The sequence below is a fragment of the Primulina tabacum genome, chromosome 15 (assembly GCF_025594145.1).
Source record: "Primulina tabacum isolate GXHZ01 chromosome 15, ASM2559414v2, whole genome shotgun sequence".
Taxonomy (NCBI): Eukaryota; Viridiplantae; Streptophyta; class Magnoliopsida; order Lamiales; family Gesneriaceae; genus Primulina; species Primulina tabacum.
Window position 1 is genome coordinate 17,430,208 of NC_134564.1, and position 72,089 is coordinate 17,502,296.

The following is a 72,089-nucleotide window of genomic DNA, read 5'->3' on the forward strand; positions in this document are numbered from 1 at the left end:
CAATGAAGCAAGTAGATGCATTTAAACATTCATCATTTCATTCTACTCTATAGGTATTTTGACTTCGATAACCAGTCAGCACAATGGTGCCTGCATTAGTTTTAACCATGCATTTGTCTTTATGAAATTCAACCGTATACCCATTGTCACACAGTTGACTTATACTGATCAGGTTATAACATAAATTTTCTACCAAGAGAACATCTTTAATGATGATTTTGCCATGAATAATCTTACCCTTACCCATGGCTTTACCTTTAGCGTTGTCACCGAAAGTTATTGTTGGCCCCTTGAAATTCACAACTTCTGACAAGAGATTTTTGTTTCCTGTCATATTTCTTGAACATCCGCTGTCTAAAAACCATGTTGATTTTTCCAAGTTTTTCTTCTTTAGTTCCTGAAATTTTGAGATAAGAAATTGGTACCCTTTTTATTTGGGTCCTGAATTAATTAGACCCTTAGGAATCCACACTTGAATTATCCTTGCGGATTTTTTGTGATGTATTCCAGGGTAACCATGATTGGATAAATAATCTGGTGGTGAATGCAATATATGTTGTTCGGTCCTTTGGTTACTGTCATTCAATCTATACATCTTTTGAACTGGTCGGCAATTGTAGTAATTGTTAGGTCTGGTTCTTGAGTGATATCCAGTTGAGCCATCGTAACCGGTTGAGTTTGGCCTGGGTTTGCGCCAATATTGTTTGGATTTATCACTCTGAACATAACCCAAACCATGTCGCCTCCCATTATTCTTCAGATTCATATTTTGAATGCCTTAGTCTTCAGGCTTACCATGTTCATTTACCGAGCTAGATCTGACAAATTTAATTGATCTTAAACTGTCTTTCTCTAGTAACGGTTGAGTTGAAGCTTCTGAGGTGCTGCAATCATTGATGTTGTAACCCAGCCCAGTTCTGTCTCCGGCTGGTTTCTGCATCTCATGCATCCTATTAAGAGAAGCAGAGGACTTGTTCCAAATATTGATGGTATTCATTAACCTTTTGTTTTCGTTTAGTGTAGCATGGAACAATCTTCGTAAATCATCATTCTCAGCCGCTAGCAGACTTAACTTAACTTTCAAACTTTCAACCTCTTTGTGCTGCGAACAGTTAGAGAGAGTTGACTTGTTTTTTAAGTCTAGTTTTTCTGCTACAGCTTCATTGAATTTCATAGATAGTCCTTTGAACTCATTTATCATGTCGTGTAGTGCTGTAACAAGATCTTCTCGTGTAAATTCTTCAGAGTTAAAGTCAAATACCATTTCATCTATGGATTCTTGATCTTCCTTGGCCATGAGACACTCGACTGTCTGTCTTCGCTTTCACTTGAAGATGCCTCAGAAGAGGATTTTTCTGACTCGGTTTCAGCCCATTTGCCTTTGTCTTCTTCTGCAATCAGAACTCGCTGATTCTTTTTCTTGACGAATTTCTTGTTGTCTTTGAACCGTCTTCTATTCTCCTGTTTCTTTTCATCCTTCTTTGGCCTGTTACATTCTGCAATAAAGTGTCCCTTCTTTCCACAGTTAAAACAACCTTGACCATCCTCAGTATGGTCCTTTTTAAAGTGAGGTTTATTCATTTGAGATTGATTTTTGCGCATGAATTTGCAGAATTTCTTAACAAAAAGAGACATGGCTTCATTGCTTAGTTGCTCAGCCGATTTCTTACTTGTGGACTCTTCGACCGGAAGAGTCACTGTAGCAGCTGCCAAAGCCTTTGTTTGTTGAGTTGCGGATGGCTCTTGTTCAGTTTGTATTCCAAGCTCAAATTCATATGCTTTAAGATCAGCAAATAGATCATGGAGTTCCAGTTTGTTCAGATCTTTGGATTCGCGCATTGCTATGGTCTTCACATCCCATTCTCTGGGAAGAGCTCGCATGACCTTCAAAGCGATTTCTCTGTTGGAGTACTCTTTTCCAAGTGAGATGAGCTCGATGATAATGCTGCTAAACCGCTCATCAAATTCTGCAAGAGTTTCTCCTGGCTTCATCTTTGCATTATCAAATTTTTGGATAGCCACGGTCAGTTTGTTTTCTTTGGTCTGATCATTGCCTTCGCACAGTTGAGTAAGTTTTTCCCATATCTCCTTTGCAGTGGTACATGTCTTGATTTTGGCGAACATGTTCTTATCCAGAGTCTTATAGAGAATATATTTTGCAACGTTGTCCAGGTTTGCTTTCTTTTTATCCTCCGCTGTCCATTCAGATCTATGTTTCTCTATCATTTGAGGAGCACCTTCGGTTGTACCAACAGCTGTGTTTACTTTCATGATCTTCATTGGTCCATCGGTAATTACAAACCACATATCGTCATCATGTGCTGCTAGATGTGCCTGCATGCGAATTTTCCAATCATCATAGTCTTCCTTTGAGAACATAGGAATTTTGTTGAAAGATGCCATGATTATTTGAATGATGTCAATGTTTAGAGAAAACCCTGCTCTGATACCACTTGTTAGGATCGGGAAAGAGTTTAGAAGGGGGGGGAGGGTGAATGAACTCTTTCAAATTTTATTGTTTTTGACTTTTTGCTATCAACCGTTTTTAGGCGGTCGAAAAATATTTTCTCAAACGGTTGAAAACTTGAACTACTGGTTGTGCGAAAAACAGTTCAGAGTTTTCAATGACCAATAAAATTAGTGACACCCTCAACAACAATAAGTGACTGAGAAATATTTAAGCATGCAAGAAATAGATGACACCGGATTTTATGGATGTTCGGAGTTTGAATACTCCTACGTCACCCCTTCTTCCTTTGTTAGGAAGGATTCCACTAAAAGACTTTGACTTTACAAAATATTTGTAACAGCCCGATCCAACCAGGACTTATCACACTGCCTGTATTGGAACTCTTAGTGATCACTTTACACTTCTGGATATTAAGAACCCTTAGTTCTCCAGACACCACAAATTTTAATCAAATAACCACCAGGTTACTGATATGAAACAGTAGTTTGTTTGAGTAGCACGAAAAGATCCTTGGATGATCAAGTATGTTTCTGTTGAACTGCGTGCAGAGAGAGTGAAGATGAATATTGACTGTGATTGCGCTCTCAGATTTCTTTTGAAGGCAAGCTCAATAATCTTTTTATCGCTTCCCACGTTTACCTTGCATCCCTCTCTGTTGATATAGCCGAATGACTTAACGGTCGGAAAGGACAGCTAACGTAAACCTGAGCTTCTGAATCAGATGAGTCGCTTTCATCTTTTTGAGCAATAAATGTTCGCATTTAATCTTCCTTTTGCTCATCATAAATCTGAAGCTCTTTCCTTGAGGATTTCCTCTTAAGGCAACTGTTCTTTTAGAATCAGAATGCGAAGTCTATCTCTGAGCTTTCTTTCTGGGATAGAGAGTTAAATGCATATCATTCTTGGAATTGATGTGTAACCGTTGACTTCAAGAAGTTTGAATGCATTCAACCGGTCAGAGAATGTCCTTTAGCAATAAGTGATTCTCTTAAATGAATCGGTTCACTTTTGCCGTAATCTGAAGAATCAGCGGTTGAAAATCAACGGTTGGGAAACCTGTAGGTTTTTGCCGGTTGAGCTTATTAGGATTCCAACCGCAGTTGATTTTGATTTGTCATACACCAAAATTCTTGAAATGCTAGTTTCATTTCTTAACACATGGACTTTTATTTAAATGTCTCAAACAAATTTTAGACCAATTAAACCTTACTTGAATTTACTCAAGTCCACTAGTTGAATAATTATTTTTAATTGGGCTCTACAAGGCTCAATGTTATTTAATTAATTCAACACTTGAATTAATTTAATTTAGTCCATAATAATGTTTATGAAAATCACAATTTTCAAATACATTATTTATTTGGCCAAATTTTAATTTAGGAACTCTTCCATAAATTAAAAGTTACATTCCCCATAACTTTCTTATAGAAGTTATGCTTCTATTTTTCTTTGCGCTTATAAAATTCTTTATAAGCCGTTCAACACATTGAACTAATTTTCTTCTCAACGGGATCTACAAAGTTAGCACTTGTGTGACCCTCAATGGCTCATTGATACAACTAGTAGTGGGTTCACATCTCTATGTGATTCGGGACTAAACATATCCTTATATGAGCATACCCCAATTGCTCCATTCTTACTTATCAACTCCTTGATAATAAGAACGTCAGAACTCAAGTATGATAGTACCCAACCAATCACGTTAAACGTCTAGCAGCATCTCTTACATGATTCTCTAGGTATCAAATGATAGTGCCTGCAAGAACCATTCTATTATAGTTATCGTACAGTACGGTCCCTTCATCTCATATATCCCGACCGATTCGACAACTATTGGTATATCAAGAGCTGTCAAAGAATCGATACTATGTGTCATGTCGTATTTGCATCGATGGTGTACTCTAAGAAACCCCTTTCTTAATTACCACCATACTCTGATCAGAGATTTTATACTACAGACACATAGGATATCCATACCCGAAAATAAACTGTGAATACCCGACTATATTGCATTGATTCCTATATTTTTCGACAAAAACACCCAACATTGCCACCTGATGACCCCATATGAGTCGGTAAACAAGTCAAAGTGCAATGCTAGCATATAGAGTCTCAATCTTGTCCCGAGCCATAAGGACTAATGGTGTACAACCATAAACTAGGACGTTTCCACTCGATAAGTGAGAACCACTTGGAAAGTCCTTTATGGAGGGTTGTTCAGTGCACTCTACAAGGAGAACCTATCTGCATGCTCTGAAACCTCTGCCTATTCGTTTTCTTAAAAAGTACTAGAATTTTTTTTTTTTTTTAAACCTCACATAGCATTCGGCCGAACCATAAAATTTCATAAAATATTTTTGACATCATTTTAAAATAAACAACCAACTAACATTTTCTAAATCTAAAAATAACATTTGAAAAATATAGCCCATACTATAACCTCTCAAAAACCACTCATACTCATGATAAAAGTCATAGAATCTTTTAACATAAATCATAACATATATGCGGAAACTAGCGTCGGTCCTCGGGTCATGTGCACCTTCAGTCCAGTCGGATCAACCATCAAGACCTCCCTTAGCATTATCATGATAACCTGCATCCATCACACCTAATGAGTCTAAAGACTCAACACACCATAATCTTTATAACTAGTACTACGTAATACAGCTAACATATAACAGTGAAAAATACTTGTACTTAAAATATCGTTTTCATGAAGATGCATAAACATTTTCGTAAACATTTTCATGATGCATAAAACTTTAAACATAAACAATTTCGTAAAATACTTTTTCATGACATGCAATCATAAACCTTAACATTTTCCTTTTTCCTCAACATGACATGACATAAAACATTTTAACTTGATCATAATCATTTTCCTTTTCCTTTTCCTTTTCCTTTTCCTTTGTTGAATTCAGATCGTTAATTGTGACTTTCCTGATCATGCTCATGAGGGTCGATGGATCCATCTACATAAAACCACAGTACTGGGCGGCGGGGGACACCAGCAACACTCTCACCGGTCAACTGGGCCCTGGCCTATCATGATTCGAATAGAAATACGATCGTCGGGGCTCCCTCTGGGGCCTTTTTCCATAAATGGGCTCCCTCTGGGGCCTTTTCCCCTCACGATATTCCCATTCTTCCGTTACCACAAAACCGTTACCACATATTCGCAATGATGGAAACACGATCGTCGGGCTCCCACTGGGACCATAACCCTCACGACGTCGCCAACATTAACGAATTAGTCACAATCATTTCACATCCTTCAACATTTTCATTCACATCACTTTAGAAAAATCATGAATATCATTACGTTTTTCATTTTTGAAACCAAGCATGCAACATGTATTTTAAATGTCTTCTTAAATCATAAAAATCCCTTAGACATTTAAAAATCATCATTTAATCATGAACAATTCATAAATATTTAAAAATAATCATAATTCCATAAAAATAGCATTTAGGGCACTGCCATGACGTTTACTAATTTTTAGGTGTAAAAAGACCGTTTTACCCCTAGACGTAAAATTCCTCAAATTTGACTTTTTCTTAATTTCATTGACTCTAACATGTCCCAAATAATTATTTAAGCTTACATGAATTTTCTCATATGTTTATTTAGCTTAATTCGATGACTTTTAAATTAATCTTTAAATGTGACGTATTAATGCGTTTTAATCACGAATTAAACCAAACCTTAATATAAAATTCCCAAATTAAAAACTTAGACTTATAATAATTATTTAAGGTTAAACCTAATTTTTCATAATTTTATTAAGCTCAAAACTAGGCGTTTCAATTAACCCGTTAATTAGCGTTTCGTGCGGCGATTAAATTCCGAATAAATCCAAAACTCAATATTTTGATCCCAAATTTTAAACATAACCTTTTTATGATTTATTCTACCCTTCCAAGTCATGAGCCACCACCGTGGACCCTTGGATTCATTTTTAGTTCTTTAATTTCGAAATATGACACCTAAGTGAACCCACCGAGCCATCTCCCGATTTACTCGAGCCACGTTCGAGCCACCTTGAACCAAAACCTAGCCAACTCACCTAGGGACCCTACTGACCAAGCCCAGCCCAAAGAACAAGCCCCGGCCCGCTCGAAAACCCACTGAACTTTGCCCCCAAAACCTGCGCACAAGCTGTTGTTTCTCTCGAGACTCCCAGCTAGCCTGGGCTTTTCCATCCGAGCCATCACGAGCCCAGCACACCCTAACCATCCCTGGACCACGTCTAGACCCTACCCAGACCATCCCATGTCCTGGAACCCGCGCATGAAGCAATTGAAACAGAAGACAGCATGCGCGATCACCCCTCCCCCTGCGTTCCCACGTTTTGCTCGGCCCTTGCTGGACCAAGCCACTCCCTTGAACCTAGCCCTTCCTAACTCTCCCTGGACCATCTTAAGCCATCATCCAGACGCCCTAGCCCAGCCCTCTCTCGAGCCACCCTCATAAATCTCTCGGCCACACTCAAGCATGCGTGAGAAGTGCCCTTTCTCGTGAGGACTCTCCCCAGCCCCCTTAGCGCGAGACCTGGCCCTTCTAGGACCCTTCCTAGGACCTAGCCACGTCCCAACCGAACCCTCCTCAAGACCTGGTCGAGCCCCTAAGTCCCATGCAACACAAACAACCCATGAACCTTGAACAAGCCAACCAAAACTCACGGTTTCCAGATTGGTTTTCTTTATTATTCTTACAGCGTGTGTGGTGTATTTATAGGGCCTTATCAGTTGTGTAAAATCATCCTTTATCAATTGCTAATCATGGCAGCCCCTTAACAACCCAATATACATGTTTTTGAATAAAAAATCATGCTTCAAAAATCACATACACTTGAAAAACGAAAATCTAACAAGGTGTTCCTTGTTTTTCATGTAAAATAATTTTAAATAATTACTATGGTGTGAAAGATGAGAAAAGAAAGAAGTATGGCGTGCCTTTGCGTTAAATACGCTCGAATATCCGTTGACGACGAAGAACGGATCGAAACCAAGGCTTGAATCTCCCTTGCCCCTTCTAATTTTCATTCAAAAAGCTGTGCTGTGTGTGCCGCGAGCTGCTGGGAGGGTTTGGGGAGAGTTCTGAATTTTTAAAATTGTGAGGCGTGAAGTTGTGATGCAAAGAAAAGGGTTTTTAGCATTTTAAATCTATACATATTATAAAAGTGTGAATCAAGGTCAAAGTTTTTCTATTGTGTAATGTCAACTTTGTCCTTAGTTTGTACATACAGGAAAAATTTAGTGAGAATATTTTTGTCAAATCAGTTATTATGATAAGGACAAAATTGTCAAACTACATTAATGTTAGATAATGATCAAATCTATACAATTATTATTATTTTATTAATTATAAAAGTGTGAATCAAGGTCAAAGTTTTTCTATTGTGTAATGTCAACTTTGTCCTTAGTTTGTACATACAGGAAAAATTTAGTGAGGAATTGAGGATGTTTTTGTCAAATCAGTTATTATGATAGGAACAAAATTGTCAAACTACATTTATGTTAGATAATAATCAAATTGCCAAAAAAGCTAAAACTTTAAAATTCTTTGATTTTTATTTTCTTGTAGATGAATTGAACAAACTTTTTTCACAAAAAATATTAATTTGAAAAGATTGAAATACCAAAATATATTGGTTTTATTTTCTTATAGATGAAGTGAAAAAGAATTTTTTCACAAAAAACTTAATTTGTAGATTTTTTCACAAAAAAGCTAATTTGTAGAAGATTAAAATAACAAAATTCGATTGTTTTATTTTCTTGTAAATAAAGTGAAAATATTTTTTCCACAAAAACTTAATTTGTATAACGATATAATGTTAAATATCTTTTATTTTACGTTCATTAAGATTAATTATTTCAAAATGACGAATTAAACTATTGAAGCCAAATAATTAAACTAATTTTGTTTTTGTTTTAACAAGGTTGGTGTCATGAAGAAGGTTCGATATTTAATTACATTTACAAAATGATACAAGAATTATCAGATATAAATATAGATAATCCTAATAAATATTTCATTGATATTTATTTTATCTATATTTCTTTATCAAAAAGAAAGTCAACTAATTTTGTTCAAAGCATTGGTTCATTATGAAAATTTAACGATATAAGATTGAATAATATATTTGTATTAATTTTAACTATATTTTCCTCTTTTTAAAGGCTATAAACTATAACAATTATTTTATGAGAGATTCTTGCAATTAACGAATGATTATTTTTATAAGACATATATATTGACAAATCAGTTATAGTTTTTGTAACATTAAAATATATATCTTTGAATGTAAATTTTTAAAATTATGATAAATAAATTTTTATAAAATTTATTCATTAGCAATACACACTACTTCTCCATAGACAAAGTCAAAGTTATTTGGTTTTTATTTACTTGTAGATGAAGTGAACAAATGTTTTTTACAAAAATATTTGTTTGAATGTGATTTATTTTATTTTGTAGATTTATATTCTTTTGAATGATTTTATATATGCAAGAAATTTATCTTTAATTTGGTGAGGAAGTTTTTGTAAAATCATTTATTATGATGATGTCAAGATTATCAATCTACGTAGGCTAAGCAAGGATCAAGTTGCAAAGAAGATTGAAACTCCAAAATTCTTTGGTTTATATTTTGTTGTAGATGAATTGAACATATTTTTTTCCGCAAAATATTAATTTGAGAATATTGAAATACAAAAATTCGTTTGTTTATTTTCTTGTAAATAAAGTGCAAATATTTTTTCCACAAAAACTTAATTTGTATAACGATATGATGTTAAATATCTTTTATTTTACGTTCATTAAGATTAATTATTTTAAAATGAAGAATTAAACTATTGAAGCCAAATAGTTAAACTAATTTTGTTTTTGTTTTAACAAGGTTGGTGTCATGAAGAAGGTTCGATATTTAATTACATTTACAAAATGATACAAGAATTATCAGATATAAATATAGATAATCCTAATAAATATTTCATTGATATTTATTTTATCTATATTTCTTTATCAAAAAGAAAGTCAACTAGTTTTGTTCAAAGCATTGGTTCATTATGAAAATTTAACGATATAAGATTGAATAATATATTTGTATTAATTTTAACTATATTTTCCTCTTTTTAAAGGCTATAAACTATAACAATTATTTTATGAGAGATTCTTGCAATTAACGAATGATTATTTTTATAAGACATATATATTGACAAATCAGTTATAGTTTTTGTAACATTAAAATATATATCTTTGAATGTAAATTTTTAAAATTATGATAAATAAATTTTTATAAAATTTATTCATTAGCAATACACACTACTTCTCCATAGACAAAGTCAAAGTTATTTGGTTTTTATTTACTTGTAGATGAAGTGAACAAATGTTTTTTACAAAAATATTTGTTTGAATGTGATTTATTTTATTTTGTAGATTTATATTCTTTTGAATGATTTTATATATGCAAGAAATTTATCTTTAATTTGGTGAGGAAGTTTTTGTAAAATCAATTATTATGATGATGTCAAGATTATCAATCTACGTAGGCTAAGCAAGGATCAAGTTGCAAAGAAGATTGAAACTCCAAAATTCTTTGGTTTATATTTTCTTGTAGATGAGTTGAACATATTTTTTTCCGCAAAATATTAATATGAGAATATTGAAATACAAAAATTCGTTTGTTTATTTTCTTGTAAATAATGTGCAAATATTTTTTCCACAAAAACTTAATTTGTATAACGATATGATGTTAAATATCTTTTATTTTACGTTCATTAAGATTAATTATTTTAAAATGAAGAATTAAACTATTGAAGCCAAATAGTTAAACTAATTTTGTTTTTGTTTTAACAAGGTTGGTGTCATGAAGAAGGTTCGATATTTAATAACATTTACAAAATGATACAAGAATTATCAGATATAAATATAGATAATCCTAATAAATATTTCATTGATATTTATTTTATCTATATTTCTTTATCAAAAAGAAAGTCAACTAATATTGTTCAAAGCATTGGTTCATTAAGAAAATTTAACGATATAAGATTGAATAATATATTTGTATTAATTTTAACTATATTTTCCTCTTTTTAAAGGCTATAAACTATAACAATTATTTTATGAGAGATTCTTGCAATTAACGAATGATTATTTTTATAAGACATATATATTGACAAATCAGTTATAGTTTTTGTAACATTCAAATATATATCTTTGAATGTAAATTTTTAAAATTATGATAAATAAATTTTTATAAAATTTATTCATTAGCAATACACACTACTTCTCCATAGACAAAGTCAAAGTTATTTGGTTTTTATTTACTTGTAGATGAAGTGAACAAATGTTTTTTACAAAAATATTTGTTTGAATGTGATTTATTTTATTTTGTAGATTTATATTCTTTTGAATGATTTTATATATGCAAGAAATTTATCTTTAATTTGGTGAGGAAGTTTTTGTAAAATCAATTATTATGATGATGTCAAGATTATCAATCTACGTAGGCTAAGCAAGGATCAAGTTGCAAAGAAGATTGAAACTCCAAAATTCTTTGGTTTATATTTTCTTGTAGATGAATTGAACATATTTTTTTCCGCAAAATATTAATTTGAGAATATTGAAATACAAAAATTCGTTTGTTTATTTTCTTGTAAATAAAGTGCAAATATTTTTTTCCAAAAAAACTTAATTTGTATAACGATATGATGTTAAATATCTTTTATTTTACGTTCATTAAGATTAATTATTTTAAAATGAAGAATTAAACTATTGAAGCCAAATAGTTAAACTAATTTTGTTTTTGTTTTAACAAGGTTGGTGTCATGAAGAAGGTTCGATATTTAATTACATTTACAAAATGATACAAGAATTATCAGATATAAATATAGATAATCCTAATAAATATTTCATTGATATTTATTTTATCTATATTTCTTTATCAAAAAGAAAGTCAACTAATTTTGTTCAAAGCATTGGTTCATTATGAAAATTTAACGATATAAGATTGAATAATATATTTGTATTAATTTTAACTATATTTTCCTCTTTTTAAAGGCTATAAACTATAACAATTATTTTATGAGAGATTCTTGCAATTAACGAATGATTATTTTTATAAGACATATATATTGACAAATCAGTTATAGTTTTTGTAACATTAAAATATATATCTTTGAATGTAAATTTTTAAAATTATGATAAATAAATTTTTATAAAATTTATTCATTAGCAATACACACTACTTCTCCATAGACAAAGTCAAAGTTATTTGGTTTTTATTTACTTGTAGATGAAGTGAACAAATGTTTTTTACAAAAATATTTGTTTGAATGTGATTTATTTTATTTTGTAGATTTATATTCTTTTGAATGATTTTATATATGCAAGAAATTTATCTTTAATTTGGTGAGAAAGTTTTTGTAAAATCAATTATTATGATGATGTCAAGATTATCAATCTACGTAGGCTAAGCAAGGATCAAGTTGCAAAGAAGATTGAAACTCCAAAATTCTTTGGTTTATATTTTCTTGTAGATGAGTTGAACATATTTTTTTCCGCAAAATATTAATTTGAGAATATTGAAATACAAAAATTCGTTTGTTTATTTTCTTGTAAATAAAGTGCAAATATTTTTTCCACAAAAACTTAATTTGTATAACGATATGATGTTAAATATCTTTTATTTTACGTTCATTAAGATTAATTATTTTAAAATGAAGAATTAAACTATTGAAGCCAAATAGTTAAACTAATTTTGTTTTTGTTTTAACAAGGTTGGTGTCATGAAGAAGGTTCGATATTTAATTACATTTACAAAATGATACAAGAATTATCAGATATAAATATAGATAATCCTAATAAATATTTCATTGATATTTATTTTATCTATATTTCTTTATCAAAAAGAAAGTCAACTAATTTTGTTCAAAGCATTGGTTCATTATGAAAATTTAACGATATAAGATTGAATAATATATTTGTATTAATTTTAACTATATTTTCCTCTTTTTAAAGGCTATAAACTATAACAATTATTTTATGAGAGATTCTTGCAATTAACGAATGATTATTTTTATAAGACATATATTGACAAATCAGTTATAGTTTTTGTAACATTAAAATATATATCTTTGAATGTAAATTTTTAAAATTATGATAAATAAATTTTTATAAAATTTATTCATTAGCAATACACACTACTTCTCCATAGACAAAGTCAAAGTTATTTGGTTTTTATTTACTTGTAGATGAAGTGAACAAATGTTTTTTACAAAAATATTTGTTTGAATGTGATTTATTTTATTTTGTAGATTTATATTCTTTTGAATGATTTTATATATGCAAGAAATTTATCTTTAATTTGGTGAGGAAGTTTTTGTAAAATCAATTATTATGATGATGTCAAGATTATCAATCTACGTAGGCTAAGCAAGGATCAAGTTGCAAAGAAGATTGAAACTCCAAAATTCTTTGGTTTATATTTTCTTGTAGATGAATTGAACATATTTTTTTCCGCAAAATATTAATTTGAGAATATTGAAATACAAAAATTCGTTTGTTTATTTTCTTGTAAATAAAGTGCAAATATTTTTTCCACAAAAACTTAATTTGTATAACGATATGATGTTAAATATCTTTTATTTTATGTTCATTAAGATTAATTATTTTAAAATGAAGAATTAAACTATTGAAGCCAAATAGTTAAACTAATTTTGTTTTTGTTTTAATAAGGTTGGTGTCATGAAGAAGGTTCGATATTTAATTACATTTACAAAATGATACAAGAATTATCAGATATAAATATAGATAATCCTAATAAATATTTCATTGATATTTATTTTATCTATATTTCTTTATCAAAAAGAAAGTCAACTAATATTGTTCAAAGCATTGGTTCATTATGAAAATTTAACGATATAAGATTGAATAATATATTTGTATTAATTTTAACTATATTTTCCTCTTTTTAAAGGCTATAAACTATAACAATTATTTTATGAGAGATTCTTGCAATTAACGAATGATTATTTTTATAAGACATATATATTGACAAATCAGTTATAGTTTTTGTAACATTAAAATATATATCTTTGAATGTAAATTTTTAAAATTATGATAAATAAATTTTTATAAAATTTATTCATTAGCAATACACACTACTTCTCCATAGACAAAGTCAAAGTTATTTGGTTTTTATTTACTTGTAGATGAAGTGAACAAATGTTTTTTACAAAAATATTTGTTTGAATGTGATTTATTTTATTTTGTAGATTTATATTCTTTTGAATGATTTTATATATGCAAGAAATTTATCTTTAATTTGGTGAGGAAGTTTTTGTAAAATCAATTATTATGATAATGTCAAGATTATCAATCTACGTATGCTAAGCAAGGATCAAGTTGCAAAAAAGATTGAAACTCCAAAATTCTTTGGTTTATATTTTCTTGTAGATGAATTGAACATATTTTTTTCCGCAAAATATTAAATTGAGAATATTGAAATACAAAAAATCATGGGTTTTATTTGTTTATAGATGAAGCGAAAATAATTTTTTCCCAATAAAATTAGTTTGTACAATATTGAAATACCAAAATTCTTTTGTTTTATTTGGTTGTAAATATTGCGAATTTTTTCCACAAAAACCATAATTTGTGTAAAGACATGATATTAAATATCCTCTATTTTGCATTAATTGAGAATAATTAATTTAAAACAACGAATTAAAATAATGAAGCCAAATAATTAAATCATGTGGGTTGGTGTTTTGAAGAAGGTTCCACGGTTAATTACATTTTACAAAAATGATACAAAGCATTATTGGATATAGAATAAAGATGACCTTATAAATATTTCGTGAGTATTTATTCTATCTATTTTTTTTTATAAAAAAATCCAACTAATATTTTTCAAAGCCTTAGTTTATTATTAAAATTTAACAATATATGACTGAATACATAAGATTTTACTAATTTTAACTATTTTCCGTCTTTGTAAAGATCAGAAACTATAACAATTACTTATTTGATGATCTTGCAATTGACGAAGATGTGTTTTATAAAGGATGGATATAAGTAAATCAATTATAGATTTATGTAATCTGAAATGACATATCTTTGAAGGTAATTTTTTAAAATTATTATGAATAAATCTTTATAAAAATTATTCATTATTGCTCAATATTTCTCTGTTATGATTGATAATCAGAAAGGTCAAACTTAATTGTTTTTATTTGCTTGTAGATGAAGTGAACATATATTTTTCACAAAATATTAAATTCAATATGATTTGTTTTATTTTGTAAATCTATAATCTTTTGAATGAGTTATATATGCAAGAAGTTTCTCAGAAAAAAAATTAATATATACAAATTTAATACTTCCAATAATATAGTATGAAATATAAAAAAAATGTTATCGTAATTTTGAATTTTTGTATTTAAATAACATATTGCATAAATATGTTGTATCATTAAGAGTTGAACACTTTTTGATAAATATAATAAACTATTAATTAAATCATATTTTTTCAGTTGTCTAGAAGATAGAATAACCAAAATTCATTGATTTTATTTGCTTGTATATTAAGTTAAAATATTTACAAAAAATAAATATAATTTGTAGAATACTAAAATAACAAAATTCTTTGGTTTTATTTGCTTGATGAAACAAACTTTTTTTTTCCTACAAAACACTTAATTTGTGTGGAGATTTGTAGAGGCATCAAATAGAGAAGAATATACATTTCTTCTCATAAGATTTGCTAATGAAGATGGCGAGAATATTATTTTTTCACAGAGTAGAAAAACTGATGACAAAAAAAAAAAATCATAAAAGCAATATAAATTGAAAATATAAAAGAAGAAAACATTTGACGCAATAATTAATTTAAGGTTTAGAATATATTATCTATATTATATTTTTATTTTTCATAAATCAATAATACGTGGTAAAATAAGTGGGCAACGTTATGTATTATACTTTTTTCTTCTCTCAAATTTAATTTTAATAACTATTGTGATATCAATTTTATATTATATTTTCTCCAATGTCTAATTTATACAAAATTATAATATTTATTACTACTATGTTTTTCAACAATTATTAATTTATTTAGATTGCGCTTGGATAAATTGATTTCAAATTTATGGATTATAATTATAATTTTATTGTTAACAATAAAACAATATATCAAATCTTGAATCCACACATTACTTATTTACATAATATTATTTATATAAAGTAAAATAAATTTCAAATAACATTATTATTGGGTGAACTTGAAAAATATCATAATTAACATGAAATACTACTATATAAACATGAAATGAGTGGATTTGAAGTTTATGATGTTACTTCTCTAAAATAACAAAAATACATTTGAATGTATTGAAATCCATGGATTTGAAATCCTTCCATTCAAGAATAACCTTAGATTTATAACACATAAAATTTTTAAACAAATATCTTTTGCACTCATTTTATAATACATGTAGTACAAATTATATTACATTGAATTTCCTACGGATAATGCTAAAGGTACAACCAATATATCGTACTGCGATATTTATAAAAATTATATCGTGAGATTTTGTTATTATCTAATGAGATTTTATATTTAATTTATAATGAGATTTTAATAAATGAAATTTCTGTATTGATTTTTTTGAATTGTAAGAATTATTGTACAAATTTGGTTGCACATGTAGCATTACTCATTTTCTATCGACTGATTAGCATGAAATCATTAATATATAATTTTTTGTAAATTAATCTCTGCTGATCTCATTTTTTTAACAACAATTATTGATAATAGAAATATATTTTCACGTGCGTCGCACGTGTCTTTAACTAGTACCAATAAAAGCACTAACTAGGCTTAGGCCTATTAAGCCAATAAATTGAACCCATTGGTCTTAATTAAAATTTAATAAAATATTAACAAAGTTTTTGTTTAAATAAATTTGTGAATTTATTAGCCGGGTTGTCAAAAAGCTCGTATTTTTGTTGAAAAGCCAATACCGATAAAAATTTTACGTCCCGGCGTATAAAATCACCTAAAAACCTCATATTTTCAAAAATAAGAAAAGGCATCACCCATAATTTAAATAATTAAAAATAATTATTTAATAAAAACATTTTCTATTTTTCAGCCCTCGGTCTCCGTTCCTCGATCGCAACTTGAATATTATTTTAAAAATACATTTTAATGCAATCATGTAGAGGAATATATTTTAAATATGCAAATATGCACAACATAATTAATTAATGCAATTAAAACAATTATTTAAAATGCAAGAGAATTTAATAATTGCATGCACGTGGTTTGCGTGGACCTTAAAATTTTCGGGGCGTTACATGCTCGGACATAACAATGTCCCATACCAATGAAACATGGTAATCAGCCAATTATAATTTCTAAAAGGTAGAATCCAGTTGCATCCCTATGCAACCTCTACATGTTTCGCCTCACGTTTAATAAGGACCCAATAATATAACGGCGTTTATTTTCACGTGTCAAACCGACCCATCAATATTGAATTGTAGTGGACGGTCGCCATGAGTTTCCCCAATAATATGAGCCGAAGTCATGGGAGTTCCACTCAATTTGCATCATATGTCCAGTGAAAATCAAAGATTTCCGGCGTCCAGGCCTCCCTAATAATATGAGCCAGAGATTGTCTGCGGGTAGCGATCAACATGCAACCACAGTTGATGGAAGGCAAGAATAAATTAAACTCTTTTAATTTTTACTTTTGCGGTTTGATATAAGTTTTGAATTTTATTCAAAATGAGATATTTTAATTTTAAAATTGTCTCATCATTTTAATTTAAAATCGCGTGCCATGTTTGTATGTTTGTCGGATTCATTCAACTATATTATCTAATAATATACATACATGCATACTACTATATATCACATATATTTCATAATTTGACATTCAACAATAAATAAGCATGATCGATCACCAACACTATTAGATCCATTTGAGCCAGACATGGATCCAGGCTCAAACCTAGGTGAATGCAGAGATGCAAATGCAACTATTACAAGTGCTTCCAATATTTTACATGTCTTCATCTTGTGCATCGGGTCCACCATCTTCCAGTCTTGATCTCTCACTATTTATAATAATTACATTTAAATAGCCATAACACATAAGAGATACATCTCATAGAGTGGGAACGAGCCATAAACCAGGCCCACTTTAATAATATCAAATATTAACAAAATGAATAAAACAGTAAAATATCCTAACATACACCTAACACATTGGTCAAGGCTCTCCATCATCCTTCATGCATTTAATATCAAATATTAACATCAATTTAATTAAACAAATTTAATTAATTGATAAATCATGTATCTAATAACTTTATTACTAACCACCATAATTATTAAAGAATTTAATAAATTAAATAAACACATTTATTTAATGTCCAATTAATTCAATAAAAATTGAATTCTTGTAAAACTAATTTTTACCATAAATAATTAAAATCATATTCTAATTATTTATTTTACAAAAAAATTATTAATCTTCTAAAAATTAATTTTTCAAAAGATAAATTGAACTAATTTTCATAAAATATCAATTTAATTCAAAGTTTTGAAAAATCAAAAAATTGCACCCTAGGCCCAAACAATTCAAGCCCAATAATTAGCATGTTGCCCGAGACATTCTCGGGCAGCCCCCCGCGCTGCCCGCCCGTTGTCCGATCGTATCGGGCAGTGGCGACGTAGGCGTGCGCACACCGCGCGCTCTGTGTGCGCGGCACTGCGCGCACAATGCACTTCCCGAAACAGTTCCGGGCAGTCTGAAATTTTTTTTTTGGAAAAATAAATTTTTTATGGTGCTTCAATTTTCTGAAAAATTTTCTTGTGTTGTTAGAAATAAATTATTCAATATGATTTAAAACCATACGATATAGAGAACATGGCTCTGATACCACTGTTGGGATCTCGGCTTTCTCGTGCCCAAACGCAGCGGAAGTTTTAAAATTTTTATTTTATTTTGACAATCAAAATATTTGGACACTCGTATGGTTTGATTTTAATAAACATTCATAAGATGTTTAGTAATATACCTTTAGTGAATTAATTCACTTGGCTCTAACTACTCCGGTATTAGCGGACGTAACTCTTGTTGTAAATCTCTATGAACGTTCTTCAATCTCCTAATCCGGTCCACGACTGGAATATTTATTCCTATTCTAAATTGCACTAGCAAAATAGAAGATATTTTGCGTAGAGATAGAAAACTAAAAACCGGCACAACTCTCAAACTTGGAGTGGCCAAGTTTTTCTTGTTTTTGAGAAGGGATTTTCGAGAGCTTTTGGAATTGCCGAAACTTTTCTTTCCAATCTTGGGGGTGAAAAAAATTTTCAATTCTCGAATGAATGCCATTTTAATTAGATAAAAAATATTCTAATTATTTCTTTAATCCATCATTTACTTAATAATCTATTTAATTAAGTAAACTATAGATTCTAAAATCCATGTCCTTTTTGAATGCATGCCGTGTGCAATAAGAATAATAAAATCTTATTTTAATACTAATCTTCCTTTTACTTAATTAATCTAATTAATTAAGTTAATGAAAGATTCGTATTGTATTCCATTCACGGTCAATCTCGAATCAATACATAATTTTTGAGAATATTATGCATCAATATTATTTTGTTTGTGTGCAAGGTTTTAAATTATGGTATCATGAATATCTCTATATTACATAAATCAATATCATATTTAATAAAAACTTAATGGGCTATATTTTAACTCAATTAAAATATAATTAATTATTAAAGTCCATTTGAACTTTAATAAATTTGCATGATGAGCTTATACTCTTACAAACCCATGATCCATGCTTCCATTATATTAATCTGATCATAATCTCGATCGACGATCCAATATCATCGATGTGACAATTTCAACTTGTTTGTTATTAGGATGCACACTTTAACTTCGAGATCACCAATGTCCAAATAAAACAAGTGTACTCCTTTTAACTGTCTTAGCAGTCATGCTCTCAAAAATTTCTATAAGCTTTTATAAACTTTATTTACAAGCTTATCGATTGATTATATCAAACTTATTTGTTATAAATTCAAATCATTGAATTTATTATCTCAACGGGAACAAATAAACCAGTGCTTGTGTGACCCTCAATGGTTCAGGGATACAGCTAGTCATGGGTTCACAACTCTTGGTGATTCAGTACATAATCCTTTATTTGGGCTTATCCTAATTTGCCTCATTACATGAACCAACATTTGATCATGTGAATGTCAGAAACAAATTTCCGATTAAACCCATCGAATCATGGTAAGAGCGTCTAGTAGCATCGCCCCAGGACTCCCTAGGTATTACTGATAGTACCTGCAAGAACCAGTCGATTATGATTAACGTACAGTACGGTCCCTTCATCTCATATATCCCGATCGAATCTGCAACCATTGGTTCATCGAGGGATGCATAATAATTCGATAACCATGTGACACATCTTTGAGAATAAATAGTGGCATCGCATGTACAATTAGAGAACTCCTTCTCTAACGTACATCTCATACTCTTGCCAGAGATTCCATGCACTATTATTTCATCAGATCACATAGGATATCCACACCTGTAGGTGAGCGGTGAATTCCCGATTACAATGCACTGGCTCCTACATGTGTCACAACTTTACCCAATCTCGCCACCTGATGACTCTCCTGGAGTCGGTAAACGTGTCAAAGCACAGCCTTAGAATATAGAGCCTCAGTGTTGTCCCGGGTCGTAAGAACTAATGGTGTACAATCATAACCACGGACTTATCCTCTTGATGAATGATAACCACTTGGAAAGTCCGAGGGAGGGTAGTTCGGTATAATCATCATATGACTACCTATCTGCATGTTTGGACATCTCTATGCCCTTACCAAGAACTGCAGTACACAACATCACAGATGGTAGTCTCGAGCTCAAGCGACCTTTATCCATGTTTTAGGTGACTGAATCGACTAGGAACGAATTTAGATGATACAACGTTTACAAATGAGTTTCAACATCGAATTACGATTCATTTGTATTAAAGTATAATCAAGAACTTTATCTAAGCTGATTGCATGTGTATACAGATAATGTGGGGACCCGGACGCTAATCATCTTCTTAATCGTCATTGGGATAATTGGATCAATGTAATTAATCTGGGTCTATATATATATATATATATTTTAATATAGTGCGGAACGTAATAAAATCAATCTAATATACATATCAGTATAAAAGTATAAGTCTTGTACAAAATACATTCATCTAAATCTAAGATTCAACAACTAATTATCAAGTGTTCAAACCCTATTTATATCGAAGTCCGTAGTCTCCACTCTAATCACGATCTCTCCTCATCTCCCTGACCCTGATCCTGTCCCACCTGTTGTCATGCACACATACAAACATGACAACAGCCGGATAACTCCGGTGAGATATATATCCCAGTATAAACAATGTAAACATGCAGTCATATAAAAGCATATATAAAAGCATGAAACACATATCAATAACATATATCAAATCTGCAAAACATGTATCAATACAATCTCTGCATCACACTCTGTGACTACCAGAATCTGACTCGACTCATCCCAATCTAGGGATCCCGATCTTAATAAGAACGCAACGTTCTCCCATCTACTTTACCCCAGCTAGATGGTGGTACGTTCTTAGCCCCAGACTTTGGCGGTCTATATCGAAGATCTGCAATAGGAGTCGGTCTTCTCCTCAGTCTATCGATATATATCCAAAAGTCCAGTGACTTGGCGGTTCTGCCATGGTGGTTCTACCAAAGACTAGGCTGATCTGCCCAACTCTAACTCATGCTTTGCTATAATCAATAGAATAAGCATATCAATATCAAGCATTGCAAATATCAAATGCAATAATCATACAGTATGTGATTTTGGGAAACTCAAGTCAAATCTAACTCGAGTTGTGCAATCCCGCATCAACATTTATTTATACCTTTCTTTATATCAGTCTGACTCTGTCGAAGTCTCGGATTCAATGCCTGTCAATACTCAATCTGACAATGACAATATCAATAGTACCATATCAATATACTGCTCAAATCAATACCAATATGATTAATCTGGATTTAATTCAAATCAACGGCATAACCGCACAATCCCGATATCCCGGTCAATAAAATCTCAACAGATATTAATTACAATCCATAACCAATATCCAACACAATCTGTAATTAATCAATAATCCAATTCTGTCTGATATCAATCGATACACTCTGAAAATTCAAAACAATTCCATAATCAATCTGTTTCTCACTCTGACTTCGATTCTACGATGTCTAACATATCAGAAACACCATATATGAATCATATCTGATTCCTTCAACATCATATTTTCAAATCATATCAGAACATAAGAAAACTTATGTCCAGTTGAAGCCTTCGTCGATAGGAACTCAGTACTAAGTCGGATTCAAAATCAGACGGACGGATCAAAATATAAAGGCGTAAGGATTTTTATCAATCTTTCTCGTTTTCCTTTCTTTGTTTTAAAGCAATTCTGAAGGTTGAACTCATATATATATCCTAACTTGCATGCCAAGATACGTGGCTGATTTTCCATATTTTGCAAGCGGCGCTCGGGCGGTTAATCTTTACCGCTCGGGCGCGGAAGTTTCTGTCGAGATACTCAGCTGATCATCTCATGGCGCTCGGGCGGTAATATTCTACCGCTCGGGCGCCAAACATTCTGTCCAAGAAGTAAACTCATGGTGCATTGGCGCTCGGGCGGTTCTTTTCTACCGCTCGGGCGCTAGATGTTCGGTCCAACATCTTGGCTTATACTGTAACGATGCCCTGCTTCTTCATTTGAGTTCCTATAACCTCAATTCTGTCAATTAATCAACGTCTGATTACATTAATTAAATCTCGGGCATTACAGATAAAGTAAAACAAGACCATAAAAATTTAAATTATATTAAAATAAAGATTGTTTATTAAACTTGATTCAATAAATTCCCTAGCCAACCGTTGGCTTACAGGGCATCTACTCTAACACTATCGACCATTGTAGATCCGCACCATGGGAAGAGGACATCCATTAAAAAGCATATATATGGACGCATCATGGAAAGAGCAAATCCATGGAAGACCCAGAACATGGAAAGAGCATAAGAGTCGCAACATGGAAGAGCCGAGTAATGCCCTTCCTTTAACATGCAAAATCCATACCTCTGACCCGAGCCTCGCCCATGATCATATCTTACCCAACCCCTGCTCCTTGATCCAAACATGGTTGCAAGGTACGATACTAGCCGTCATATGCACTCCTTCATAGGAAACCATGCCAAACTCGATCTCACCTCGATAATCATTACATGAAGGAAAAGGCTCAAATAATCGAGCTTTTTATCATAGTCATTCGAGCGGAGCCCATTCAAATATTGCAATAAGATAAAGTCCCCTAGATATAAAATACATTAGTAAGATTCTCAATTCGGGTGGATCAGGTGGGTCGGGTTGAAGCAAGCATAATATTATTTAAACATTGCTCAACCCGAAAACTCACAATCTGAATCTGACTCAATCTGATTTTGAATTTCTTAAATATTTTTAAAATAAAATAAAATTCAGAAAAAATAATATTTTAATTTAAACATATAATAATAAAATCTCCCATATATATTATTAAAATTTGAAAGTTTAATTATAGAAAATTAAAATATATGGACTAAATCAAATAAAAAACTGTTTTAAAAATAAAAAATGTAAAAATAAATATTAAATTATAAAAATTTATGATATAAATATACAATAAATATTTTTTCAATTATACAATATGTAAAAATCTAGGCAATAGTTATAGATATATTTTTTTAAAAAAATTTAAAATTTAAGGACCAACTTGAGTTGACTCTAACCCGATTATATTTTTGGTTTAGATATCGGGTCCAACCAGACATGATCCGAACCCGAAAACCCCAAGCATAGAACTTATTTTTTTCGTGTCGAACCATGTTGGGTTGGTGGGTCGGGTCCGATTTAGATTCCCTATACATGGGCAAATCTTTCACTAATTATTATCACTCATCACGACTTTTATAACAAATTTAAGTTTTGTCCTAATACCGATTTAAGTATCCGAGTGGCTACATCAAAAAGATATCTGACACCCTCTAACTTATGTTCATTTGTGCATATCCACATCGAAGTTTTGTCCAACCCGCTCTGAATATCAAAGGAATGTGTAGCTCACCAAACCAGACACGATCTATAAAATTGTAATTAATAGTAATCAAGTATGACAGTAATTGTAACGACCATGGGCTATCCTGATCTTGGGCTCCCTCGGCCCAACTGGTACCAAATCTCTTTGAACTATGTGCTTATGCCAGGAGGTCATGGGTTCTAGACTTGGGGATGTATCACTCCACCAACCTGGTGTGGAGAGTCCTATGAATAATGACGGATATGGAAAGTCCGTGAGGGAAAAGGCCCCAGAGGGAACCCAAGATGGGACAAGGCCCCCGAGGGAGCCCAAGATCAGGATAGCCCATGGTCGTTCTAGAACCCATGACCTCCTGGCATAAGTACATAGTTCAAAGAGACTTGGTACCAGTTTGGCTAAAATGTCACACCCTTACTCTATACTTGACATGATTACCATAATCAAAATAGGGTTTGAATGATATTGTAACGTCCGAAAAATCAGTCCACGTAAACCACATGCATGCAAAAATATTTTAATTGCTTAATTGTTTTATTTAATTGCTTTTAAATGCTAGCATGATGTTTACTATATGACTAAATGTAAAATTGCATGATTAAATGATTATATGACATGATTTCATGAAAATAAGGATTTTACCCGAATATTCGATGATAGGCAGGGAAAAGGAGACCGGAGATGACCAAGACAAGAATATGTATTTTTAATTAATTGATGGCAAGGCTTCCTAATATGATTTAAAAAATGATTTTATTTTTCTAAAAATGGTGGAGTTCGAATTATTTTACGAATCGAGCTCGATTTTTCCCAGGAAGCCGGTTTTGGGCAAATAAGGAGTTTTAAAATATCAAAAATATTACTTTTGGGAAACTTATTTTATAAACTTTTATATTTTATTTAATTAAGTGTTATTAGGTCCAATTTAATTAATTTAAGTAGGTCCAATTACCCTTAAGTTGCAAGCCCAAAACCTAAACCCATTAATATGTTAATTAAATTATAAATAGCTAAACCTAGGTCATTTAACACCACAATTCTTCACCCATCAGCCGTAAAACACACACCAAGCACACACCACAATTTCGAAAATTTGGGGAGAAGAAAAGGCTAGGAGTTCTTCGTCGTCCGGTCGTCCAACGTCGCACCCTCGCCGAAGATCGTATATTCGAGTGTTATAAACGCAAATGCACGTTCCTAAACTCTTTTAAACATCATACAAATCATAATATGCGTGTTTTAATTGATTATGCATGAAAAATATGTGAGTTCGATTATTTTACGGTAGAATGCGTTTTTTTTCAAAGTTTTAACGATTTTACGTTTATTTGAAAAACGTTACGAATCCAAGGGTTAAGCTGCCAATACATGATAAAAATATGATTTAATTATGGACTAAAACATGATAAATAATGGAGAATAGTAAGCTGGAACCCAATGAAATTTCAGAAAGAAGAGAACCGTGAGTTATGAGTTGTGCAAATTCAAAGGCTTCGGTTCCTATGCATGGGGGCTTGGGGCTCGACCAGGGCTGGGGGTTGGGTCCTAAGGGTCGTGGTCTAGGTCGGGGTCTGGTCCTAGGGCGGCTAGGGTTCGAGCTAGGGGCCGGGGAAGAGTCCACGTGAAGTGGGACTCTCCCCCCACGCGTTGCACACAGCTGGGCTTCGGGAGGGGGCTGCAGCGGGGCTAAGGGCGAGCTGGGTAGGTCCATCAGGGTCCTAGGGAGATGGGTAAGGTTCGGACCAGGGGCTGGGGTGGCTTGGGCCACTGCTGGCTTGAGATAAACGTGAGAAGCGCGAGGAAGCTCCATGGTGCGTAGGTTGTGGTGCTGGCTTCAGGTGGTTCGCACGTGAGTTCCAGGGCTTGGGCTGGTCTGGGTATGGTCTAGGCGTGATCCAGGGATGGTTAGGTACAGGTGGGTTTGGTGGTGGCTCGGTTGGGAGAGTCCTAGACTAGTTAGGAGTCCTAACACCCAAGGAAACACACCCCACACGCATGCAGAATTTGGTGCTTCTGTGCAGGAGAGTTTGAGCGACTTAGGGGCTTGTTATTTGGGTTGGGATTGGTCAAGAGACTGCCTAGGTGGGTTAGCTAGGGTTTGGCTCAAGGTGGCTCGAGCGTGGCTCGAGTAAATTGGGAGATGGCTCGGTAGGTTCACTAAGGTGTCTATTTCAAAAATTTAAGAACAAAAATTGAATCCATGGGTCCACTGGTGTGGCTCATGACTTGAAATGGTAGAATAAATACTAAAAATGTTATGTTTAAAATTTGGGATCAAAATAACGAGTTTTGGAATTTTTCCAGGATTTAATCGTCGCACAAAACGTTAATTAACGAATTAATTGAAACACCTAGTTTAAGCTTTATAAAATTATGGAAAATTAGGTTTAAGCTTAAATATTTAGTAAAAGTCTAAGTTTTTAATTTGGGAATTTTATATTAAGGTTTGGTTTAATTCGGGATTAAAACGCGTTAATATGTCTTATTTAAAGATTAATTTAAAAGTCATCGATTTAAGTCAAATAAAAATATGAGAAAATTCGTGTAAGCTTAAATAATTATTTATAATAATCCCATGTAATTAAAAGTGAGAAAAAGATAAATTCGAGAATTTTTACGTCCAGGGGCAAAACGGTCTTTTTACACTTAGAAAAATACGAAAACGCTTGGCAGCGTCCCGAAGGATCATAACGCATGTTAAATGATATTATATGATTTAAAATGATGATTTTGATGATAATATGTTTTTTTATTATTTATGGTAAAGCTGTGTAATTTTTATTGTCTAAAGGCCCCGAGGGAACGCATTTACGGGAAAAGGCCCCAGAGGGAATCCATTTACGGGAAAAGGCTCCCGAGGGAACCCGTCTATGGGAAAAGGCCCCCGAGGGAACCCCAACGATCGTATTTCCACGGTGGAGCTTAGTGCACACCCCTATGGACCATGTGGAGCTAAGACTGCAGTCGACCAAATGATAAAAGCTAGTCACTTTCAAGGATCAAATTTCACCCAAAATGACATATGATTGAAAGCTTTACGATTTTAATGATTTTATGATATATGATTCATGATGATGATTAAAGCTTATTTTAAATGATTTTTAAAAGATTTATTTATGCTTAAAGTTATTTTAAAATGATTTTACTAGTTATGATTTAATTATGCTTAAATGATTTTTAATGGTTTATTTAGGTCCAAAAGATTATTTTAAATAAAAATATGATTTTTAAATGCATGTGGATGTATATGTATTATTTGTTATCCATGTTTAGAACGTGTTGAGTCTTTAGACTCATTAGGTTTGTATGATGCATGATTTGATGTTTTATGGGAGGTGCTGACGATTGAGTGGATCGAGTGCAGCAGTACACACCCGAGGGCCTTTATGTTTCCGCACTAGCTAGATAGATTTAAGGATTTAAAGATTTTTCTAATGATTTTTATTAGAGATATTTAATGCTTTATTTTTATTGTTAGTGATCTTTTCTCATGTCGATTTAGGAAATTTTGGTTAGGTGTTGATTTAGGACTTTGTTTTATGCACTTGAGATTTAAATTGTTAAATTATTATGATTCATGATTTTGTTAAATTATTTAATTTAGTTTAGTATTTAGAATTTATGATTTAAGATTATAAAAAAAAATTAGAGGTCGTTTCAGATATACCTATTTATGAAGTAATTTCAAACAAGGGCATCAATTTGACGGTTTATAAAAATTTTGGCATGATGTCGCTATATTTTGAATACATCAACACTCAAGCAACAATAACTATATGTACATATAATCTTATCCTTATATACAAACATATTCTGTATCATTAGCATGGCCCCTGCGCAAAGATGACACGCATAAATCGAGAAATGGTCCAAAATTTTAAACTCTAAAGTGTCACACTCTTACTCTATACTTGACATGATTAATGATACTTATACTTATAATCAAAATAGGATTTGAATGATATACCTATATTATGAATTAATTTCAAATGAGGGGCATCAATTTGACGATTTATAAAAATTTTGGCATGATGTCCCTATATTTTGTAAAAGCCAAAAACTCACCTCAAGCAACAACATCAAGCATATTTTCATACACCATATTGTTATACATATAGTCATAAACATTGTGAAACTTGTTTCAAACTCTGACATAAAATCCATTATAATACATATGCGGAAGCTATACAATAAGACGTCCAAGTTCTTGTCGAGGTGAGGCACGTCACAAGCATCCATTAGCGAACCGGCATCCTATGTCTCTCCTTTACCTGATCCTGTAATACATGAGCTGCGTGAGTTTATAAAACTCAATAAGTTGGCACTTATACATATCAATATGCGTAGAAGGAACATACGTATCAAGTCGTGATCAACAATGAATCTTTAAACCATGTCATATCATAGCATATATTCATGTTCATTTTTGTACTTGAGCCTCATTATTTGACCTGTACTACCGTGCTTGTTTTATTATATAGCTACTACTGTGTTGGACGTCAGGGAGCACCTTTGACAACCACACGCCCCATGAACATATATTGGCCAATAGTTTTGGTTTTAAAACCACACATGATGTCAACAAGCTCTATATTATGTAAAAATCAATCTTTTTCTTTTCATGTTCATGTTCATGTTCATGTTATTGTCATAGCACCCATCTTCAATATTCATGAGTTTCTTTCATATTTAATACATTACAATGGAATATGGTGCTATGTTTTCATCAATAAACATACTAAATGTACATATAACAATAATCAATGGGAATCATTTAAAATTCATAATATTACTCATATATTACTTCAAGAACATGCCAACTTACTGTTCAAGTGTACGACTACTAGTTTGAGACGATGTTTCTTGCTCTATGCTGTCAAATATATCAATAAACCAATCACTATGTATATACTAGGTGAAAATCATTCCTTTATTGTCATCTACATGTATAATAACTAAAAGAGAAGAAAACTTACACCCTTAGGAAGTTCTTGTGATGGAGAACTTAAATCTAACTTCAAAATGATGAAAGAAACGAAGAAGGGAGCTTTTGGGAGGAAGAAATCTTGTTTCCTTCGTGTTTTGCTGGTAAAGAGGTGAAGAAATGGTTGGATTTGCTTAGAAAGTCAAAACTTATCTTTTTATGCATGAGGCGACGCCTGGGCGGACATATTTTACCGCCCGGGCGAAGAACTCTCGGCCCTAAACTTTAAAAATTTTATGCAGGTCCGCCCGGGCGGACATTCTCTTCGGCCCGGGCGAGCAACTTTCGGCCCTGCACAATGTTGCATCAGAAATCGCTCCAACAACGTTTCTTCCTTTCATAATCTGAAAAAGTGGTAAACATAAAAGTTGTAGTCCTATGTCTTGGCTTGAATCGCCAACCAGTTTCATGTCATTTGGAGGTATGAGTAAAAGGTTATGCATATTCTCTCAAAATATGTCAGTGAAGGAATGACGATATACACGACACACTTCGGGGCACTTTTGGCTTATCTTCCACAATGATTTTGACAAAACCCAAAACATGAAAGTTGTAACATTACATCTTAGTTTTCTAATTGTTATGGCCTCAGATAATTTGGATACATATTCTAATCATTATGCTAAAACCCGTAAAAACTGCCATATTTTCATCTCATTTCTTACCAATTTCATTACACTACTTCTACCTACACATCTTACTATCACTATTTAGACACATATTCATTCTCAATACAATGTGGACAATCTAGAAATCATATTCAATCTCAATATCGATACCTCAATCAACATGTAAAACATAATGAGCTAAATAACAACATATTAAATGACATAAACGCATTATTATCATTTGTACGAGTAACCGGACATTACAGTAATAATCACAAGAATAAATAGTACTCGATCTACACGAGTTGCTCAACCAAATGTTATGTTGGATTGTTTGGATATCAAGAAATTGACATGAATAATTAAACACATCGACATTTTCAATAGCACTAACATATAGTCATATATAAAATATGAGATTAATATAGAAACAAACTAAAGTATACTGCATATTGCAAAGAAACAAAAATAGAACTACCTGATCAACGGTGATCACAAACTATGCAAGAAAATAACTTAGCCGCAAATGATTTGGACTTTTTCTTTGATGGTCCTCCACTTTTATCGCTGATATTCGTTGACTCCTTTGTAATTGCATTATTCTTGAAAACAATCGTGGATCCATCAGCCCCATTTTGATTATGTTTCTCACATTCATCCAAGAATTTCTTGAAAGCATTATGCACGTACTCTACCCCGTTCGACACAGTCATGTTTTCGACTAGCTTGTGTGGGAAAATGTCCTTCACATGGTCTCCGCTTAGCACCGCTACCATTTGCACCAACTCCTCCTGGAACTCGCTTAACTTTGAGTCCTCTTTCGCCTCGGCTTCTCGCAATTTTATTGGCTTTGATAAGGTTTCTGCAAGAAAACTTTAAGTCAATTAAGTACTTTCACTGGAAAATCAATGCATGCATCATATATCCCTTCAAGAAAAAAATTAAATTAAATGTCGGCGAATATTACGGATACTTGAGTGAAATGTTCGAAATACAACTTGAATGAATGATGAGATTATCTTTAGTAGTCTACGCAGAAAAATAAAGATCCGAAAGGTTGCACGTTTTTGTGTTAGTCAATATCAATACTGCAAGTGTATGGATCGAGTTATGGTTCACGACTCCGGATGTAAAAAAAGAAAATAATTTTGTGTCTACTAACTTGTCTATTTTGGGTTTTTGTACTGTTAGTCTACAAATTTCAGTTTTGGTGGAGTAAATTTGATATTCATTGGCTTTTAGTTCTAATTCATCTTAATACTTATTTGACACCGAAAAATGTTAATGTTATACTAGAAATATATCGTTAACATATCAAATGTCATGCATGGGTTTTTTTTAACCTTCGAACGTGTGTGGCAAGAGACTCGAACATAGTATATGGAAGGTGGGTCGGAATTAAGTAATGAAAATTTACCTGGGCAATCTGTTCTTGGGGTGTTTCTGGTCAGCACAACATCAAAAGTTCCAGCCCATGCGTCACGCTTTGTTAGAAAAGACTTTAGATTGAAAATCTTCTTCACAGTTGCAGGTATTGAAGAGTGTTCGAATTCTGAAGTGGGATATGGCCCTGAAGGCCCATGCAAAACTGCATAATCATCATTAAAATCGAAGTTATTGAAAATCTACGGATGATTGATTATATTGTTTTTTTTTAGTAAGATCAATTGACAAAAAATAAGGAGAAAGTAATTAGTAAAATTTTAAATAAATTGATATACATGTTTCAACTCAAGTAGGCCGATAACCTAATTAATTGTGAGAAAAGCATGTGTTTGTGTTTGTATGATCTTTACACGATCAAATTCCTTACCAGTTCCTTTCTGAATCCATGGAGAAACAATAATGGCCGGAACCCTAACTCCCAAACGATCAAACGAAAACTTGTAAGGGTCTGGACCCACAATCCCATCTGGGCTAGGGACGCCCCCCACCGGAGTCGGGACATGATCAAAGAATCCACCATGCTCATCATACACAATTATGAACAGCATCTCATTCCATTGAGGACTACTCCTCAAGGCTTCGTACACTTCTTTAACGAATTTTTGGCCCTCGTATACGTCGTGAGATGGGTGATCGTCGTTTCCTGGAAGAAGTTTAAGATCGAAATATCTTTGTTCGATCACTACATAGTTTGGCAACTTTCCCTCTGCACAGTGTCTCTTGAAACTCAGATCAAATTGATGGAAATTTTTTATGTACTTTAGCTTCCTAAGATTCCTACAAAAAATTTCAACAATTTAAAGTTGATTAGCGAGAAAATAAGGAATTGTTGTGAATCATGGATATTTGACAAGTATATATGCATGCATTTTTCCTAGTTATCTAAACTACGGTAGACGGGTGACTACCTACCGTCTAGCGCATCTGCGATTTTTTAAGCTGAAATCTGTTGGGACATTCATGTGTATTATGTTTTTGTATTCTTATCAGATTTAAAGTCGTAATAAAAAATTAATAATATATATATATTAATAAATTTTTATATATCAATCAACCACATCATGTGTTTTTACTACAACCTGAAACTTCAATTTCTTCAATATTTTTCCAACCTCTTTGCTGCTTGTGTTAGAGTAGATGCCATGTAAGCCAACTGTTGGCTAAGAATTTTACTGAATCAGTTGTAATAAATATTCTTTATTTTAATATAATTCATTATTTCAAGGTTTGTTATTTCTTTATCTGTGTACCCATATTATCAGACATAGATAAAGACCTAGATTATACTTTAATACAAATAAATCGTAATTCTATGTTGAAACTCATTTGTAAACACTGTATGATCTAAATTCGTTCCTAGTTGATTCAGCCGTCTAAAACATGGATAAAGGTATACTAGCATATGTGATGTTGTGTACCGCGTTTCTTGGTAAGGGCATAGAGATGTTCAAACATGCAGATGGGTAGTCATATGATGATTATACCGAACAACCCTCCCTCGGACTTTCCAAGTGGTTAACATTCATCGAGATAATAAGTCCGTGGCTATGATTTTACACCATTAGTCCTTACGACCCGGGACAACACTGAGGCTCTATATGCTAGGGTTGTGCTTTATGACTATTTTATCGGCTCTAGGAGAGTCATCAGGTGGCAAGATTGGGTACAGTCGCGACACATGTAGGAGCTAGTGCATTGTAGTCAGGAATTCACCGCTCACCTATAGATGTTGATATCCTGTAGAACCCGTAAATCAGTCTACGTTTAAGCCATGCATAATTCTAGATTTCTAAATTTAATTGACTTCATTGCATAATTATTTTAAATGCATTTATTTGAAGTTAATTATTCATTATTTCAGTTCAGTAGTTTGATTTTTAGCATTTCAGTTATTTCAGTGAGGCCGGACTGGAGTTGGAGTTTTGAGATAGAATTTAAGATCCAGAAAATATTTCCAGAAGTTAATTTAGCTAGCAAGTAAGTTCATTTAAGTTAGAAAGGAAGGTTTGAGGATTTAATTTAATTATTTGAGGTGATTAAGAAATGAGCTCATTTAAGTTACTTAATTAAGGGGTTAGCTCACTAAATTATTTAAAGGATTAGTAAGGCTTTCAAGGATTATTAGTTGACTAGATAACAATATTTCCCCTTCATTTTATTGCAATTTTCGGCCCCCATAGTTGCTAGACAATTTAATTGCCAACTCATCAACCGTTTGACCATTTCTTTGCATGTAAGTTGTAGGATAATTCTAGGATTTTTGAGAGCACAATTTAATTAAATTAATGGACATATCCTAGGCTAGAAAACAAGCAAAAATCGGCCACTACCTCTAGAAACATCCACCAACTCATTTGATATCAAACTAGAATTCAAAATTAAAAACGAGAAGACTTGGTCTTGGATCTTCCTTATATCTTGCACCCACTTCCCTCACCCTCCTAACCATCTTTTCCCCACTCCCTTTCCTTTTCGAAAATTAGAGTGAATTCAGACTCATTTTCAGAGGTAAAAATCGTGAGGTACATAGCCAAAAAAGAAGAGAGAAAAATCGAGAGCAAGGTAAGGTAGAAAAGGAAGCCACTCCGTCTCCTCCGCGCCGTCTCGTCTCTTCTTTTCGTTTTCATTTCAAACGATAACCAGGCATGTCTAGATTCTTTCTAAACCTCAATCAAGTCATATTATCATTTATTTTTCAGCACATGATCATGTTTATTCAAGCAAAAATCGAGATCCATGTCAAAACTTTTGAAAACAACACATGCAGAATTTTTGATATTTCTTGGCAAGCTTCACGTTTTTCTTGGTTTGTGAGTTTCAGGTGATTGGTTTGACTCCAGGCTCCCAAGGCGACCTCAATACATGTAATAGGATGCATTAGGATCAGATTGGTCTGTTCGTTCAAGCCCCTGGTTGCTGGAAATTCAGAAATGGACAGCAACTTCTCATTTGGTCCATTTGAGTTTCGAGATTCAGCTTGTTGGCAAGGAGGAAGGATCTGATCTTGGCTGCCCTAGGGGCCTATAGCCATGGTTAGATCACTCCCCTAGCATGTCTAAGACGTGACTAAGTCGCCCTTTTGGTGGCTTGGTCCATGGCTCATCGGTTTTTAATAAAAACATCACAACCGCCCCTATGTCCCTTCGGCCCTTACAATTTCAGCATATACGGTTTCGGTTTTGGTTGCTTGGTATGGATCTTGGTTGGCCTATGGCCCATAGCCACGGTTCATACCATGATCCTTTATGTCTGGATCGTGCCATGGTCAATCAAATGGCCTCTGGAACGACGCAAGACATCGATCTAGGCAAAACACTACACACGCATGCACGTTGGTTCTCGGTTGGAGTTTCGGTTGAGTTTGGTGTGACGCGGATTGTGGCTGGCCTAGGGCCCTTAGCCATGGTTCAAATCACTCCTTGGGATGTTGGTAAGAGTCGCTGGTTGGTGGTTCACGCCCCAATGGCCGGTAGTCTCGAAAACAACACAAGATACACGATTGTACAGTTGCTGGAATTTTACAGCAAGTTGCTGTGTCGGTTCGGAGACTCGTTCGAGTTCTTGGTTGGCTTTTAGCCCATGGCCTTGGACTGGACAGTGCCTCATTGAGTTAGGAAGGTCATGTTTTCGACCGTTTGTCATTTGGATCATTTTTGAGGTCGTACGAGAATTTACGGTGCGATGTGCCAAATTGACTCTCGAAAGAGCGTTTCGTGTTTTGGCCTCCATTCCACCTAGATTTCGACCCTATCATTTTAGGAGCATTATTTTACGATTTTTCAGTGTATTTTAATCATGACTATACGTCGGTTTGGTGTCGGTTCAGGTTGGCTCGGAGTCATGATTAAATGCGAAGTCATTAGGCGTCATAGTCGCATCTTTTGAACTAAATTGCATAGTTGGTCAAGTTTAAGCTATTGCATATTTTTCATGGCACAGTTAGGTTGCAGCGAGCCTGGGGACGATCCAATCCAATCCAGTTGGTAAAATTACGGGACATTTTCATTATGCCAGTTAATTATTTTACGTGCATTAAATAGAAAATGATTATTTTTGAGATTTATGCGATATGGCCTGTGGTTCATTCACTATGTGGGAGTGTTATTTTATACGGTCGTCAGTGACCGATCAGTTCAGTATGGTACCACCCGGTCCCCAGTGACCGGCCAGCTCAGTTCAGTTTCAGCCTCCCCGGTAACCAGTTACCGATCAGTTCAGCTTAGTGCAGGGGCCACAGGCGTAAAACATAATCTCAACAGAAAATTTTACCAGTTATTTCAGTACAGGCTCCAAGGAGCAAACATTTTTTTTTTACTGTGATTATCAGTTCAGTTATGCATGTATTATAATTGCTCAGTACAGATTATTTTCACCATGCCTCTGGACAGGATATGTTAACTCATGCATATTTTAATTCAGATTTTTACTCGTTACCTGCGATATATGCTTGCTGAGTCTTTAGGCTCACTAGACTTGATTGTTGTAGGTACTGATGAGGCCAGGGCCGAGGGCGAGGACCAGTGAGCCAGCTTGGGTCGGCAGTAGTGGCACCCGAGGACCTCAGAGCAGCAGTTGTTATTTTATTCCGCAAACATTTTATCAGTCGTTGGATATTTTTTTAAAATTGTGATTTTTGGCAAACTTTATTTTCTTCTGCTGCAATATTTTGAAATATTGAACTTGTTTCACCAGTGATTTTATGAATGAGGCCACTTAAGTTCTTTTAAAAAGAAAATTTTTAATTTTCCGCAAATTTTCAAGCAAGAAGTTGAGGGTCTTTGCATATCTTATGTGATCTGATGAAATAATAGTGCGTGAAATCTCTGGCCAGAGTATAGTAAATACGATGCCACTATTTATATGTATCACATAGTTATCGAATTATTATGCAACCCTCGATGAACCAATGGTTGCAGATTCGATCGGGATATATGAGATGAAGGGACCGTACTGTACGCTAATCATAATCGACTAGTTCTTGCAGGCACTATCAGTGATACCTAGGGAATCATAGGACGATCTATTAGACTATCTTACTATGATTCGATAGGTTTAATCAGAAATATGATTTCTGACATTCTCATGATCAATTGTTGATGCATAGAATGAGGCAAATTAGGGAAGCCCGAATAAATGATTATGTCCTGAATCACAATGATTTATGAACCCACGGCTCGCTGTATCCCTGAACCATTGAGGGTCACACAAGCACTGAATCATTTGTTCACATTGAGAAAATAAATTCAAAAAGTTGAATTTATATTATAATATAGTAAATTCAAGGAGTTGAATTTATGATAATTAAATTTTGAGAAAATGAATTCAAAGAGTCGAATTTAAGAAATAGTAAATTCAAGAAATTGAATTTATGAAATTTAGAAAGAATAAATTCAAGGAGTTGAATTTATAAAATTTGAGAATTTAATTTATTAAACACTAATTAATTGTGGCGATAAGAATCAAAACCAGCAGACTGTTAGTTAAAAATCAGTAGACAATATAAAAGCAGGACTAAGTTTTCAGAACTTAGATAACCAGAAGCAGAACCTAGTTTGGAATTAGAATAACTTGACGTCTTCTATGCTAGCGGAAGCAGTCTTAAATGTTACCGTTACTTTATCGAGTACAAGTATTTATTGCACCATTAAATGCTGTACTAAGTCATTTAATTCGCTTTACCCATTTTGGTAAGTAACAAGACTGATTGTGTTGAAAGCCTTTTGCAGGATCCATTTAAGGAATAAAGCTGTTTCTTTCAGAAATCAAAAGAGCCGTTTTTTATTAGAGACGTTGGATTCAAGTTATCTATATATATGGATCAAAACCATTTAAAGATGATCGCTGAATATATTATCTATCCAACATTACATTGAGCAACCGCGAATCAATCATCATCTTCTAAGCTCAAACTTGCAGAAAAGCAGTACACGCTTCACATTACATCAGATCTTTGGAGATCATTTTGTACTGCTGTTTCTTCATCTCTTCAAGCAAAACACTTTACCATATTTCGAAGGAGAGTTTGTAAACTGGAAAAAAGTCTTTTCCATAACTTTGTCGTATTGAATCATTTTGTGTTGAGTTACTAAGAGTTTCAGTAGGCAAAAGATAAGCCCTGCTGAAGTGGGTGTGTACAAGTGTTGTACTGTAAATTCCAAAGCCTTTTAATGATACCTTCTGGAAACAGAAGAAGGGGAGACGTAGAAGATTTTATCTTCGAACTTCCAGAAACAACTACTGTTCTATTTCCTACTGCTATTAGTGTTTTTCACCCTACTCCATTGGATCGTTTCCGCACTTACTTTAGTGATCTACTGGAATTACACTCGAACAAAAAAGCTACAATCTCTAACAGGATTCTAGCACCCTTTGAAAAAATCTATCATCAAAGGAAAAGAGTTTATTCACCCCCCTCTAAACTCTACATGGATCCCCAACAAGTGGTATCAGAGCAGATTTCTCTTGTTCTGAAAATTTGCAACAGTTATGGCACATTTTAGCAAGGTTCCCATGTTCTCGAAGGAAGACTTTGATGACTGGAAGATCAGGATGCAAGCTCATCTCGCAGCCCAAGATGATGACATGTGGCATGTCATCACAGAAGGCCCATTAAAGATCTTAAAATCAAATACAGCTATTGCTGTTACTGAAGGAGCACCAAAAATGGTTGAAAAATCAAGAAATGAATGGACTAGAGAAGATAAGAAGAAAGCTAATCTCGACAATGTTGCGAAGAATATTCTTTATAAAACTCTTGATAAGAACACCTTCAGTAAAATCAAGATGTGTTCTACCGCAAAAGAAATCTGGGAAAAGCTCATTCAAATATGTGAAGGAAATGAGCAGACAAAGGAAAACAAACTGTCTATAGCAATGCAAAAGTTTGAAAATCTGAAAATGAAGGCTGGTGAAACTTTAAATGAGTTTGATGAACGTTTCAGTAGCCTAGTTAATGAACTAGCAGCCCTTGGTAAAGAGCATAGCAATAGAGAAATAGCACTCAAGGTGATGAGAGCTTTACCTAGGGAATGTGATGTCAAAACAATGGCTATGAGAGTTTCTAAAGATCTAAACAAGGAGTTACATGACTTGTTCGCCGATTTAAAAGCATATGAGTTCAAGCTAGAAGTAAGAAGCAGAGAAGAGCCCTCAACAAATCTACCAACCAAGGCTCTTGCTGCCACTGCTGCTACTACTTCTACTGCTGCTGCTGTAGTCATCCCACAAGCAGTACCTGCTACCTTCATTGAGAGTACTTCTGAAATGACTGCTGAAAAGATCAGCAATGATGCTATGTCTCTCTTTGTGAAAAAGTTTTCCAGGTTCATGAAGAAGAATCACCGAGCTTACCAAAATCCTATCGGAACTTCAAGAAGGATTCACCACCTAGTGATATGGCCGACTGTCCAAAGCCCAAGAAAAATGACCAGAAGAAGAAAGAATACAAAAGGAATGACAAAAAATTCAGAAGAGACCGCAAAGCAATGATTGTTGAAGAGAGCAAATCTAAATGGGCGGATTCTAGTTCTGAGTCATCTGACTCAGAAAATCATTCCAGCGAAAGTGATGCAGAAGAGATCAAATTTCTTATGGCGGATGTTGAACCAAACTCGACATCTGAAGAGGTATTCGACTTTGACTCTGATGAATTTACACGAACTGACTTAATTAAAGCACTGCATGACATGGTGGAAGAGTACTCGAGACTTTCTCAATCATTCGAGGAAGTTAAGACTGAAAATCAAAACTTAAAGGATCAAGTCAGTAAGTTCACTTGTTTACAAGAGAATAGCTGCAATGATCTAAAATTTGAGATAAGTAAGTTGAGAACTGATAATGAAAGAGTAAATGCAGATTACCAGACAATAAGATCTGAAAATCAGAAGATGTCTGTTTTGGTAAATGCATGGAATAAGTCGTCCGTTTCTTTAGAGAAGATGCAAGAATTGCAGAAGCAATCCGGTGACAGAAGTGGTCTCGGATTCAGCAATAATGAAAGCACTTCTGAAACCGGTACCAAGCCAGAACTAGATAAAGGCAAAGGGAAGCACATAATGAAAGCACTTCTGATATAATGTGTTGTACTGGACCAAAGATAACCTTTGGAGATAGCTCAAAAGGTAAAACCGTGGGTAAGGGTAAGATTATCCATGGTAACATAACTATCAATGATGTACTACTGGTTGAGAATCTCTGTTATAATTTGATTAGCATTAGTCAACTGTGTGATAATGGTTATTCTGTAGCTTTTCAGAAGCACATATGCACAGTTAAAGATTCTACTGAGCCTACTGTATTAACTGGAAAGAGAGAAGGCAACACTTACAAAGTCTCATGGAACTTAGATCATGCTACTGTTCCTACATGTTTAGTTGCTTCTCTTACTGATAAACATTGGCTCTGGCACAAGAGATTGAATCATCTGAATTTAAAATCAATCAATAATCTCAAGAAGCAGGACATAGTTGATGGTTTGCCTGATATTAATTTTGTGAAGAATCATGTTTGTTCTGCATGTCAGCTTGGAAAACAGATCAGATCCAGCTTCAAGAACAGAGGTAGTAAATCAACTTCAAGGTGTTTGAAATTATTGTATATGGACTTATTTGGTCCAATCCCTATCATGAGCTTAGGGGGAATGAATTACACCCTTGTTGTTATTGACGATTTCTCTAGATTGACTTGGGTAATATTTCTTGCTGGAAAAGATCAAACCAGTAATCTCTTGATCAAGCTTCTGAAAAAGATTCAAAATGAAAAATCGTCCTCTATTGTTAAAATCAGAAGTGATCGGGGTACTGAGTTCACTAACAAATTCTTGAGTTGTACTTAGATGAACATGGCATACATCATGAATATTCAGTTTCCAGAACGCCTCAACAGAACGGAGTAGCTGAGAGGAGAAACAGAACTCTTAAAGAAGCTGCTAGAACTATGCTAGCAGATGCAGATATCTCTCAGCGCTTCTGGGCAGAAGCAATCAACACTGCATGTTACACGTAAAACAGAATCATGATCAACAAAAGGCATAATCAGACTCCTTATGAGATATGGAAAGGGAGTAAGCCTAATGTATCTTATTTCCATGTGTTTGGTTGCAAATGCTTTGTACTCAATAATGGTAAAAGCTATTTAACATCATTTGATTCAAAATAAGATGCTGGACTATTTCTTGGTTACTCTGCTGTGAGCAAAGCTTTCAGAATCTTCAACAATAGAACTATCAATGTTGAAGAATCTGTTCATGTTGTCTTCGATGAAGACAGCAGTACTCCTAAAATATCTAATATGTCAAATTTAAGTAACAGGTTAGACAGGATTCATTTGGAACCAGATAGTGAAGAAGATACAGATCCAAGTATCAAAGATGTTCAAAATCCAGAACCAGACATTCCAATAGTGGAACCAGAAGTACAAACATCAAATTTACCAGTACCAGCAGCTGACACTCCAGAACCTGCTATTGATTCAGCTGAGATCAATCCAATTATATCAAACCAGGAAAAAATCCCTTTAAACCCTTTTATTTGGAGAAAATCACATCCTCCATCTTTGGTCATTGGAAATCCAGCAGCACCTTTAAGAACCAGAAGGCAAATGATTAATGAATATATGCATGCTGCTTTTATTTCTCAGGAAGAACCAAAGAAAATTGAAGAAGCTCTCTTGGATCCAAGTTGGATTGAAGCTATGCAAGAAGAACTGAATCAATTCAAAAGGAATGAAGTTTGGTTTCTAGTACCTAGACCATCTCACCAAGCTGTTATTGGAACCCGGTGGGTATTTAGAAACAAACTAAATGAAGAAGGCACAGTGATAAGAAATAAAGCAAGACTGGTGGCTCAAGGTTTCAGACAAGAGGAAGGAATCGATTATGTTGAAACTTTTGCACCAGTAGCAAGGCTAGAAGCTATCAGAATATTCTTGGCCTTTGCTGCTTTTAAGAATTTCAAAGTTTATCAAATTGATGTGAAGATTGCCTTCCTAAATGATCTACTACAAGAAGAGGTCTACGTCAAACAGCCTCCAGGTTTTATTGATCACCTCATCATGTATTTAAATTACACAAACCCTTGTATGGTTTAAAACAGGCACCTAGAGCATGGTATGACACTCTGTCACAATTTCTTATCAACCATGATTTTACTATTGGCACAGTAGACAAGACTTTATTCACTTTAGTCAAAAATAAGCATATTCTATTAGTACAAATTTATGTTGATGACATTATTTTTGGGTCAACTAACCCCAAACTGTGTGCAAAGTTTGCTAAATTGATGCAGATCAGTTTGAAATGAGCATGATGGGAGAATTAACATTCTTCCTAGAACTGCAGATCAAGCAACTTGATACTGGAATTTTTATAAATCAATCTAAGTATACCAAGGAGCTACTGAAAAAGTTTGGTATGGAAGCATGCTCTGCTGCTTCCACCCCAATGAGCTCATCTACCAAGCTTGATAAAGATGAAAGTGGAATTTCAGTAGAGGTAACTCAGTATCGTGGTCTTATTGGCTCACTACTGTATCTTACTGCCAGTAGACCTGACATTCAATTTGCTGTTTGCATTTGTGCAAGATTTCAATCTAACCCCAAGCAATCCCATTATATTGCTGCTAAACGAATTCTGAAGTACTTAAAGGGAACTCCAAATGTCGGCTTATGGTATCCTAATGATTCATCTTTCAATCTTATTGGATATTCAGATGCTGATTATGCAGGTTGCAAACTAGACAGGAAAAGCACAAGTGGTTTTTGTCAATTCCTTGGTGATAGGCTGATCTCCTGGTTTAGTAAAAAGCAAACTTCCATAGCTACGTCTACTGCAGAAGCAGAATACCTTGCTGCTGGAAGTTGCTGCTCTCAAATACTATGGATGCAACAACAACTCAAAGACTATGGAATTCAAGCCTCTGAATCACCTATCTTCTGTGACAATACCAGTGCCATTGCAATCACGCAAAATCCAGTACTTCATTCCATAACGAAGCACATCGACATCAGACATCATTTTATAAGAGATCGTGTGCAGAAGAAGGACATTCGTCTGGAATATACTTCTACTGATTTACAAACAGCAGAAATCTTTACAAAACCTCTGCCTGAGAATAAGTTTTCTTATTTTCATAATATATTGGGTTTAATTGACTTAACTTGATTTTATTGTTGTTATTATCTGGTTGAATATTATCAATTTTGTGTTGTTGTACTAACTCTGTTCTCTTTGCAGAAGAATAAAAAGACAACTTACAATAACTACTGATATTTCATTAATCGAAACCAGGTTAAACTAGACAGTTCATCATCTACAGAATCCTGCCACTCAGAAATCAAATTATTCAACTCATGACTCCTAATCTTTTTAAAGGACTCTGTGCTGGAAATTTTCTCGAGCAGATGCCATTCCTTCCAAAGCATCATCTGAAGCAGAACTCTATCAGTAGCAAGCTCAGAAACGTGATCAACCTCAAACTCCCGTTTGTACTTTCTTGCTCTTGCCCTTTGAGCAGTAGTAGAAGTCAAACCATTCTGATACACATTCTGCAGTTCCTGCACTTTGAACCATACGGACATGACCTTTATCCAGACATATTCTTCTATGGTTCTCTTCAAAGCTTCCAGATGTGGAAGTGTCTCTGATGTTACCAAGACATGAGTGCTGCTACAAGCATCGAAATTGCTTGAATCAGACATATCGATCTATTGTTTCCTTAACAATTGTTGTTATCTTATTTATAGACCGGTTGCATTTAATGATGAAGAAGTTGAAGAGTCTCAAGTCAACCAAACCGTTCTACTGATTTACACAGACTGAGTTTTTCTTACTCATTTTTTATATCATTCATTCAATAAAAGCAGTAGATAAACAAAACATGTCAAAATGAGATTTTTTTTATTCATAAAACTAGAAGCATTACATTGAGTTTATCTACTAAATTTTTTGATATCAGCAGCTTGAAGTACTTATATGTTGCAAAGTACTTCAGCAGGAACCTATCTAAAGGACTGCTGGGAATACCTCTCTTGGCATGATCGTGGTTCGTGAAAGGGATTATCCCACAGCTTAGTCCTAATAAGAACGAACAATCTAATTGATTGTTCGTATTATAAACCAAGGAATTTCTTCCAAGCCTTCATATCTTGAAAAAGAATGTCTTCAAACATCTGCTTACGAGAGGTTGGACGTTTTCTTTGGGTTCCTCTGCTGATTCTGACTTTGGAGAAGACTCCGAGAGATCACTTGAAGTGCTCATTTGTTCTGATTCGATGAAAAGATTGAATGATTTATAGCTTGTGAATTTGCAGGTATTTATACAGAGTCTTGGGAAGTTGAAGAGACGGCGATTTGACTACACGAATACCAAGATTCATCTATCCGTTCCTCAGAAATCGTATCTTCGCATTTATTACTTGCATTGATTTAGGGGGAACAGTATCTTAGTTAGACTAAGATTTTCGTGTTTTATTAGTAATAAATAGAATATTTGTCTTTTCGATAAAACAATGTGTCTACTGGTTTCATCAAAGTGCTAAAAAATTTTCAGTACCCTGTCACTTCCAGCAGACGTTATCATAAAACGACAAATCTTCTACTGATTACTTTCAATAACCTTTTGGACAGCTCGCTCTTTTCAAAATTTTTAGTGTTGCTGACACCCTCTGCTTAACCTTTCAGTTACTCAACTGCAAACATATTGACACGTGTCCTTATGTTTCACTGACGGCTGTACATTTTTGAATATTAGCCGCTTCTTTCATCTCTTTTCACTTTTACGCTTCCGGTATTCTGATTTACAATTATTGCTTTCTCTTGCAATCATTTTCTCATCTTCTTTACTTACAGCAATGGCCGGAGCTTACACCTGGAATGCTTACCAAGTTAACTTTGTGTCTGTTCTTACTATCAAGGATGAACATCTTCTCAAGATGTTCCAAACTATTGAAAAATCAGGACTCAGGAAATTTTTGGAAGCACCTGCTGTGATTTACAAAACTGCCCTTCTGGATTTTTACGCTAAGGCGATTGTAGAAGAAGGAAAAATTATGTATTCCCTGGGTGATGCATCCATCTCAATCGATGCTGCTTTGCTTGGATCAACCTTCTTTCTCCCTTCTTCAGGGATCAATGAACTTTCTGATATTTCCAAGGAAGAAATGTCTACTGCTCTGCTGAACTTCTCAGCTTCTGGAGAAGAACTATCTCCGTCCTGTTTTAAGAAGCTGTTGAAGATGGAATTTCAAGTGCTTGCTGATATTGTTGCAAAAGCACTGTTAGTCAAAGCCGGAACGTTCGATCGGCTAACCAAAGAAAAGGTTCAAGTAATGGTAGCCATTACTTCTGAATATAAAGTGGATTGGAGTCGCTTTCTTTTAAAAATAATGAAGGAAATGGTGGTCAGTAGGAGTTCTGGTTTCGCTGTGCAGATAAGTCGAATGCTTAAGGATGCTGGTTTTGCTCTTACTTCTGATTCGGACGCCTCGTACGTCACAATGGCAAATGCTGATAATGTTCTTGCATTAAGACCAAAGCCAACTGTGGCTGAGTTTATTGCTTTGAAAAAGGAAGTGGGAGATACTCAAGCTGAAGCTCTAGCACCTCAAAAGAAAGAGAGAGGAGTCTGCTGCTCCTATTCAACCATCTCTGCCACCTACTCCCAGCAAGAAGAAAGATCGCACTATTCTTCGAATCAAGAAGACAGCAGCAATCTCTGAATTGGACACTGTTCCACTGAGGCAGGTGTTTCCAAAAGCTGTTTCTACTGCACCACCGACCATCTCGATCTCTAAACCAATTGCTGTTTTTGCTACCATGACCTCTACTGCTTCAACTGTCAGACCCGTTTCTTGGGTCGTTATTCGTAAATCAACTGCTGGGTCTTCAGCTTTTCGACCCATGATGACTGCCTCATCAACAAGAAAAGGCAAAGAAAAATTTCTTGACGAACCACAATTTTCAGCTGCCAAATCGACTGTTTCTACTGGTATTGCTCTTCATTTGGAAGAAATTGAAATTCTGTAAATGAAGAAATGAGTTTCTTTGATGAATGGCACAAGGTTCGGATATTTCATCCCCTCTCATTTTTCAAAACACGAGGAACTTTTGGAAGATTGGTACAATCTGAGAGAAAGGTCTTTGAATTTGCAAAGACAGAAAATGTATATTAGATCATGGCTTAATTATAAAAGGGAGTAAGCAAGCTATAACCCTAGCCACCAAATGACACAATTTTCTAAAATTCCTCCCCTTCCCTTCTCCAAAATTTCGGCCATCACCTTGATTAACTTCAAGGATTTTTGAGCCGTCTCTCGTTTTAATTAATCTCTACGCAAAACTTCTTTCAAATATTCTAATGCTATTTGAAAATGCAACAAACGATCTAGTCGTGGACTTGATAGGAGGATTAAAGAAATGAGATTTGAAGAAAATTCGTAGGAAATTCATCAAAAGTTATTTCCGCTAACCCCGGAATAGTTGGAGCCGTGTGAATCTTTCACCAAAGATATAAAAGTTTAACTCCCTATGAATGTTTAATTATAAAACCATACGAGTGTCCAAATACATCTTGAATGTCAAGATCTAAAATTTTTAAAACTTCCGCTGCGTTTTGGGCACGAGAAAATCGAGATCTAACACTGGTATCAGAGCTAGGTTTTTTCTAAATTGTATGGTTTTTGATATTAAATAATTTGTTTCTAATCTCACAAGAAAATTTTTCAGAAAATTGTAGCACCAAAAAAATTATTTTCAGGGGCAGCCCGCGCAGCGCACAACGTTTTGCGCCGTACGCGGTGCCTTTACCATGATTCGATGGGTTTAATCAGAAATATGATTTCTGACATTCTCATGATCAATTGTTGATACATAGAATGGGGCAAATTACGGTTAGCCCGAATAAAAGATTATGTCCTGAATCACAATGAGTTGTGAACCCACGGTTAACTATATCCCTTAACCATTGAATGTCACACAAGCACTGGATCATTTGTTCCCGTTGAGAGAATAAATTCAAGAAGTTGAATTTATAATATTATAATATAGTAAATTCAAAGAGTTGAATTTATAATAATTAATTTTTGAGAAAATGAATTCAAGGAGTTGAATTTATAATATAGTAAATTCAAGAAATTGAATTTATGAAATTTGGAGAAAATAAATTCAAGGATTTGAATTTATAAAATTTGAGAATTTAATTTATTAAACTCAAGATTTGAGTTTATTAAATATTAAATTTTGGATGTGATAAATTCAAATAGTTGAATTTATAATTTAAATATTAAATTCAAATGTTGAATTTATAATTGATTTAATTTATTAAGCTCAAAAGTTGAGTTTATTAAATATTAAATTAAATATAGTAGGAAGTGTGTTTAATGGGCTTGTAGGAGTACAATTCCAACATATTAACTAATTAAAGTTCTTAATTGACTTTGATTAATTAATTAAACTAGTTGGACTAGCCCAATTAATTAATCAATCTCATTAATGTTAATAATGTATATTAGATCATGGCTTAATTATAAAAGGGAGTAAGCAAGCTATAACCCTAGCCACCAAATGACACAATTTTCTAAAATTCCTCCCCTTCCCTTCTCCAAAATTTCGGCCATCACCTTGATTAACTTCAAGGATTTTTGAGCCGTCTCTCGTTTTAATTAATCTCTACGCAAAACTTCTTTCAAATATTCTAATGCTATTTGAAAATGCAACAAACGATCTAGTCGTGGACTTGATAGGAGGATTAAAGAAATGAGATTTGAAGAAAATTCGTAGGAAATTCATCAAAAGTTATTTCCGCTAACCCCGGAATAGTTGGAGCCGTGTGAATCTTTCACCAAAGATATAAAAGTTTAACTCCCTATGAATGTTTAATTATAAAACCATACGAGTGTCCAAATACATCTTGAATGTCAAGATCTAAAATTTTTAAAACTTCCGCTGCGTTTTGGGCACGAGAAAATCGAGATCTAACAGTGGTATCAGAGCTAGGTTTTTTCTAAATTGTATGGTTTTTGATATTGAATAATTTGTTTCTAATCTCACAAGAAAATTTTTCAGAAAATTGTAGCACCAAAAAAATTATTTTCAGGGGCAGACTGCGCGCAGGGGCAGCCCGCGCAGCGCACAACGTTTTGCGCCGTACGCGGTGCCTTTACCATGATTCGATGGGTTTAATCAGAAATATGATTTCTGACATTCTCATGTTCAATTGTTGATACATAGAATGGGGCAAATTACGGTTAGCCCGAATAAAATATTATATCCTGAATCACAATGAGTTGTGAACCCACGGTTAACTATATCCCTGAACCATTGAAGGTCACACAAGCACTGGATCATTTGTTCCCGTTGAGAGAATAAATTCAAGAAGTTGAATTTATAATATTATAATATAGTAAATTCAAAGAGTTGAATTTATAATAATTAATTTTTGAGAAAATGAATTCAAGGAGTTGAATTTATAATATAGTAAATTCAAGAAATTGAATTTATGAAATTTGGAGAAAATAAATTCAAGGATTTGAATTTATAAAATTTGAGAATTTAATTTATTAAACTCAAGATTTGAGTTTATTAAATATTAAATTTTGGATGTGATAAATTCAAATAGTTGAATTTATAATTTAAATATTAAATTCAAATGTTGAATTTATAATTGATTTAATTTATTAAGCTCAAAAGTTGAGTTTATTAAATATTAAATTAAATATAGTAGGAAGTGTGTTTAATGGGCTTGTAGGAGTACAATTCCAACATATTAACTAATTAAAGTTCTTAATTGACATTGATTAATTAATTAAACTAGTTGGACTAGCCCAATTAATTAATCAAGCTCACTAATGTTAATAATGTATATTAGATCATGGCTTAATTATAAAAGGGAGTAAGCAAGCTATAACCCTAGCCACCAAATGACACAATTTTCTAATATTTCTCCCCTTCCCTTCTCCAAAATTTCGGCCATCACCTTGATTAACTTCAAGGATTTTTGAGCCGTCTCTCGTTTTAATTAATCTCTACGCAAAACTTCTTTCAAATATTCTAATGCTATTTGAAAATGCAACAAACGATCTAGTCGTGGACTTGATAGGAGGATTAAAGAAATGAGATTTGAAGAAAGTTCGTAGGAAATTCATCAAAAGTTATTTCCGCTAACCCCGGAATAGTTGGAGCCGTGTGAATCTTTCACCAAAGATATAAAAGTTTAACTCCCTATGAATGTTTAATTATAAAACCATACGAGTGTCCAAATACATCTTGAATGTCAAGATCTAAAATTTTTAAAACTTCTGCTGCGTTTTGGGCACGAGAAAACCGAGATCTAACAGCTTGTACTCGCTTTTGCTGCTTGTTCTCGCTTGTGCTTTGTTTAGCGTTTAGGTTTTAAACTTTAAACTAGAATCAAGGTTTTAATTTTATTATTTTGATATTTCCTTAAAAAAATAAATACAGGACCGCATATGCAACTTCCAGACAACTTCCAGACCGCCTAAGCGGTCGATTAATTTGGCGACGCCTAGAAGCATCACCTAGCAAAAAGTCGGGGCGGCTCCCACTGCCTAGGCTTGGATTTTTAGAACACTAATTTTCCAAAGATAACTTCAATTATTTAATTGGAAAGAATTTCTAGGTAGGATATTACATTGTTTGATCGGTTCATATATTTATTATATATTCGAAAATTTGATATTTAATTTTTCTTTACCCCACAAGGATTTAATTTTTGAACATGTTTAGCACTCAAATATAGCAGTGAATAATTTTGTGTATCATGTAAAATTTAATAAGAATATATAATTAGAAGCGACCAAGGCTGGCGATTGATTATGGGTTTTTTTTAAAATTAATTTTTTTTTAAACTAAATCAATGTATATTAAATAAATAAAATATTTTGTTTTAAAAATTAAAAAAAGTACAAATTATATTTTTGCAACGTTCACCATCCATCGATGACGACTCTTACTATTAGTGACAGACGTTGCAGAATATATTGCATCGTCCGTCATTGACGATGATGTTTTGCTTCAAATTTCTATTTTATTTTTGAAATAAAAAAAAATTCTTAATAAAACCCTTGATTATGACACGCAACCAACTTCCAAGTAATTATCCGAATATTATATACTTTGTGCGATTAGTTCTATGTTCATTAATTCATATTAAATAAATAATAAATTTTAAGAATGTTTTGTTCCATTAGTCCGAATATTACATATTTTGTGCCATTAGTTCTATATTCATTCATTCAAAAATTATTAAATGGGTTCAATAAACTTGAATTCACAAATGTGAACACAAATTTTGATTTATTTTTTTTTCTGTTCTTCTTTTTGATTTACCTGTGAATATAATCTGTAAATTAAACGTCATATTACAATAGAAAATTTCAAATTTTGAATACGTTGAATTAAGTAATTAAATTCCTCATTTTCCACTCTTTTTCTTAAATTAAAGAACTCTAATTATCTTAACATATATTTATTTATTCCATTAATATTAAAAAATAATTTTTAAATAATTCAGCTCAATAATATTTAATTTTCACTTAAAAGATAAAGAAAATAATGAAATGAAATAGATTAAAAAATGCGAAAAATGATTAACCTGTAGAAAAGTGTAGCTGGAGGGTACTCATAATATATTCCAAACGAGAAACCCTCTTCATCCAACGATTCAAATATAGTTTTCTGCGGATACCCTTCGATCAAATGCTTTGTATCATTACTTGTAGCCCCATGCGACGTGGCCGAGTGCACAAACAGCCGGTTCGGCTGAGTCGAGGCTGGCACGGCTGCGAACCACCGGTCGCACACTGCGAACTCCTCCACCAGCTCTTGGTAAACGGGTATATATTCGGGTTTAAACCCGTTCATCACCGTAGTTGACATGCCACTTTGTTTCCTTTCAGCATTCTGGGCAAACCCTTTCATGGTAGGCTGAAGCTGCTGGTCTACTTTCCATTGAACGCCAAATATTTGTTCGTATATGTCTTGAATGGAGTGGCCGGGATCGGGGTCGACGAAGTGTGACCCGGATCCAAAGAAGAGCAGGTCTGAGTCCAGGTTCGTGGTAGATATCGGGTTCGATTCTTGCCCTGTTACGCCATTGATTTCGGGGTTCAGGGTTTTCATCCAACCTAGCATGTGATCAAAGGAGCGGTTTTCTTGAACTAACACGACGATTGTTTTGATCGGGGAGTTTAAGGTTTCAGAAGCCATGATGGGATTTTTTTTTGGTGAGGTTTCTGAAATGGAAATGGAGATTGGTTGTTGGGTTCAGGCTTACTTGGCTTATAAGATGGATTTTTGGAAGAGTTTTGCTTGAACAAGAAATTAATAGATATTTTGAAAATTTGTTACTAGCTAGGTGCAAAATTTCCTGCTTAAAGATAGACTATTTTCTAACAATAATAATTTGGTGTTCTGTTTTCAGTTTTCCTTTTGAGTCGGGAGGAGGTTGCTACAATAACTTGGGACCATTTTCAATATAATTGAGCTTTCAAGTACTTTTTAAATTTTGAGCTATATTTCTAATAAGCAATCTTTGTTGTCCTTTCCCAATGAAAACAATATTTAAATAGAAAATTTTAAAGGTGAATTAATGATGTTTGAAATATAAAATGATTTAAAAAATGGAGAGGAAAAAAGTGTTACCCGTAATTTGGATCCTGATCACCGGTGAATTTTATTTTGCCGTCCCTTTTCTAGATTTCCACAATTATGTATATTTATTATTTATTATTTATTTAAGACATGATTTTGTGATTTTATCTCTTTATATAAGGGTGAATTTGTTTTAAATATCTGAAATCAAACTTAATTTTTAATTCAGTCACTGTAAGAAAAAATATGCACTTGCATTCTCTCTAATCCACTAAAAAATGTTTATGTACTCTCTGGACCAACATGTTTTTCATGGATAAAAATCAATATAAACCATTAAAATATAATATTAATAGATAATATTTGAGTATTAACTGTTTTAAATCTAATACAAAAGATAATATTTAAAGTATTAAACTAGAACAAATTTATTGATAACAACATTTATACATATATTTGTGTACCCAAAAATCATATATTAATACTATATATGAAACAGTTGATATTCAGATATCATATATTAGTACTATTTTAATGTTTTGCTATGATTTTCATTTGAAAACACAAATATATCATTAATATCAATGCTTATACATGTTTGAGTACTTACTAATCATATATTAGCATCAGATATAAAACAGCTGATACTCAAATATAATATTTTTAAATTTTTTTTTTACTTATTTTCATCCAAGAAAAAACATGTGAGTCAAGAGAGTTCAGAAACATTTTTTGTGGATAAAAGAGTGTGAACACATAATTTTTCTGATAGAAACTAAATACAAACTTTAGTTTGGACGTGGGGATTTAAAGCAAATTTAAATTTTATAAAATACAAGATAAAAAATAAAAACAAAAAAACCATTCAATCAAATTAAAATAACATCAAACAAGAATTTATTCTATTAAGTGCGTCAAATCGACTATATGTATCATACCACTTCATTATACTCACTCCTACTATTTTCTCATATATATTCAGATAATACCCAACATTCTTAATAATTGCCATATAAACAAAAATGTTAAATATGTTGAAAATAAGAGTTTCAAATATTGAAATTTAGTGTGTGATAATATATTTATCTTTGGATTATTTTCAAAAAAAATATATAAATATGTCTCTCAATTTATGAAGAAAAACACAATTGAGTGGAGAAAATTTTATAAAGTTTGTAGTTTAATATATTTTGTGAGTTTGAGATTTTTATTTTTTATCGTAAATTTTTATTTTTAATACGTTATCAGCACGATACTCGAAGGTTCTACATATTTTTCCAAGTTTCAAAACACAAAAAAAAAAATTAACAATATTCAAAAGTAAGAATATTTATTTTATTTTTTATTTATTTTTATTGTGTATATATATAATATCATGTTATTATATAAAATGAGTTTATGACACTTCATTATAATAACATGATGTGATTATATTATTGTATTGTTTTTATATATTTTTATTGTGTTATTATTTATTTATTGTATATATATATTTGAATAATATCATGTTATTATATAAAAAGAGTCTATGACACATCATCATAATAACGTGATGTGATTATTTCACAGTTTATATATTTTTATTGTGTTATATAATAATTATATATATATATATATATATATATATATATTTGTATAATGTCAAGTATTATATAAAAGGAGTCCCTGACACCTCATTATAATAATATGATATGATATATGTAATTATTTAAACACGATTAACATTATATACATCATATTATTACCATAAAATTATACAGATACATACATTTATTTTTTTAAGATTTTGTCACTAGTAGAAAAATCGCTTTTCACTTCGCGTATTCAATGAAGTAATAAGGTAGTTAATTGCCGAAGTATATGGACGTGAAGTAATAGATGTACCTTTTACTTCGCATAATAACCGAAGTTGTATGATTGAAATTACTGAAGTCTTTGGCCGGTTTTTGAAGGAAAACCGGTCCAGAATTGGACCAGTGCCGAAGTAAGAAATGTGTTTTACTTCATCGATTTTTGTAAATAGTGAAGTAATAGATGTATATAACTTTGTCTTAATTATTATTTAGCGAAGTAGTTTATAATAATTTACTTCACAATTTACAATGAGTGACGAAGTAATTCATCTGAAAGACTTCATAGTTATGTATTTTAGTGAAGTAATAGACGCAAACAACTTCAAAATTTATCCTATTTGTTGAAGTAAATATAATCTATAACTTCAGCATTTATCCTATTTGTTGAAGTATTTTATATTATGTTACTTCACAATTTACATTTAGTGACGAAGTAAGTGGTTCGAAAGACTTCAATAATTTATATTTTGGTGAAGTAATTGCGCAAAACAACTTCATTTTTACATAACAATTGTGAAGTAAATTAATTCTATCACTTCGTCTGATTTCGTATTGATGAAGTAATTGTTAAAAAAAATTCCCAATATATGACTTAATACACTAATATAATTAAATTCATAAATTATCTATCTAAAAATGATGAATATCCACGAATCCACAATTACATATTCATCAATCCACAAATAATCCAAAAATATATCCACAAAACCAAAAGTATATCCAAAAATCCACAATGACAAACAAAATATTTATCCTAACATACACCATCCATTTAAGCACCTACATAGGAGTAGACAAATTCACTCCATTCACTTCTGACCTCATCATATTGAGATTGGTCGTAATATTGGTTCTTGATGCATCCTGCAAACTGAAATTTAAAAAAAAAATACATTAGATTCTTCTATTTTAAATAAAAATCGACAGATATATATTTAAAAAGTATTTAAATTGATTGAATCTGAACATATTACATACTCTCTGTAGATACAACAAAGGAAAATCCACGAAGAATAGAGCATCTGCAGCCCACAATCTTTCAAAATTCTCGAGAGTTGAGCAAACTTAGGTTACCTTATCAGGCGTCGATGCACCAGAAGTGACGCCGATTGTGATAGGACCGTCTGGTAGCCAGTTCTCTTTCTCTACCAACTCACCATGCTGTCAAATGCAACTTTAAAATGTTAGAAATAAAAGAACATATTTTGCTATTAGATTTGATTGTTTTAGTTTATTTTTTACATGATTAAATCTTAAGTTATGCATTCTCTCACTAAATTTGAACATAAAACATGAAAGAATGCTTGTGCACCAGATAGATGATAACGAGATCGAATGGTCAGTAGAAGCGTACGTACATTTAACTTGTAACTTATTTTGTTTCCGGGACCTATCCTTTTCTCGTTGTCGACCCAGTAAGAAGGGATTCCACGCTCCTCTGCAATTTCTTGAAGATGCGAAGTGTTGCTTGAGTTCCAACCACCAACGACCAGTATAAGATCCAGTCACCAAAACAGAGTCGCTGGAGATAAAAACTCTACGGATCTTCAAAATCATATCAAGGACAAAAAAGTAGGTATGATATATTTAGAAAAAGGAGAGAGAATTTACTTGAGTTGCATCGCAAATAGTATTGAAACTTATGAATTGGTTGTTAAGATTTTCCACTCCAAACTTGCGCATCACGGTTCTCTCGACTAATTTTCCTGTACGATAAAAGACCAACATCAATTCACATGCCACACAATACTAACATGTTGAGAACTAAGACACTAGTTTGTAACTAACCAATCTCCTCTGTTTCACCCTTCAACATCGTTGTTTGATTTGCAACACCAACTTTTACAAGGTCTACGTCTGGATCAAAACCCTTGGACACAACATATTTAAATTTCTGCAAAGGAAACAATCTCTGCAAATCTGAATACAGAAAATAAAGTTCAACTTCAGCAACATAAGATGCTCAGCTTACCTCGAGAAACGCATCCTTGGATGACGAGGATCCATCGAGCTCGCCATTCAAAATATAATCACATACATATGTTGCCTGTAATTATTACAGCATTTATAAAGTCACAACCACATGTAAACTACTTCTACACCAATCTTTTTTAATTGAAAACATCCGTGGTCGATTGACAAAGAATATAGTCAAAATGAAGCACAAAATTAAGCTTACTTCTGCCATATTCTTTACAGGGAAATATGAACGGCTGAGGTTTAGTTAGAATGCAATGTTTGGTTACGTTAAGCGGAATGGTTTCTCACCTCGCCGCCATTGTCGAGTTTGGAGAGCTCTGCAACTGCTCTTTTTCCACAACCCTGCAGAATAACAATAGAAATGAGATATACGGGCGTGAATTTCTCCGTAAAAAACGAATCTATTAAATAAACGAAGAAAAGAATCGTAAAAAATTTGGAACTATTCAGGATTCAACAATATAGAAGAAATCACTCAAAATGCAAAGGAAACGAAACAAACTCGTTTCTAGCAGATTCTTCAGGGAAAAGGAGTCATAGAGGACTAAAGAAAAACCTGAAACTTCGGGTTTCGTTTTTGTGAACTCTTGTCATTGCTCCGACGAAAAGCACGAGCAACAGCAAAGAAAACAGAGACCGCAACCATTTTTCCGAAGCTCCCATTGCCATTACGCCGACTTTTTCTAAACTCTCTTCCTCTTGCTCTCTGTGTTTTAGTGTGAAAAAAGAAAGCTGAAAAGAGGAGGGAGAACTTTGAGAGAGATGAATTCAGGCGAGGGAGAATGAAGAAGAACATTAACCCACACCTAACGGCTTCAGCTCTTTTATACACTGCGACACTTGTAAAAGGTTAATTTTGAAGCAAACAGATCAGCGACGGCGACGGCTATTAAAACCCCGTCGCTAATAGCGACAAATTTTTAAAACACCGTCGCTGAGTAAATCGGCGACGGTTAACAACCGTCGCTGCATGTTTATATTTTATTTTCCTTTGTTAATATGCGCGGTTCATCTTATTACTTCAGCATGAACTTATTTTTCTTATTTTTTTACTTCATCAACATTGATATGCCGAAGTAAAATATAATAAAAAAAATATAGTGAAGCCCGTGTTTTTAAACATCCGAAGTAAAATATATTATTTTACTTCACTTGTGTTATTACTGAAGTTATTGGTAATGTATTACTTTGTAATTTATTATTGCCGAAGTAAAATCTGATTTTTCTACTAGTGTGTAAACGGTGATAAACAGCTATTTTTTGTCCTATAAATATGATTTTACAAACACATTCAATCACTCCAAACTTACTATTCCTTCCTAAATTTTTTCTTTCATCAATTTTTCGAAGAAGAAGAAGAAGATTCTTTCAAGATTATTTTGTATAAATATTTTGGTTATTATACTCATTAGTCTTGTATTTATCGGAGAATATCCGCCTCACGTTTTTTTTTTACTTTCAAGAATGCTTGTACTTATAATTTATCTGTTATTTTGTATTGCCATATTAATAGATTTATAACTTAATTAATAAAATGAATCGTTATTTTTATAGTACCACCATGTCAAATTTGACAAAATCGAGTTCTTTGCGCTCGACATTACGAGAAAAAAATTATATGCCATGAACTCTCGATGTAGAAATGTATCTTGAGTCATTGGGTCTAAATGAGACCATTAAAGAAAATGGTATCTCATCATCACAAGAAAAAGCAAAAGCTAGACATTTTTACGTCAACATCTTGATGAAGAATTAAAATGTGAATATCTCTTTGAAAAAGATCTCATGGCTTTATGGAAAGGATTAAAGGAAATATTTGAATATATAAGAGAAGTTATATTTCTGATACCTAGCAGATGGTCAAATGTATGTTTATTATCAACTCGGAATGTATCATTTGCAACATTACTTTCTCAAATAATAAAATTACGGAATCAATTTCTCGATTATACAATTAAGAAAATTAGGCTTGATAATGATGGTGAGTTTACTTCCCAGACTATCAATGATTATTATATGTTAATGAGAATTACTATTGAGCATCCTATTGCTCATGTACATACACAAAATAGATTAGTTGAATCAATGATTAAACGTCTACAACTGATTGTTAGATTAGTGATTATGAAAACAAAACTATAAGTTTCTCTACGGGGACATGCAATTTTACATCCTGTTGCATTAATCTGCATCAGACCAAGTGTATATCATAAATACTCCCCATTGCAACTTGCCTTTGGTAAAGAACCAGATATTTCTCATTTGAGAATTTTTGTATGTATGGTATATGTGCCTATTGCACCGTCTCAACGAACGAAAATGAGACCTCAAAGAAACATCGATATTTATATCGATTATGATAGTCCATCAATCATTCGATATCTTGAGCCTAAACAGGCAACGTGTTTACAACATGTTTTTGCAGATTTTCATTTTAATGAGGAAATATTTCCAATGTTTGGGGGAGAGAAGAAACATATAGAAAAGGAAAGTACATGGTATACATCATCAATATTACATCCAAATCCAAGAATTAAACAATATGAAAAAGATGTACAAAAAAATTGTGCACTTGCAAAAAATAGCAAATCAAATACCAGATGCATTTGCAGACACAAAAAGGGTAACTAAATCATATATACATGCTGTAAATCCCCTTCGCGAATTGAAATTACCAAAAAACAAACTAAAGACACTCATGATGTCATGAAACAATTGAAGCGTCAAAGGCCAATTGGTTTCAAAGATAAAAATCCTCGAAAAATAAAATGCATAGAGAAACACGATGATTACAAAATAGAGAATGATATTCGGGCAGAAATACTTGATGATGAAATTGTTCTGTTAGAACCATAAATTGATGAGAATCTTGAAATTTCTATCAATTATATTAATATTGGAAAAATATGAAACCGAAAGATATAAAAGAAATTGATTAGATATTCTCTTACAATGTGTCATTTGAAATCATAAATGAATGAAGATCATGAACCAAAATCTTTTGGTTTATGTAAAAATTGACAGGACTTGATAAAATGGAAAGGCGTCATCCAGGTTGAATTGGATTCGTTAAAGAAACATTACATTTTTAGACTTATAGTCCTTACACCTGAAGGTGTAAAACCTGTTAGGCACAAATAAATTTTATTCGAAAGCAAAATGAGAAATATAAAATAGTAAGATATAAAGCTCGACTTGTTGCACAAGATTTTTCTCAAAGGCCTGAAATTTATTATGAAGAAACGTATTCTCCCGTTATGGATGCAATTACGTTTCGGTATTTTATTATTTTGACGGTATCTGAAAATTTAGAAATGCGTCTTATGGATATTGTCACAGCTTACTTATACGGATAACTCGATAGTAATATATATATATATATATATATAATATATATATATATATATATTAAAATCCCTGAAGTATTTAAGATGCCTGAAACAAAAAATTAAAAACCCAAAGAATGTTATTCTGTGAAATTGCAAAGATCATTTTATGTGTTAAAGAAATCCGACCGAATGTGGTATAATTGGCTAAGTGAATACTCAATAAAAAAGGGATTTGTAAATAATTCAATATCCCCTTGCGTTTTCATTAAAAAAAAACAACATCCAGATGCGTAATTATTGCTGTATATGTTGATGATTTAAACATCATTGGAACGAATAAGAAAATTCAAGAAGTTGTGTTGTACTTGAAGTAAGAATTTGAAATGAAAGACCTTGAAAAAACAAAATGTTGTTTAGGTTTGCAAATTGAACAAAAAGAATTTGGAGTATTTGTTCACCAGTCAAATTATACATAAATGTCCTTAAACATTTTAATATGGATAAATCAAATCCTTTAAGTACTTCAATGGTTGTTAGATCATTAAAAATAGAAAATGATCTATTCCTTCCATGTGAAGATGATGATGTTATACTTGGTCCAGAAGTACCATACATAAGTGCTATTGGTGTCCTTATGTATCTTGCAAATTGTACAAGACCGATATATCTTTTGCTGTAAATTTATTGGCAAGATTTAGCTCATATCCAACAAAGAGACATTGGAACGGAATTAAACATATATTCAGTTATCTACGAGGAAAGACAGACTTGGGACTTTTTTTATTTTTCATGATACCAATCAAAGTATAATTGGTTATGCTGATGCTGGTTGCTTATCTGATTCACACAAGACACGTTCCCAAACCGGATATGCATTTACTCGTGGAGGCACTGCAATATCTTGGCGTTTACAAAAACAAACACTCGTAACAACTTTATCAAAGCACGCCGAGATTATTGCACTACATGAAGCTAGCCGTGAATGTGTGTGGCTAAAATCAATGACCCAACATATCCAAATCTCATGTGGATTATCATTCGACAAGAAGCATGTGACACTATATGAAAATAATGTTGCAGGTGTTACTCAAATGAAAGAAGGATACATAAAAAACGGCAGAACTAAACATATTCTCCCTAAGTTCTTCGCATTCACCCAAGAGCTTGAGAAAAATTAAGTTATTGATATTCGTTACATCCAATCAATTGAAAACTCATCAGATATCTTCATAAAGGCATTTCCCACGACACTATTCAGAAAGCATATATATAACATTTTGATGTGCAATCTATGAAACTTGTGAACAATCGTTCGTGTTAAGATGAAGGGGAGTTTACGTGACTGCACTATATTTCTCTTACTATGATTTTTATCCCAATGAGTTTTTCCTAGTAAGATTTTTAACGAGGCAGTATAAAAAAAACGTAACAAAGACAATCATTGTATCATGATTATCATCATAAGGAGATGTTGAAAATAAGAGTTGTAAATATTGAAAATTAGTGTGTGATGATGTATGTAATGATGTATTTATTTTTGGATTATTTTCAAATAGGTTCTATAAATAGGTCTTTCAATTTAAAAAGAAAATTGAGTAGAGAAATTCTATAAAGTTTGTAGTTTAAGATGCCGCCAAAGGGAGTGGCGATGCCATACGCAAAAAGGAAGAGACTCATAATGGAGGGATTCATATTACTATTATCAATTAGAATAATTTATGGTTGACTTTGGTTATACTAAAAAAATGAAAATAAAGGGTTTTCTTAATAATGATAACTAGTCCATCTCTGTCTTGTTTTACTACTATTTTTGTGAGTTTGAGATTTTTACTTTTTACCGTAAATTTTTATTTTTAACAAAATATATTTTTATATAAATATTTTTATAGGAAGCACAAACTCTAATCGCACACAACGACCCATGCATCTATACTGTATTGGTTATAACAAACGAGTGCTATAGAATAATATTCTCTCATTGTATCATTATAATTTATATATACTAGCGAACGACATACATGCGCAACATCGTTCGTTAGTGTAAAATAATGACTATTAAGCATATGAATCATGATCATGTTCATTAATATATCAAATTTATTAATAATTTTTTTATATTTTTAAATTATTATTTGGATAAAAATAATAAAATCAAATTAAATATGTGATTTATAAAGATAATATGCGAATTTTTGAATTTTTAAAGTGGATTAGATATTTTAGTTATAAGTAAATTTATGAAAAATATTCTTTATCTAAATGAATATGATATTTTTCGTAAAAATTAATTGGTGTCACAAAGTCGATATACTAAAGGCTTCAACCTTTTTATACTATATAGAGTAAATGGTCATAAATGACGATTTCATAAAAAATTATCCTTTTCAAAAAAATATTCTAATGACCATGCTCTATAAAAATTTTTAAACAAATTATTTAATATCATATTTAGTAAATGGTTTCAAGCCATAATATTAATCCTATATATTCGTCTATATGCGATTTTGGTCTATTACATTGTAAAATTTTAGTTTCAGTATGTTATTCTTATTATTAATTTTTTTATTCTAATTTTAGTTTTTTTTATATAGCATTGATGTGACACTTATGTGACATCTATGTAGTTTCGACATGATGCTGACGTGTAGATGTTAAATTGACATTTTCAATTAAAAAAAAATAAAATTATCACCTAAAGATGAAGTAAAATTGAAAAATATAAAAAGCTAAGATTAAAAGAATCAAATATATAAGATCAAATTTGTGGTTTTATCTTATTATTTTAGAAAGCATATAACACGTGGATAATCCTAGCCTCTGATAATAGTTTCGCGCGTGCTGTAATACGTAATTGGAGTTCGTGGTGTTGGTTATGAGTACAACACGTAGGGGGAACTCCAACCGATTTCTTATAAATCTTAAAACTTTATCCCGTACGTCACTTGATTAATATGATATGATAATAGATTTAATGATTTTTATAAAAAAATTAGATGTATTTAATCAAGATTTTTTTTATATTATATAGAAGTCGAGATGTATTCAAAATACATTTTCATAATATTTTAAAAAATAAAGTGATATTCAATATTGATTTTTAAAAACAATATAAAAGTTTAGATATATTCTAATTTTCAATAGATTTTTAATAACATCACTTTACAAAAATACATGCATAGATATTATTTTCTTTTAAACCAAGCATGCAACACTTCTTTTAGCATTTAACATTTCCCATCATAAAATTCCATATTCTTTCAAAATAAACATTTTAACATTCATTAAGGCATTCAGAACAATGTCAGGACTCCTAATATTTTTCAGTTGTAAAATGAACGTTTTGCCGCTGCAACTCTAATTTTCTCAAATTTACCCTTAGATCTTAAAACTTCGACCAGAATCTATCCGAACCTACCATAACACCTTATAACACGCCCATGAATACTTTTTAGACGTAAACTTAAGCCCCTTGACTAAATTCGATATTTGTTCTAAAACTTGAACCGAAGTTCCGATTTTAACCCGAATCAACCCGAAACTCAATCAAACCTTACCAAACTTTCACCATATCTTAATAAAACCTTAAGAACAATTTATCAACCAAATTCAAGCTATTTAGAACCCTCAGAAATGAATAGACACGTGCGGTAAATTTCTGCACTTTTCCATCCAAACCCTAGCCCTAACCAAGTACAAGTTCTTCGATCCTAGTCCTTAACCAACAAGCCCAGACCCTATGCAACCTTCCTAGGACCAATACTGAACCCTAGGGACCCCTCTAGACCAAGCCCTACAGGCCATGCATGCGCATCCCTCAACCTGTGCCCCCCTTCAAGATCGCACGACCGAGCCACATGCCTACCGTCCTTGTCCTTGCACCAGCCTCCCCTCAACCCATCTAGGACCATATGGAAACCCTCTTAGGACCCTTGAACACGCCTCAACAGCAGCACGCTGCCGAACAATTCAAGAAACCAAAAATCAAAATCTAGTTCCCTTAAACCCAAACAAAGCGCACAGCTCTTCTCTTGCCTCGTTCCAGCCCTGAACTGTGCCTCTAAGGACCATTATACCTACTGTAATTGACCCTCTACCCATCAAAACATGGCAGCCCCTTCATACCATCAAGAGACATCAAGCATCATGCAAGAAAGATCATGTTTTTCATGTATAATGCATAAAAACGAAAATAAAAGAAGGGACATAAGATTTTTCATGCAACAAATATATTCACACATAGTATGGTATGAATGATGAGAAAAGAAGGAATAAGACGTATCTTTTCATGATTCGCGCACGAATAAACAATTCTAGGCGTGAAGGGACGTTGCCGAAGGGAGGGGAAACCTTGTTGTGTATATCCTCTTTAAAACCGATGCGAATTGCTTCTAAACGTGTAGGTGTGAATGTGTGTGTGGTAGGGAGAGAACCCTAGGTTTTTAATTGCTTGAGGTGTGTGGTTTGAAGAGTTTTTGGCTTTGAAAATTCCTATTTTGGTTATAAATAATAAGGTAGAGAATTAGGCCCAATAACCTTAGTATAATAAGCCCGTTATATTGTAGGAGAAAAATCCCGTTTAAGAAAATTTTCGAAAATATTAACCGAGTCTTATAAAAAGTCCTTATTTTCGTCAAAAATCGTTTGCCGGTTTAAAATACGACTCGACGTGCAAAAAAATCTCAAAAGACACCATTTTCAAAATTACAAATTAAATATTCCATATATTAAATAATTAAAAATAAACATTTAATAAAAAATATTTTCCCTTTACAGTCCCTGGTCTCCGTTCCTCGGTCGCGTCTCGAATAACCTTTGAAAACACAGTTTTATGTATTCTGATAGGAAACCATATTTTAAACATGTAAACATGCCTATCATATTTAATTAATACAATTAAAATAATTTAATTATATATTTTTTATTTTTCTTAGATTTGCATGCTGTTGGATTACGTTATCGCATTTTGGACCTTACAATTCCCCCTTCCTTAAATGAAATTTCTTCCTCGAAAATTAAGACTCACCGAATAACTACGGGTAACGACTCCTCATGTCGGTCTCATTTTCTAAAATAGCTTCCTCCTCAAAATTATTTAGCCATTTGATTTTGACCATATGAATGACTTTATTCCGGAGCCTTCTTTCTTACCTATCCAGAATCTGCGTAGGCCTTTCCTCGTATGACATATTTGGAGTCAACTGCAGAGGTTCATAATTCAGTAAATGTGAATGATTCGAAATGTAATTTCGCAGTATCGAGATATGGAACATATTATGCACTCCAGTCAGCATCAGTGGCAACGCCACTCTATAAGGTAATATTCCAATCTTCTCTAGAACCTCACACGGTCCTATGAACCTAGGACTGAGTTTGCCTTTCTTGTCAAATCGCATAACACCCTTCATGGGTGCTATCTTCACAAACACATGGTCACCTATGCTGCATGATTTGAAAACGTAATGTTAAATGGCATTATGTTTAAATTTACATATAAATGATTTTTATGATTGAACCTACATTGGTGCATAATTTTTTTCTGTATGCTAAAAGAATATACGCCTTATAATTTTTATACATGTTATGATATGAAATAAGAAATTATATGATTTCCTTACATGCTGGCTATGTGGTGGAATTGGACATGTTTAAGAAAATGGTTAACGGGCCTTAGAAAATGTCGAAAATGATTTGAACATAGTTGATTTGGTGGGTATTAGTTAAGTAAATTTTAGGGAATTACACATAAGTAATAATGATACGAAGACTGCGATGATCATTGCAAGTAAAAAAATGTATAATTTGGGATGTTACGTTTCGATGGGAAGTTAATATCGGTTATGAGAATTGATTTTTGGGTAAATACGCCTAAAATTATTGAAAATTATGTTATGGGAAACCTATAGAATGGAAATAGGAATGCCAAGTACTTATGGATTAATTGTGGAATTTCGAAATTTAGAACCAATTGGATAATTTTTGAAGAAATTAAGAATTGATTTTTGCAATTGTTAAGGAATTTGAGGACTAGTTTAGCAATAAGTGAGAATGAAACACTACAAAAAAATACTCTTACAGAAGCGGTTTTTTTCAATTTTAAGAGCGATTTTTAACCGCTCAACAACTTTTACCACCGGTTGCAAAATCGCTCCTCTTGTTGATGCCCTTATATCTTATAGAAATGGTTTTTTCAACCAGTGGTACAAGTCGAAGAACCATTCTATTGTTCATTTTAGGTGTGGTTTGATAATGCTCGTACCTGTCACGCGTATTTACAACAGTTTTGAACGCTTTTGTAATTGTGTATTTAGGAACCATTTCAAAGTGTTCTAAAAGGAGTGGAGTGTAAGAACAGTCTTTCACCGTTCCTACATGCCATGGATATAAAACCGATTTGCAACTGCTATTGATGTTGGCAATTAAAGTACGGTTTGAAAAGAGTGAGGTGTAAGAACGGTCGTTCACCGATCCTACGCGCCATCAATATAAGAGTGTTTTGCAACCGCTATTGATGGTAGCAACTGAAGAGTGGTTTGACACCGATCATACACGTCGTGCATATCAAAACTTTAAGACTGATTGCAAATCACTCCTATATCTCATCGATCTAGGAGCAATAAATATAGGACCTATTAGATGTCAAACCGCTTTGGAAACAGTTGGCAATAAGAATGGTTTTCCTCCGTTCATATACGTTGTCGATACAAGAGTAGTTTTCAACCATTTCTAAATATATGAATTTACGAGCAGTTGTAAACCACTTTTGCAAAGATACTGGATGCAGGAACTTCTTGGAACCGTTCCTCAAGCCAAGAATATTAGAACGGTTTCCATCATTCTTGAAATTAATAATTTTAAAAACGCTTCCAAACCATCATGTGGCGATAAACTTGGAGCAATTTAGGACCGTTTTCAACCAGTGAATTTAAGAGTTGTTTCAAATCATTCGTGAAACAAAAGAAAATAGAAGCAATGTTTGAGTCGATGATTTAAAATGATTTTAATAAAATTATTTGGAATTGCTCCTAATCCAATTTAGCAATAATTTACTATTTTCCTATATTTTATTGAACAACAATATACATTATTTCGAAACAATTAATCAACCAATAAAATAGATAAATAAATATTCATCAAGTAAACAATAAAAAAAACTTCATATTAATATTTGAATCCACAAAGGAATGCTACCATTAATTAATAAAGTGCTGTTATCCACACAAAATATGGATAATACTCTAATTTCTAATATAAAATAACCAAAAATATTTCAAATTCAAAGGATAAAATAAACTTGTTTTTCAAATTTCTTCTAATCACTGTCCGACTCTGACATTGATGGAGATCTGCCATCTAGAAAAAAATTTAATTTAATGCTATGCATTTATATAAGTACTTTAGAATCAATTCATTAATATTCAATATGTGGTTACCTGTGTTGGTAATAATTCTGGCTCACGAGATCCTCCAGCACTTCCAGTTATCATATTTTGAATGACACTTGTTTGTTTTTTTCCTTATTTCTTTTTCGGCCTTCGAAGAAAGAACGATGGAAAAGAATCAACATAAAATATATTATACTGTACAAGAAAACTCAAACAAGTGTATTAAGGTTGAAGAAATTTGGTTCAAAAGAAATTTGGTTCAAAGAGAAATTCGGAGTAAGGAAATGTTTATATACTGTTTCGATGAATCATGAATTTGATGTGGGCTCAGGGTTGGTGAGATGAGATTGTATTTGATAATAAGATTTTTTTTTCTCATTTGGATGCTTTAACTAGTACTTCCATTCATGGTCATTAATACCTACTTAATATACAAAAACTATGTTAAAAATATTAATTTGTATTTTAAATATCAATCAGATTAATTCGTCTCAGGAAAAAAAAAGAAATATGTGAGATAATCTCATAAGAACTCTAATTTTTTTTATAAATAGTCTTTAATATTTATTTTTCAAAAATAAAATATTTATACAAAAATTTATGTGTTCCTAAATACACGTGATGAACCAAGTATGAAACAAATTACATTAATCTATAAATTTCCAATCGATCAAGATTCAAGAAAACCGTATAACCATGTAAGGAAGGTGCTACAAATTTTGGTAGAGCAAGAAGTAAACACAAGCAAAAAAATAAATTTGATACCCCAGGTGTAGAACCCGTAAATTGGACTACGTATAAGCCATGCATAATTCTTAGTATTTAAATTAAAATGATTTTTCAGTGCAGGAGTATTTAAATTCTTTTCTTTAAACTTAAGTATTTATTCCATAGTTTTAATGCTATCCTTTTCAGATAAATACGCGAGGCCGGACCGGAGTTGGAGATTAGAGATAAGATTAATAATAAGAAAATATTCCTAATTTAATTTAAGCCAATAATAATTTATTTTAATGATAAAGAATGTTTTAGGATTTTATTTAATTAATTAGACTTAAGTTATTAATTAATTCTTTATGCTCATTAATTAATTAAAAGCCTAAATTAAAGTGTATTAATAATGGGAATAAACTAATCTAGGCCTAATATACTAAAGAGATTATAACCTAACATCTTCATAGTAAATTGTTAGACAAAATCTTACCATGCAAACTCGTGACCACAATTTAATTTATTAAAATTCATAATAAGTGTTTAAATCTTAAGCCTTTAAAACACATGATTTATTCAACAATTTCACCTTGCTTTTAGGTAGCAAACTTTCAGCCATTTATGAGCGCATCTACCCCACAATTCACGTACAGTATGGAGAGGAAAGAAAGCATTTGATTTGCAATCAATCCCTTGACTTGCACCTTCCATCTTATCCCTTTGCATGATTCCTTTATCTTTCTAGTAGTCTCCCTTTCATTCCTTAGCATCTTCCTCCACACCTTACCTTCGAAAATCCCATAGAAATCAGCAGCCATAATCGTGTAATCAGCAGCAAGAAGAACCGAGAACTTGCAGCAGAAAATAATAAGAACAAGCAAGATTCATTTTTGCCATTCAATTATCCCATTCATCTTTCACCTTGCCCTGCATTTCCATAGCACTCTCCCTTCCATTTCCACCGAAATTCAGAGCAGATTCAGTAGGAAAAATCGTGACTTTCATTCAGTAAGAAAGCAAGAGAGTAATACCACTCCGACTCCGCCGCGTCGTATCCGCCGTATCATTTTGTTTGCTTCTAAACAAATTTGCAGGCATGTGTATATTTTCTTTGACTCTTCAATCAAGTCATAATATGATTTTTAAACATTACATGATCATGGTTTGATACCCAAAAACCGAAATTTTTGACAGCACCATTATTGAAAATTCTGCACAGATTTTGTTCCACCTTGTGCTTCACGGTTGTGCATGGTTTTAGTTATTGCAGGGGTTGGCTCACGTCCAGGCTTTCCAGGCTACATCTAGGATTGATATAGAGTGTATTAAGAAGGGATTTGACCATTGGTTAAAGCCTCTTTTCCCCCAGCAACTCGAATGGCAGCAACACTTCCCTTAGTGTCATATTGAGTTTCGAATTTGCAGCTTGCTGTCAAGTGGGATGAATCTGATCTTGGCTGCTCCAGGGGCCATAGCCATTGTTAGAACATCTCCTTATGATGTCTAAGACGTGTCCAAGTCGGCCTTTCAAGGCTTGGTCCATGGTTGCATCGGTTTTCAAATCAAAGAACAAAAAAAAATAGCCCCTTCGCCCCTTTGAATTCTGCATGTGTCCCTCGGTTTTGGGTGGTTTGGGATGGCCTCGGTTGGAATCTCGCCCTTAGCCCTGGTTCACACCATACCCCTTGATGTCTAGATCGTGCCATGGTCAACCAAATGGCCACTGGAAAGGTCCATGACAGCAAACGAAGCAAAACTCCCCAAGCGCGCAGATTACGTTCTCGGCTAGGAGTGTGTCGTGTTTCTGGTGTGGTTCAGATTGTGGCTGGCCTAGGGCCCTTAGCCATGGTTCAAAACCTTTTCTTAGGATGTTGGTAAGAGGTCATGGTCGGTGGTTTAAGCCCCAATGACCATTGGGCTCGCAAACGACGCAAGGGAACCAAAACACCGCTGCTGTAATTTTTTGACAGCAAGTGGTCGGCGGTTCAGAGGTGCATTTCGAGGTCTTGGTTGGCTTTTAGCCTATGGCCTTGGACTGGACAGTGCCTCATTGAGTTAGGAAGGTCACGTTTTTGGTCGTTTGTGATTCGGATCATTTTAGAGGTCGTACGAGAATTTACGGTGCAAGGTGCCAAAATGACTCTCGAAAGAGCGTTTCATGTTTTTGGCCTCCATTCACGAAAATTCGAGTACTGTAAATTTAGGAGCATTATTTCATTATTTTAGGCGTATTTTAATCATGACTAAGTGATGGTTCGGTGTTGGTTCGGGTTGGTACGGAGTCATGATTAAATACGAAGTCGATAGGCGTAATTGTCTCAGTTTTGGATTCAATTACAAAGTTGGTCAAGTTAAATCAATTGCATAATTTTCATGTTAGATTTAAGTCGCAGCGAGCCTGGGAGCGATTCAACCCAATTAGTAAAATTATTACAGGATATTTAATGATGTTATTCAATTATATTACGTGCAAAATATTCATTTTGAGATTTATGCGATATTGCTTGTAGTCACTTTACTGTCATGGGATTATTTACTTCAACCCGGTTGCCAGTTACCGGTCAGTTCAGTTTGGTACCATCCAGTCGTCAGTTACCGGTCAGTTCAGTTCAGTTCAGGTGCCACCTGCGTAGACCATAATCTCACCAAGAAAATTATTACAAGTTATTTCATTACAGGGCTCCAAGGAGCAAACATTTTTACCATGATAGTTTCAGTTCAGTTACGCACGTATTATAATTACTCATGAAATGATATTTTACGTTGCACCTCATGACATGATATTTTCACTTGCACGCGATTTTATTATTTATATACTTGTTATTTACGATATATGCATGCTGAGTCTTTAGACTCACTAGACTTGATTATTGTAGGTACTGATGATGTCGGGACCGAGAACGAGGACCAGTGAGCTAGCTTGGTTCGGCAGTAGTGGAACCCGAGGATCTCATTTTTTAGCATTTGTTATTTTCCGAACTCAGTTTTATCTGTTGATGAATTATTTAAATTGATACTTTGCAAACATTGAATTATTCCGCTGCTATTTTGAATATTAAACTTTATTTATCAGTTTATCTTATGAATAAGACACTTTAATTAAAAAAAATATTAAATTTTTCCGGCAAATTTTCAAACACGAATTTATGGGCCTTTACAACCAGGGATGAACCCATCATGATCCAGCCCAAACTCCCGGCCCATCTCTAAGGCCCACAGGTGAATGGCCCATGACAAGCTCAACTATTCTCTTATAAATACCAGGTTTGAGTGTATGATTATGCATTCAATATATTGTTTTTCAGCAGCACCCTTAGCTGATCCCCCCATATATCCTCAGTCGCTGACTTGAGCGTCGAAGGGGCTACGCCAGGACCCTCCCGGCACCCTCCTAACGATCTTATTTGTGATTTCATGCTCATGGTAATTTCAAAAGCCCGCGTCTGGACTAGTGACACTTGCTGGAATCGGACCCTAAATTTCCCATGAGTATCACTTGGCGCCGTCTGTGGGAAAGTTTGAGTTGAGACGTAAGGGATGGTAGGCAAGAAGGGAATAGAAGAGCTACCTCAGCATCATCACGTCCTCAGAGGGGACCCGAACATCTCATGTTGAGACAAGACAGGAACAACCGCATCTTGAGACGAAACAGGAACAACCTCGTCAAGAGATAAGACCGAACAACCTCGTCAAGAGACCAGGGTCGAGCAACCCCGTCCTAATGAAAATGTGGGGAACTTGACCCTGGAGCAGTTGGGTCAACTTATTACCCGGACAGTGAATGAGGCCATGAAGAGGAATCAAGAGTCTATCTTTGCTGAAGGACAAGCCACTCGCCAGGAGCAAGAGGAGAATGCTGAGGGTCATCAGAGCAGTGTTGAAGAGACGCAACCCCTCCAAGGTGGGGAGAATCCCGAGATAGAGGAGATGTGGAAGGAGATAAGAATGTTGAGGCAACAATTGGAAAACAGAGCTCCAGTGTCCAAGAGGAGAGTCCTTTTTTCCCCCGCCATTTTGGAGGAAGGGCTTCCTCCAAGTTTTCGACAATCAAATGTGGGAGAGTACGATGGTCGTACTGACCCAGAAGAACATTTGGGAAGGTTTGAGAACACAGCTCTGTTGCATCAGTATTAAGATGGAGTTAATTGTAAGGTGTTTCTGTGCACGTTGATGAGGTCAGCCCAGCAATGGTTTAACACCTTGCAGCCCAATTCTCTACGATCTTTCGAGGATTTTCTGTTGCTTTCTTGCACAGATTCGCTATCAGCAAGAGGCACCAACAAAATTATTTGAGCTTGTTTGTGATGATGCAGCAATAAACTGAAACTCTGCGAGAATTTATCGGCGTTTCAATGATGCAGCGCTGGATATACCAGATGCTTCCCCTGAAATCATGATAAGTGCCTTTACCCAAGGACTGAGGGGAGGAGAGTTCTTTAAATCCTTGGTCAAGAAACCTCCATCAAGTTATGATGATCTGTTATCTCGGACGGAAAAATATGTAAATCTAGAAGATGCCCAGCGACACAAGAAGATGGAGCAACGACATGGGGAAGTAGAGTTGAGGGAGCAAAAAGAGGAGGTAGGAAGAGAGGTGCGAGCGAGAAGGAGGAGGATAAAGCTAGGGACAGAAGACAATTCTCATCCCAGTTCCCCTGGATAGGAGTCGTGACAAGATGATGGAGGTGAGGGAGCCCGAGGGAAGGTGGGAGAAGTCGCAAAGGGTTGAGAGCGGTGCTCGATTGCCTTCACAGGACAGACGAGAATGATCCGCATCCGGGAGTCGACCGAGGTCTCGCCCGTCCCCCAGGCGTTGTCAAGGTCCTCCATGGATAAATCAGAGGGTTGGGGAGCAGAAAGGGAAAGGTCGAGGTCAAATTGTCCTTCAGGAGCCCGTCGAGTCGAGGAGGGGAACGAATGAGGATAACCACCCTGCGAGAGGAATGATTCATATGATCTCGGGCAGTGCTACTGATGGAGACTCTGGGCGAGCTCGGAAAGCACATGGGAGAAGGTTGGAGAACTTTGCAGACTTACCACAAGACCCCATCATCAGCTTTGGGCCGGAAGACCTCCGAGGCTTTGTGACTCCACATAACGATGCCTTGGTGGTGACGGCCACCATTGCCAATTATGATGTGGCAAGGATATTTATTGATAATGGAAGCTCCGTGAATGTCTTGTTCAAGAGCACGTTGGATCAAATGAAGGTGGAAGGATTTGAGTTTGAGCCGGTCTCCACCTCGCTGTATGGGTTTGCAGGACACGACATTCCGCCTTTGGGTCAGATTATGCTTCCCTATCCTTGGGGACTGATCCTCGGCGGGTAACAAAAATGATAGTGTTCACTGTGGTGGATACCCTTTCAGCGTATAATGGAATTCTAGGACGGCCAGCCCTGAAGGATTTCAAAGCCATTGCCTCCACTTATCATCAGAAGCTTAAGTTTCCTGTGGGAAAAAGAGTTGGAGTCTTGTGCGGAGACCAAAAAGTCAAGCGTCGGTGTTATGAAGGGGTAGTGAGGGAGGAGGGAAAAAGAGCGTGTGGGATTAACATGATTAGGAAAGGAAGAAGTGGGGTACTTTGTCGTGTGGAGGTACAAGAGGAGCAGAGATGAAAGGGAGAATGCGCTGGACAAGGCTCTAATGAGGCTGGGAACATTTACCACCTTAGAGAATATAATCTTGACTTGAATTTTGGTGTATTTCGTTTCTGAATTTGTCTTATGTTATCAGTTGAAATTTAATAAAGCCAGGTTCTTATATTAAGTTTGTGGATGTTGTTGTATTGTGAGGAAAATGAATTAAATATTCCTCCTAAGGCATCGCCTAGTAGAGGAGCAGAATTTGTCCAGAGAAAAATTAAATTTCCTGCTAAGACGTCGCCTAGCAGAGGAGGAGAGTGGAGGAAAAGAATTTTATTTTCCTGCTAAGGCATCGCCTAGCAGAGGAGCAGAGTTAGGGATGAGAAAAATTTTATCTTCCTGCTATGACATCGTCTAGCAGAGGAGCAGAGTGGGGAGGAAAAATTCTATTTTCTGCTAAAGCATCGCCTAGAAGAGGAGCAAAGTGACGAAGGAGAAAAATTTTATTTTCCCGCTAGGCATCGCCTAGCAGAGGAGCAGAGTTTGGGGAGAAAAATGTTATTTTCCTGCTATGGCGTCGCCTAACAGAGGAGTTAGGGGTGAGGGTGGGGAGAGTCTTATTTTCCTGCTAAAGCACCGCTAGTAGAGGAGCAGAGTTGGAAAGAGAAAATTTCATTTTCCTGCTAGGCATCGCTTAGCAGAGGAGCAGATTTAGGAAGGAGAAAATTTTATATTCTGTTATGGCATCGCCTAGTAGAGAAGCAGAGTGGGGAGGAGAAAATTCTATTTTCTGCTAAGGCATCGCCTAGCAGAGGAGCAGAGTGAGGAAGGAGAAAAATTTTATTTTCCTGCTAAGGCATCGCCTAGCAGAGGAGCAGAGTTTTGGGAGGAA

General features: G+C 33.7%; 3 protein-coding genes and 2 pseudogenes across 5 annotated transcripts; 2 read left to right on the top strand and 3 right to left on the bottom strand.

The window, feature by feature from the left end:
* Positions 1-1,269: 1,269 nt before the first annotated feature.
* LOC142525922 (uncharacterized) lies at positions 1,270-2,403 on the bottom strand. The gene is made up of 2 exons (XM_075630205.1): positions 1,855-2,403; positions 1,270-1,764 (listed from the first exon to the last, which is right to left on the bottom strand). The coding sequence occupies exons 1-2, from the start codon at positions 2,401-2,403 to the stop codon at positions 1,270-1,272; spliced, it is 1,044 nt and encodes a 347-aa protein (XP_075486320.1).
* A 25,098-nt stretch (positions 2,404-27,501) lies between these two features.
* On the top strand, positions 27,502-27,596 carry LOC142528135 (U6 spliceosomal RNA; annotated as a pseudogene).
* Positions 27,597-27,851: 255 nt separating this feature from the next.
* LOC142528048 (non-specific phospholipase C4-like) lies at positions 27,852-50,141 on the bottom strand. 3 transcript variants are annotated; one of them, XM_075633093.1, is made up of 5 exons: positions 49,361-50,141; positions 31,123-31,532; positions 30,727-30,897; positions 29,774-30,171; positions 27,852-27,979 (listed from the first exon to the last, which is right to left on the bottom strand). In XM_075633093.1, the coding sequence occupies exons 1-4, from the start codon at positions 49,972-49,974 to the stop codon at positions 29,792-29,794; spliced, it is 1,575 nt and encodes a 524-aa protein (XP_075489208.1). In that variant the 5' UTR covers positions 49,975-50,141; the 3' UTR covers positions 27,852-27,979; positions 29,774-29,791. The 3 variants fall into 3 exon arrangements, with proteins under 3 accessions (XP_075489208.1, XP_075489207.1, XP_075489206.1); XM_075633092.1 differs by having other exon boundaries at positions 27,855-27,994; positions 29,788-30,171; positions 49,361-50,140; XM_075633091.1 differs by lacking the exon at positions 27,852-27,979 and having other exon boundaries at positions 29,619-30,171; positions 49,361-50,140.
* A 2,706-nt stretch (positions 50,142-52,847) lies between these two features.
* Positions 52,848-54,973, bottom strand: LOC142527435 (4-hydroxy-3-methylbut-2-enyl diphosphate reductase, chloroplastic-like). Its single transcript, XM_075632243.1, has 5 exons — positions 54,748-54,973; positions 54,480-54,533; positions 54,184-54,258; positions 53,286-53,372; positions 52,848-53,082 (listed from the first exon to the last, which is right to left on the bottom strand). Exons 1-5 carry the CDS (start codon positions 54,835-54,837, stop codon positions 52,984-52,986), a joined length of 405 nt encoding a protein of 134 aa, XP_075488358.1. The 5' UTR covers positions 54,838-54,973; the 3' UTR covers positions 52,848-52,983.
* Positions 54,974-69,402: 14,429 nt separating this feature from the next.
* The window catches only part of LOC142525923 (uncharacterized), a 23,375-nt pseudogene continuing 20,688 nt past the window's right edge, over positions 69,403-72,089 (top strand).

Bases quoted from the DNA above. Each gene is read 5' to 3' on its own strand.
- LOC142528048 (XM_075633093.1), bottom strand. From the start codon at position 49,974: ATGGCTTCTGAAACCTTAAACTCCCCGATCAAAACAATCGTCGTGTTA. The intron at 30,898-31,122 runs GTAAGGAATTTG...ATGATTATGCAG, and splicing joins ATGGATTCAGAAAGGAACTG to TTTTGCATGGGCCTTCAGGG. The intron at 30,172-30,726 runs GTAAATTTTCAT...GTTTTCTTGCAG, and splicing joins CCCAAGAACAGATTGCCCAG to AAACCTTATCAAAGCCAATA.
- LOC142527435 (XM_075632243.1), bottom strand. From the start codon at position 54,837: ATGGTTGCGGTCTCTGTTTTCTTTGCTGTTGCTCGTGCTTTTCGTCGG. The intron at 54,534-54,747 runs GTTTTTCTTTAG...GTTATTCTGCAG, and splicing joins AACGAAACCCGAAGTTTCAG to GGTTGTGGAAAAAGAGCAGT. The intron at 54,259-54,479 runs GTGAGAAACCAT...TAATAATTACAG, and splicing joins AACTCGACAATGGCGGCGAG to GCAACATATGTATGTGATTA.
- LOC142525922 (XM_075630205.1), bottom strand. From the start codon at position 2,403: ATGGCATCTTTCAACAAAATTCCTATGTTCTCAAAGGAAGACTATGAT. The intron at 1,765-1,854 runs GTGAAGACCATA...TATGAATTTGAG, and splicing joins CTCTTCCCAGAGAATGGGAT to CTTGGAATACAAACTGAACA.